This window comes from Scaptodrosophila lebanonensis, unplaced genomic scaffold, assembly GCF_003285725.1.
Source record: "Scaptodrosophila lebanonensis strain 11010-0011.00,11010-0021.00 unplaced genomic scaffold, SlebRS2 tig00001412-arrow-pilon, whole genome shotgun sequence".
In the NCBI taxonomy this organism is placed as follows: Eukaryota; Metazoa; Arthropoda; class Insecta; order Diptera; family Drosophilidae; genus Scaptodrosophila; species Scaptodrosophila lebanonensis.
This window is the reverse complement of record NW_022060739.1, coordinates 10,859,065-10,929,254: the sequence shown is the minus strand read 5'-3', so window position 1 is coordinate 10,929,254 and position 70,190 is coordinate 10,859,065. Positions and strand designations below refer to the sequence as shown.

General features: G+C 40.7%; 8 protein-coding genes across 8 annotated transcripts; 4 read left to right on the top strand and 4 right to left on the bottom strand.

The window, feature by feature from the left end:
• Window positions 1-13,520: 13,520 nt before the first annotated feature.
• LOC115631941 lies at window positions 13,521-14,138 on the top strand. Its single transcript, XM_030528793.1, has 2 exons — window positions 13,521-13,889; window positions 13,943-14,138. Exons 1-2 carry the CDS (start codon window positions 13,611-13,613, stop codon window positions 14,105-14,107), a joined length of 444 nt encoding a protein of 147 aa, XP_030384653.1. The 5' UTR covers window positions 13,521-13,610; the 3' UTR covers window positions 14,108-14,138.
• Window positions 14,139-30,388: 16,250 nt separating this feature from the next.
• Window positions 30,389-33,351, bottom strand: LOC115631365 (GATA zinc finger domain-containing protein 10-like). The gene is made up of 3 exons (XM_030528084.1): window positions 32,384-33,351; window positions 31,434-32,305; window positions 30,389-30,399 (listed from the first exon to the last, which is right to left on the bottom strand). Exons 1-3 carry the CDS (start codon window positions 33,349-33,351, stop codon window positions 30,389-30,391), a joined length of 1,851 nt encoding a protein of 616 aa, XP_030383944.1.
• Window positions 33,352-44,891: 11,540 nt separating this feature from the next.
• Window positions 44,892-45,708, top strand: LOC115631878. The gene is made up of 2 exons (XM_030528726.1): window positions 44,892-45,163; window positions 45,261-45,708. Exons 1-2 carry the CDS (start codon window positions 44,980-44,982, stop codon window positions 45,587-45,589), a joined length of 513 nt encoding a protein of 170 aa, XP_030384586.1. The 5' UTR covers window positions 44,892-44,979; the 3' UTR covers window positions 45,590-45,708.
• Window positions 45,709-53,305: 7,597 nt separating this feature from the next.
• Window positions 53,306-53,989, bottom strand: LOC115631592 (NPC intracellular cholesterol transporter 2 homolog a). The gene has a single exon (XM_030528393.1). It carries the CDS (start codon window positions 53,898-53,900, stop codon window positions 53,445-53,447), a length of 456 nt encoding a protein of 151 aa, XP_030384253.1. The 5' UTR covers window positions 53,901-53,989; the 3' UTR covers window positions 53,306-53,444.
• Window positions 53,990-54,485: 496 nt separating this feature from the next.
• Window positions 54,486-58,159, top strand: LOC115631083 (aspartate aminotransferase, mitochondrial). Its single transcript, XM_030527730.1, has 4 exons — window positions 54,486-54,674; window positions 56,486-56,645; window positions 56,708-57,058; window positions 57,120-58,159. Exons 1-4 carry the CDS (start codon window positions 54,595-54,597, stop codon window positions 57,813-57,815), a joined length of 1,287 nt encoding a protein of 428 aa, XP_030383590.1. The 5' UTR covers window positions 54,486-54,594; the 3' UTR covers window positions 57,816-58,159.
• A 58-nt stretch (window positions 58,160-58,217) lies between these two features.
• On the bottom strand, window positions 58,218-60,386 carry LOC115631082 (uncharacterized protein KIAA2013 homolog). Its single transcript, XM_030527729.1, has 3 exons — window positions 60,135-60,386; window positions 58,532-60,076; window positions 58,218-58,471 (listed from the first exon to the last, which is right to left on the bottom strand). Exons 1-3 carry the CDS (start codon window positions 60,319-60,321, stop codon window positions 58,284-58,286), a joined length of 1,920 nt encoding a protein of 639 aa, XP_030383589.1. The 5' UTR covers window positions 60,322-60,386; the 3' UTR covers window positions 58,218-58,283.
• Window positions 60,387-60,655: 269 nt separating this feature from the next.
• Window positions 60,656-66,716, top strand: LOC115631789 (putative mediator of RNA polymerase II transcription subunit 26). Its single transcript, XM_030528624.1, has 5 exons — window positions 60,656-60,786; window positions 60,926-61,100; window positions 61,189-61,456; window positions 62,408-64,898; window positions 65,008-66,716. Exons 1-5 carry the CDS (start codon window positions 60,726-60,728, stop codon window positions 65,319-65,321), a joined length of 3,309 nt encoding a protein of 1,102 aa, XP_030384484.1. The 5' UTR covers window positions 60,656-60,725; the 3' UTR covers window positions 65,322-66,716.
• A 1,418-nt stretch (window positions 66,717-68,134) lies between these two features.
• On the bottom strand, window positions 68,135-69,365 carry LOC115631567 (derlin-1). Its single transcript, XM_030528357.1, has 3 exons — window positions 68,748-69,365; window positions 68,581-68,691; window positions 68,135-68,522 (listed from the first exon to the last, which is right to left on the bottom strand). The coding sequence occupies exons 1-3, from the start codon at window positions 69,248-69,250 to the stop codon at window positions 68,393-68,395; spliced, it is 744 nt and encodes a 247-aa protein (XP_030384217.1). The 5' UTR covers window positions 69,251-69,365; the 3' UTR covers window positions 68,135-68,392.
• Between the last annotated feature and the right edge of the window lie 825 nt (window positions 69,366-70,190).

Genomic DNA, 70,190 nt, shown 5'->3' with positions numbered 1-70,190 from the left:
CAAATTAAATAAATTAAAAGCCGTGGACGTGCGCGTCACTCACAATGTTGCCCTTCAAATTAATGGTAAGAAAATATGCGCGCACACAAACATATTTACATACTTACCATATGTAAATGCATATTTTGCGCGCTTGTAATAAAAGCAAAATATTTGCAAACACACGCACACTCACACACACACACACACACTCACACACACAGCCACACACATATTCATATATGCAGACAAAACGGCAAGCCAGACTGACAGACACTTATTCAGTCACAGAGGGACATGCTAACGAGTGCCACTAATAGCAAGCAGCATAAAATGTTTGCTTAACAATGAAAATGCATTGGAAAAGCGGGTGGGTGTGCGGCACTGTGGCACAAAACTAAACAGAAATGGAACATTTTTACACTTTTTAAATAAAAAAGCTTATCAAGATAGTTCTGCATTTGCTCTCTCTATCTCTCTCTTAAGACTCTTTTAAACGTTGTACTTTTCCCCCCTCATTCCTTGCTTTTAACTTTTCGTTTAAGGCGCCTATCTTTGTCTTGGCTTTTTACTTTCTACTAGTTGTTTTATTATAGTTGTAAATTTTAGTCTGCTTTGTTCTCTTTAAGCTTGCTTTTGTTATTTCTTTGCTTTACTTTATACTTATTCACTATGGCAGTTGAGATAGTTTATGTTTAAAATTTTGAAAATTAAACTATTGAATTGCTTTCTTCCATTCCTAAGAAACACTAAATCGAGTAATCCATTTAACAATTTTTGTAATAAAACAAAAAAGGTCAACTTTTGGCTTTGGTTGATGCCAACCGATTCTGAACCACTGTGCACAGTCCATATTTTTGTTGTTGTTCCAAGTATAAGTAGTCGCTTCAATGTGTGCGCGTGTGTGTGTGTGGATTTGTGTGTGTGCTGCTGGCTTAAGCTGAAATGCATGTACAAAACGCATTTTGTAACAATTTTCAAATGTAATGGTGCGGGGGGTCAGCGAGCATAGGGATGAGGGTTTGGGGGAAGTTGGGGTGACACTTAGTTGGCAGCGAAAAGCAGCAACAGTAGCAATGGCAGCAACCATTTCCGGCACCAACTGAGGGTCTTAAACTCTAAGCGTGTTTAAATAGATACCATTTATGTGTGTGAGCGGAGAATGTATGTGATTTTAAATGAAAATTCCATTGGATTAAGTTTTTCGAGTATATTATTGAAAAACACGCACAGCACGGCATGGCACGGTACAGTGTCTAGGCAAAAAGTTTGTTTAGCTGTGGCGGCTTACAGGTGGCTTACTAATGCACTAATAGTATTATTTTGGGGGCATTCGGGCTCTAAGGTACCTCTCCGAAGATGATCAGCCAGCTGCGCAAAATAGTTTAATTAACTTTGCGGCAACTAAGTGACACTCTAACTTGAAGTTCTGCCACATTATGTAGCCATTAAATGCTACTCGCACGAAACTTCTGCCTTAAATTTTCTCAATACGTCACGCAGACGAGTCCAAGAAGTACGAGTGAAAAGTTTCGGCCACAACTTCTGGCACATTAAACAGGACACAAGTAAACCGAGGATTCTGACAGTAAGTGGGAATGCATTGATGCGCATTGGGGGGCGGTCGCTCGTGTGAAAAATTCTCCTTCGAACCGTGGCCAGGTACGCAGCAAAAAAAAAAAAACTTAAATACTATGTAGTTGCAGAGAATACAAATAAAACAAGTAGTGGCAAAGTGTAAAGCCGGAATGCCAAAAACGATGTCTTCGTGTTGTTTTTGTGTCTGATTGAAATGCTTATGGAGCATTTAAATGTAAAATTGATTTCGATTGACAAATCAGGACTCAACATGAATGTTAAGCTGTGAAGTGACTTATGCAAGGTCCTGCAGACTTTTTGATACTCCTAGATAAAGGAATTCATATTTCAGGTTATCTGGGAACGACAGTATTGAAAGAAAGAAACGCGTTTGTGTTTGAAAACTGTAAAGTGGATTTAAAAACGACTCAATCAAGATTTCTTCTAGCATGTATATCTAGAAAATATAATTGAGGATTTTTGGAAACGACTATAGATTAAGAAAGATATGCATTGATATTTGGTAGCAAATGAATCATTTTACTATAATCAAATATCACTGCTCTTACAAAATAATCAAAAATCATAAATAAATGAAGATAAGTAAAATTATTCGTTCATTTATTTTTGAAAACATTTTATAATAATAAAAATAATACATTTGATGAATAAAATGAATACCTAGAAATTAATCGGTATCTTCTGAGATAGCCATGCTCTTCAAATGTTATTATTGTTATTCTATTGAATAGTCAACAGTGTTATATTTTTTTAAAGCTACGCATTTTTAAAAATTTCTTTTAATACAAGCTTAATACATTATTTGTTTCTTAGAAATCACAAATCGTTTGCTACACTCTTCATTTCACAATAGTATTTATACTTGCAATTGGAAATGAAAAACATACAACTTGCTAAATCAATTTCTATTTCTGGTGTGTGCTTTGGACTTGCCTTTCGCACATTTGTGAACTTATGTTTTATTTGTCCTGAAAAAATAAACGCAAGAAAGGTTGCAATGGTCCGCAAACACGACTCTCCGATACGCTGTACGAAATGTGGAATGCTTACTTCATTTGTTTATTAGCGGAAATCATTTTAAAATACACAACTTTAAGGTCCTGCTATATTTTATAAATTTTATTACTCATCACAGATTTCAGAAGATTGTATGTATAGTGTATGAGAGCGATGCTTTCATTCAATTAGACGGTTTGACCTTCTAAATTGGTAAATAAAAGTAACTTCTTAACTATAATTGGCATTACCAATTCTTGCTTTACTGCGTTACAGAGATTGGCACTGAATTAGGATGCCAATTGTAGGGTACAAAAGCCTACCATAGGTCATTGGCTTGCGCCTTGCTCTTGTTTGAGCCAACAAGTCACAAAAGTTGTTAGCCTCGTGTAGGTAGCACAGTCACAAGTTTGTTTATTTTTAATTTATTAAATTGCAAGTATATCAGTGTGCTGCCTTTTCCAGAACATTTCAACGACATAAGAAGTTGAGTTTGCGGCAAAATGCCTCAAGAATACTCCTGTTTCACTTTGTTGCCTTTCGCCAAAGGGAAATTGTTGAACAAACACAAACATTTGCCGCACACAAATTGCACGTCGCTATTTTAAATTGCCGCATGGCATAAAACAAAACGTTGTGCCGCAAACTCCCTCCCTCCCACGACCCCCATCGCCAACAACTAACTTAATTAAGTCTTTATACTCCGATTGCCGACGACACACCGTCAATTTCTATCCGTGGTGCAAAGGTCAAGCATTTACCAGCACGCAAGCCCCCACAAATATGGAACGAAACGAAATGAAGGGGAAATCAACGGGAGAGCAGTCGAAACTCGAACCCCCTAACTCTAATGGGTAATGCATTTTCAATTAACAGCTGCTCCGAATAATGTAGCATACTTTCATGGGCGGCGTGGCACGTTCCCAGCCACCTTAGGCATTATCCAGATTAATAGTTATTAATAGTACACCCCGAGAGGCTGGCGCACCGCGGGACACGGAGTCGCAAGTTTAGCGGAAAGTTCAACAGATTTTGTTGAAAATAATATGCGCAGAGCGCGCGGAAAATATGGAAGTAACTGCTGCTCGCATAATGTGGCGTGCCTGAAAGGAGTTTCGTTTCGTTTCGAAATTGCCAAATTATGCGAAGGAGATTGAAATACTTTGTTTTAATAGACGGGTATATAAAGGAGAGTGGATTGCAGTAGCTATAAATAGTTTGCTAGGGCAGCTGTAAAAGAGGAAAAAGCGTATTAAATAGCAATTGTGCCAACACAAATTTCCTTTCAAATGTCAGCATAAAAAATGTAATAAAGCCGAGTTAATGAGTTATTATAAGCGAAGTTTGTTATTAGTTTAACAGTCCACAATAAGCAAATCAAATTTAAGAGAAATAAATATTCAAAGCTGTCACAAAAGTTAGACGAAAAGCACCTTAATTCAATGGAGTACACTTTGCAAATAAATCAGATATAAACAATTATGCTTTACTGAACAAAGAAACTAAAGTTCAATGCGGCTTTATTACGAGTTTATATATATTATTGCAAAACAGACAGATTTTAAAACTTTCTAATCTTTTCATATTTGAAATTAATTAAATTAATTCTAATGGCAAAAGCTTTCTTGTCTTTTAATTTAAAATTTAATTTATTGGACACTTCAGCATATTTATTTGTTGACGAAATAAATGAATCAGCTTTTACAACATAAGTCTATTCTCAAAGTAATATTTGGGTAAGCCAGCAGACATCGCCATTGGGAAAGCTATGAAATATAGCTGAGATTTAAACGAAATAATCAAACATTTTTAATGAAATAAATAGTCGTTTAATCTCCAATCTTTTTGCAGCACCTTTTCCAACTAATTGAAGAGTTCAACTTTAAATAACCTGATCTGCAATTATAATAAACACAATTTCAAATGCTTTAGATTAATCTTTAAATAGCCTGATTTGTGTTCAAAATAAAAACGAATTTAAGAAAATCTGCAATTATACAAAAGCAAAATTCGAAAAATGAATTTAAGTAATGAACTTAAGCTTTTAAGTAATCAATCAAATAAATCGACTATCAACAAAACTGCAGCTGGGTATTAGCGTCAATTTGATAAAAAAAAGCAATATAATTATTGAAAATGTTTAATCAAGTAGTTTAAATGTTAAATGTTAGTTGTTAAATAGAATTAATTGTTCACCTTTATCTACTTTTTGTATAGTTTTTTAGGTCTTTAATGTCTCTGACTACATATGGCTGTGAATCGGGGCATAGCTGGCCAATTGGCAAATAAAATTCCCCCAACGTGTCGGAGGCATTAATAGACGTCATTGTACAGCTTTGTGTTAGGCTTTCTTATCTTTTATTTTGTTTAGTTTAATTATGAATAATTATGAATAAAAATAAAATAAAAATAAAAATGTATGCCACATTTTTGTATGTTAAACTAGACTTAGGCTTTTGTTCAACAACAAATTAAACATGACAGTCCAACTGTCATTTTTATTAGAAATTTATTTAACTTTTAGGCGAGTCTTTCTGTCAAATTTGCAAAATGCAAATCGGCAAAGCCACAGCACTGCCATCATCGTCATCAGCATCGTCAAATTCGTGGCACACTCCGACTCCGGCACCTCTCACCACATATTTATGCTAATTTGTACAAATTTGGCAATTGCTAGGCAAATGCGATTCAAAATCTATTTACGGCGACAAACATACCGTAAGCAATGTTGTATAACAACAAAGACAAACAACAACTACAGAAAATAAAGAAAAATAACAGGAGAGAAGAGGAGAGGAGAGGAAAGTCAACTAAATTCGTACGAATTTCATTACAACATCTGCAGAGCTCGGGCAGACGCGTCTGCTTCCTGTTCCTGTTTCCCAGGCCAGCAACAACAAACAACAACAAATCAGAAGCCGACAACAAGCAGGACTTGCCGACTTGCCACTGCCGGTAGCACGTCACAAGGTGTTGAGTGTGAAAAATGTCGAGCGAGCTGAAAAGCAGTTTGCACAGAAAAATGGAGAAAAAAATGAAAATCGTTTGTCAAATTTGCATACAACAGCAAATTGAGGAGCACAAGGAGCGAGACAGGGATCAACAAGTCCAATTGTTGAGCTAATCAAATAGTTTAACAGATTGCGCTTTAACGCTTCATTAGTTGAGTTGACGCCCCCAATCCCTGCTCCCCCAATTCTCTATCGAATCATCTGCTGTCGGCTAGAGCTGTTGGAGCTGTTGTCGTCACACTTGCTACTTACGAAAATTGAAATGAATGCGCACTTTCAAAGTCATTTGCAGGCAAATAGTCGCAGAGGATTACTCCTTTCGCCCCATGCCCCCACCCCCCTCCCCCTCTCTCATCAGCTCTCTCCACCGCACAATCCAATCCCTTACAATCTGCAGCCGCTCCGCTCCGTTCAGGCCACTTCAGCAGAAGCTGCGCTTTAAGTAGCGCGTAAAAGCTTTGTATTTTTCTTAATTTTTTTCCTTTTATTTTCATTCTTCTTTTTTTTTTTGCTTGACTCTGGCACCGCTGAGCGGATTTTCCGCACTGTTATTTTGCCGTTGGCTTTTCCTACAGCAATTGTTGCTTCGTTCGTGACATTTATTTGCGGTTTCAAGTGAGTTTTTCCTTGCATTTCTACCGACAGACTTTTTCTTTCGTTCGCTGTTTTGCAGTTTTGCGACTCGACTCCCGTTCCCATTCCCATTCCCATTCCCACTCTCAATTCCATTCCCCCCTTACCTGTACCCTTACACTGGCGTTTCAAGTACGTGCAACTTGTTTGGTTGCAAACCGTGCCTTGCCTTGCTCCGCCCCGCCCCGCCCAGTCCCACAACATTGTCCGGGCCTCCTCGGGCCCTCTGCTATTATGAGCAGTTAGTTGTGCTTTTCGTTTAGCGAAGCAGCACCTTTCGCTTTTTACTGCCTTGCCTTCCATTGCCTGCCTTGGGCTGCATTTTCCATCGATGGGTCTCTGGGCGGTTCAATGCACGCTAAGCGCACCTCTCATCCCGCACCGCGTTTTATCGAAAGTTTTCGGATTTTCCTATTTTTTCCTATGCACGAGTATTTTTTGGCGCCGCGCTTTTGTGCAATTTCGAAAGTAAATTCATAACGAACGATGAATTGGCAAATTTTAATATGCACTGCCATGGCAGGCACATGATGATGAATGGTTGTTGCTGCCGCTGCTGCCGCTGCTGCTTTTTCGATTTTTGGGGCCTGAAGTCGCAGTCCAACTTACATAAGTAAGTGGCGCTTGCTTGGTTAGTTGTTGACGTTGTTGGCGTGGCACTGTGGGGCCCTTTGTCTGCCCAGCTCGGTCGACAGCTGAGGCTGTGCTGGAGACATTTCTAGTAATAGAAGCTTGACTTTATGATTGTTCCAGTTGATTGATAGGCTATCCATTACAGCTGGGATCAAGCCACTGCTTCAACTACACTTGTTGACTCGTTAGTCATGCCTATTATTATAGTATTGATGGACTTCAGCAATAACAATGCAGAGAATTGTATTACTGACTATAATCAGCTCATGCCTTCAAGTAAACTAAACATTTCTAAGGCAGCCATGGCAGATATAGTACCAATATCCGGGTAAAATTTAATTACGCACATTTGTAAAGTGATAGAAGATGGAAATGGAATGTGTTTTTTATTATAACTTGTGTATCGTTATTTAAGAACTAAAAGAGATATATATATTTCTTTTCCTCGATTTCAAAACGTTTGAAATGGTATTAAAGCTCAGTCGAATTGAAATGTTAATAGTTTTGCCGGAAACGTATTTAATTTAGAAGCCATAAACTGTAAGGTGATGTTATTACTAAATTGTTAGAATTATTAATTGTTCACAAATGTATGGCAATTTTATATTAACATTAACAACAATTCTTTTCATTAATTGACAATATTTGTATGAACTATTTAACATTTTTTAACAAATGGCAAAAGGCTTTTTATGTTTTCAATAAATTGTTGGCACTAATTTACTTAAAATTATATACTTTCTATATCATGTACCCAAAGGCTCTAGTTTAGGTTTTGCTGCCAACGCCAGCTTCAAAGAATTTTTATGTATAAATTTCGAGTTAAATTCAAGTGTCTTGCACCAATGAATTAAATATTTGACTGATAGATTTCTACATTGCTTTCGATTCCATTAGCTTATATAAACTTTTGAAAAGGAATTTGCATTTTAATTCGCCCAAAATGAAACCGGAATTGGAAAAGAGGCCACCACCTTCCTTTAAATTGGTTTAATTGTATAATTTTATGCAATAAATTTTCCAAGTTTGTTTCACTTTATATGTGTAATTTATTGAGAAGTCAATTAGAGTTTAATATGGCGCATATTAAGTTGCCTTACTGCTTTGATATTTGGTCGACAAAAAATGTAAGATAGAGAGGATTAATAATAATTTTATGAATTTGTTATTTGCAAAGACGTTAATTAAGACATTATATACGTTTTAAAGCTCTTCACTGTAGCACTATCTGGTCTCATATTTATACAAATCCTGCGAACTAAAGATAGCAAACATTTCTAAACCAATTACAACAAACTAAAATTGATTTTAACTGAAGTAAAGTTCTTGTAAAATCTGAACAATTGTTATGTAAACTGTTCTCAAATCCATTAAGCCCCATATTTCCTATTCAAACGAAGTCGCGCAATATCTCTGATTAAAATGACTTCATCTGCTTCATACAACAAATAATTTACTTTTCAAAGCCTCCAAGTATTCTATTTGGCCTTCGCATTTCCACTTCAATCTGCACTCCGGCCTTTGGGTTTATGCGACTGTCATTCGCCTTCTTTCCACAGTTCAAAGCACACCCAAGGTGGCAAGAAGTATCAATTTATGCGGAACCAAGTGGCACACTCACTTAACTTTTCGCTTTAAATTTTTCCTCCAGAGGGAATTGTTCGGAGGGGCTCTGTCAACCATAGATAGCTACATCTACACCTACTACATGAGGCGTTATATAACTTTGCGTTCTCGCTTATTTCTTTCAACAGGACCCCAACCATGCAAAATGCATGCAGCCCCTTGGCTTATCATCATGAAAAGTAACCACAGAATGAAATATCCACAACGCAGTAGGCCGGCGTGTCATCAGAATATACGCACACAGATTCACACACACACACACACACACTAACACTCAGAGACGGAAATCCCCAAAAGCATAAACACAGACAAAATGGCAAACAGCAGCAGCAGCAGAAGCAGACCCGGATCCGCAAAAATATACAAAAAAACCAACTCCGGTCCAAACCAAACCAAACTCAACTCAATTACAGTTTCAATTGCAATTTTAAACATTTTCCTATTCATTTGCATTCATGTTGCCGCTGCCGTTGCCGCTGCCGCTGCCGTTGCCGCTGCCGCTGCCGTTGCCGCAGCCGCTGCCACCAAAGCAGTCACCGTTGGCTGCCACCAAAAAGCCAACAACAAACAAAAGTCAAGAGCTCAGCACGATATGCATATTCGTACTGGCAAAGCCAACAGAGATACACACAAAGGCACATAAATGACGCGAAAAAGAGAAGAGCGAAATAAAAGAATGCTCCACTATATAGCACCATCTCGATTCCAAGCCCAGTCGCGTTCTCAGGCTCAGGCTCAACCGAAGCTGAAGCAAAGGCTGATAAAGCATTTGAATTTTTCACAGTTGATTTAACAAATGAAATGAAATTCCACCTGTTGGTCGGTCGCTTGGTTCGTGGTTGCAGGCTACTGCCATTTACTCTGAGCCTATGTAAGGGTATCATTAGCTAGGGATGGCAATATCACGTGAAAGCGGACAATGATCAAAAGAAACTCCCATAATTATGATACTAGACTGAACTTTTTCTCGTTCGCTAATGTCTCTTTTTTCTACAATCTTTCTACAAGAACTAAATTAAAAAGTTTCATTGATGTCTTATAATGAAATAAAAATCGTCTCTTTTTTCCCTATTTCTTTTTTTTTATAGTTACAATTTTTTCCAAGGCTTTTGATAACTAAATTACAATTTTCTGAACTGTTTTTTTCTGGATTTTAATTTTTTTTTGAATACCTTAATTCTTAACTTAAAAAACATTTCCATTTTTGTCCGGAAAAAAAGTATTTTCAGAACTTTACGATTAAGACAGAGTGTTGCTTTATGAAGCAGTCTTTACATGGAAATTATTGTTAGTCTGGCAAAAACGTTTCAAAACTAACTGAATAATGAAAAATACTGTCATATCCGGATGAACAATACTCTAACGATTATATATTGTTATATTTTTATGTATCAGATACAATTCATTTGGTCGCCACTTTGACTTACCAACTCCCAATCCATTCATGTATTGGCTTGAATTCAAGGCGAAATGGTAAATCAACAAACTTATAATAAAAGTCTGAGAAACGAACACTTAAGCGACATAATAATCCATAAAATATGTATAATAATAAGCAGTTATGTATCTTTAAAACAATATTCTAGTAAAATAATAAAACTTTCTAAGCAAATGTTCATAAATATCCTTTTAGCATTAACATTGCTCACTAAACACTTCATATTGTGGGGTAGTGGATTAACATAAACATGAGTGAGCTTTATATTGTTTTTCGTCACGCACCCACCCCTGACGCTGACAGGAACAACAGCAAAAAGAGCCAACCTGGCAAATATGTAACGATAAAGCCGCAAACTTTGCATACACCCTTCATGTCCCTCCTTCCGCCCGCTAACCAACATCCGCAGAAGGCGGCGCAGCGTGTGTTTGGATCAATGGCAGCTTGTTGGCTGCCATCGTCGTTTTATGGCATTTGAGCTTAAGCCAACAGTTAAACAGCACGCCGAGCGCGAGCGGCAGTCGGTAGAGCGTCGAGCAAATGAAGCATACGCCACGTGGGCCACGCCAAATCTTTGCTGGCTCTTTGTTAGACCCATTTGGCAGTGTGTGGGGCAGCGGTTGGGTGAACAACTTTTGCTGTGATAAGAGCGACATAGTCGCTCATTATGCAGCAGCAGCAGCTGGCTGGCTGGCTGGTTGGCTGGCTAGCTGGTTGGCCTAGTTGCCTGTTTGGCTTGAGAGGCGGTGCAGCGACTTTAATGCACAATGAAATTAGGCAATGTGCATAAAAGTTGGCAGTGACGTGGCCCCAACAATTAAAGTGCAACTGAAACAATGCACCACTGCCCCAGCCGCAGTCCCAGCCCCAGTCCGAGCAGCAGCCGCAGCTCAGCAAACGACTTTCATAATCAACTTTTGTATGCAAATATGTTGAGGGAGGGGCATAGTCGTCAGCGCCATGCTGTGACGGTCATGTCGCATCCAACTAGAGCAGCAGTTCGCGTTTGAAAAATTGATTGCATAATGCGACACAACAATATAACAACAACTGAAGTTGATGAGACGCGAGTGGAAGGCAAGCGAGGAGGGAACGTAAGCCGATAGATAGATAGACTGGCTGACATGACCAATACGATCGCAATTGCCTATAACCAACGCGGAGTAGTCGTTCTATTTTTAATTACATTTACATGATTTGTTTATCTTTAAGCAACTTTCAAGCGTAATGGGTCTAAGAGTTCCAACAAAGAAATTTGTTTGAATTAAATTTAATGAGAATTAGATGAGATGACTATTAATTGATTTGGCAGCTCATTAGATTCGAGTTCTAAAGTATTTATTTATTTATTATTAGCTATAATGTTATGTGGCATTAAAGATGACGTTAAGCTTGCTTTAAAATAAGTTAAAAACCTACAAGTACAGTCTTTGACAGTTTTTTTTAAGTATTTAACTAGCTAGCTGGAGGGCTCGGATTTTGGTAGAACAATGTAAAGCTTCTGACTGCCATTAACGTGGAAATGGCCAGAGTGATCTTTGTCTCTGCCATCATCAAGTTGACACACGACCTCCTCGCGGTGCTCTCTGGGTAGCTTTCCGGCTCCATCCGGAGTTGGTAAGTGAGCAAATGTGTGCAGCGCTTTTGTGCGTAGGGCTTGGGACCCACCACATGAAAATTTTTTACTCCCAGTGAAGGACATAACAACAGCCTCGGATAAGGAACACCCAAAAGTTGACGACCCTAGCAAACGTTTAAAGGACCACGATTTAAGGATATGCACCTGGAATGTCCGGACCCTTAACAGAGGAGGTGCTACTATTCAATTGGCGGATGCTCTCAATAAAGTAAGAGCTGACATCACCGCCATCCAGGAAATGCGATGGACAGGTCAGGGTTGCTCCCAAAGAGCAGCCTTTGACATCTACTACAGCTGCCATGCAGAAAGACGCGAATTTGGATGCGGTTTTGCGGTCAGCAAGAGATTGCGTAACTGTGTCTCTAGGTTCACACCTGTGAACGAACGGCTGGCAACCATCCGTGTCAAGGCGAGATTTTTCAACATAAGCCTGATTTGCGTCCACGCTCCGACGGAGGACAAAGACGAGATTACCAAGGACGAGTTCTATGCGAGACTGGAGACAGTCTATGACCGCTGCCCCTCTCATGACATTAAAATTGTTCTTGGCGATTTTAATGCCAAGGTTGGAAGAGAGCGCGTCTTTGCCCCGACAGTCGGACAATTCAGCCTCCACGAGACAACATCCAACAATGGACTGAGGCTAATTGACTTCGCCGCAGCACGAAACATGGTGGTGAGTAGCACCAGATTTGAACACCTTGATATCCACAAAGCTACCTGGCAGTCACCCGATCGAATGACAAAAAATCAAATAGACCATGTTGTGATAGATGGAAGGCATGCATCCAGTGTGCTGGACGTGCGTACGTTCCGTGGTGTGAATATTGATTCGGACCACCAACTTGTTGCAGCCAAGGTCCGCATGCGATTATGCATGGCGAAAAATGTACGCCCCAACACGCAGCGAAAACTAGACGTCGGAAAGCTGCTAACACAACAGATTGCCGAAGCTTACTCCGCTCAACTATCTGAGCTGCTTTCTCAACCGTTCTCGGAAACCGATACTGGTAGCGGACTTTGGGCACATATTTCCCGCTCACTGCACACAGCCGCAGAAGATGTCATTGGTTTCCAACAGCCGCTACCGAGAAACCAATGGTACGACGAGGAGTGCCGCGAAGCCACTGCAGCGAAGAATGCCGCGTACAAAAGAACCCTGCAGACGGCGACAACGCGCGCTGTGCATGATGTATATCGGGAGAAGAAGAGGGAGGAGAGGCGGCTTTTTAGACGCAAGAAGAGAGAGCAAGAAAAGCGAGAGCGAGAGGAGATGGAGCTTTGTAGAGACAGGAACGACGCTAGGAAATTTTTCCAGAAGGTGAAGCGTCTAACACAAGGTTTTAAGCCCGCAGCGTCAGCCTGTAAGAACTCGGAAGGAAATCTGGTGGTGGACGGGCAAGCGGCACTGAGACTGTGGAGGGAACATTTCTCCAATCTTCTATCAGGCGAAGATGTTAACAATTCCGCCAGCGGAGATGACCCCACAGAACCGATCGCCGACGATGGTATTGAAGTACCGTCACCTAGCCATGACGAAGTCGAAACAGCCATCCAGCGGCTCAAAAACAACAAATCTGCGGGAGCAGATGGGCTGCCTGCGGAGCTGTTTAAGGCAGGCGGCGATGAGTTGGTAGGGTGCATGCACCAGCTCATCTGCAAAATATGGCTAACTGAAAGCATGCCTGATGATTGGAATCTCGGTGTCCTATGTCCCGTCCTAAAAAAAGGTGATCCCACGGTCTGCACCAACTATCGTGGAATCAGCCTTCTTTCCGTCGCATATAAGGTCATATCAAGCGTAGTGTGTGATAAGCTAAAGCCATTTGCGATAGCACTGATTGGGCCTTATCAGTGCGGCTTTATGCCTGGTAAATCCACCACTGACCAGATATTCACGCTACGCCAAATCCTGGAGAAAACCCATGAGTTTCAAATCGATACCCACCATCTTTTCGTCGATTATAAAGCAGCATTCGATAGCCCGAGGAGGGAACGTGTATATGCCGCACTGTCTGAGTTCGGTATCCCTGCAAAGCTAGTGCGACTTTGCAGAATGACGTTGAGCAACACTCGTAGCTCCGTCAAGGTAGGAAAGGACCTCTCCGAACCCTTTGATACCGTTCGAGGTTTCAGGCAAGGCGATGCCCTCTCGTGCTATCTCTTCAACTTCCTGCTGGAGAGTGTGGTGCGCAAAGCTGGTGTACACCGAGGCGGAACGATCTTTTTTAAAAGCGTTCAGCTTCTTGCGTACGCTGATGATATAGACATTATCAGCCGTACCAGGAGAGGCGTCACCGGAGCATTTGCGGCTATTGAGAAGGAAGCTGCAAAAGTGGGTTTGGTGATAAATGAGAGCAAAACTAAGTATATGTTTTCCTCTAGCAGGGACACGCGGCAACCAGACTCCCAGATCGCGGTGGAAAACTATACTTTCGAAATGGTGAAAGATTTTATGTATCTTGGCACCACCGTCACAGCAACCAACGATGTCAGCCTAGAAATCAAATGGAGATTAACTCTAGCCAATCGATGCTACTTCAGCCTCAGTAGGCAATTGAGTAGCAGAGACCTTTCCCGAAAAACCAAGCTAACGCTCTACAAGACGCTCATCCTCCCCGTGCTGCTTTATGGTGCAGAAGCATGGGTGATATCGCAGACTGATGCAGCAGCTCTTGCAGTGTTTGAGAGAAAGATGCTTCGGAAGATCTTCGGTCCCATACGCGTTGGCGACGACTACCGCATACGATGGAACAGCGAACTGTACGAGCTCTACGCTGACATTGACATAGTCAAGCGAATAAACATCCAGCGGCTAAGCTGGCTAGGTCATGTCGTGCGTATGGAAGAAGACGCCCCAGCGAAAAAAGTTCTCGATGCGGATGTTGGGGGGAGACGACGACGGGGGAGGCCTTGCCTACGTTGGAAGGACCAGGTAGAGAACGCACTTACTACCTGCGGAGTGACCAACTGGAAGCGACGCGCGCGAAGCAGAGGCGCGTGGAGAGCTGTGTTACGTCAGGTCATAGCCCGATAACGGGTTTGAAGACCAGTCAAGAAGAAGAAGAACTAGCTAGCTAATAAATAATGACTAATTGGTAACAGTTTTATGAATACTTTGTGCCAATATTGCTGTTTTGCTATGGTTGGAACAAATCAGTCATAGAATTACTTCAATTCCTTCAATACTCAACAAATGCCTTTTTATTTCATAATAGATATAGAAATCGTCATCGAAATCGAAAGAGCAGCTTTCACTTTCAAAATGCGAAGTGAAGGAAGCTCCACGGTACTTGTATTTCAGACGCATCTGTATCTCTGTGCATGGCCAGAGCTAAGCCTTCAACGTCGCTGCCTCTTTGCGGTGTTGCGGGCAAAACATCAGTCAACAGACGGTGGCATCTTCGCATGTTCGCGCAGCCGTGGCCGCAGTGCCAGTAGCAGCAGTGGCTGTGGCAGCCACAGCAACAATGTGACAGCTGTTGTTGCTGCAACAACAACAACAACAACATCAGCAGCACCAACCAGCAATGAACAGCAGCCCCAGCAGCAGGAGCAGAAACGTGGCAAGTGCGAGTCATAATAACAGCGCCGTCAACTCTATGGGCCCCAAACGCACACTTCAAATGATGTAAGCTCGACGACAACGACTTGCAACAGTCAGTCGTTTCAAAATTATCTGCGGCTGCTGGCAGCGCGGCAGAAAGAGCGTTTGATATGGACGTAGGTACATATTGGAACACAATACAAATATAAATGTTGTTAATTAAAGATAATACATCTTTAAAAATGCAGGAAAATATGAAATAAATTTGAATTCTTCAGCAAGCTGTTTACCCGCTTGAATGGCCATAAAAATAAACATATGAGTAATTGGTTTTTAATAATAATAAAACTACATAGTTTCAAAACCTGGAATCAGTTTTGTAAAATATGAAATAAATATAAAATAAAATAAATAAAAACATACTTATTTGAAGGCAACTTAAAATGGTCTTTAAGCACTTCTGTAGAATACCCTCTGTCCGCTTTTTGTATACCATATACATATCTATCAATCTTACATAGATCTATAGTTTAATGAAACGTATGAATAAATTGAGATAACAAAATATTTACGAAAGTATTTTGTATACCATATACATTTCTATCAGTCTCCCATAGATCTATAATTTAATGAAATTGAGAATACAAAATATTTTCGAACATAGTGGGGTACTTTTTAAAACTCTTGAATACAAAATCTGGCTATAACATCCTGATTAGCATAAAAGGTTTTCACAAAGAGGGATTTATAATATAATGTGGCAATTTACTATTTATGATAAGATTAATCTTCTCATAAGGGAACCATATCTATATACTAGCTACTTTGATTTAAAAATAATAGATGTTCACACAGACAAGTTTGAATTAAAGCCTTTTAAACCACGATTATAAGATATACGCGTATAGGTATTACAAATCAACAACTGAAAATACTTGGCTTGAAACTCGTAAAATCAGTTCAAATTAAGCAGCTATTGTTAATCTTAAACGAAATCAAATACTACTTTAAAATTGATTTCAGATACATTCCAAGAACCCAATGGCTATAAATAGCAGCAGAGCACAGGTGGATTGAACCAACATTTAACAACGATTACAAGATTTTATCTTGTACCCTTTTGTTGGCCACTCAAATGGGTCCTTTACCCAATTGAAAACATTCTACAGTGGCAATGTTTCATCAGAAGTCACTTTAATGAAAGCTTTTTGAGAATTATCTGTGGGCGGTTGCCAGGTTCTAATTACACAATTTTAGTGAGCAGTTAACAAAAGGAGAAACCAAAATCAAATCCAAATACGAGTACAAATTCAAATCCAAGTCCAGAGAGCAAACATTAAATGAAACCTAAACGTACATATTTGCTGAAAGCAACGGCCAGCATACAAATTGAGTTAATGCTCGCATTAAAACCCCGTGGCCCTCAATCCTTGTGGTTAACTATGTACTATGTATGTGTGTGTGTGTGTGTGTGTGTGTGTGTATGTGTGGCCACTCACGTCTCGTTGATGCAATAGCTTAGCCATGGACCAATAACAATTGGATATCCGTAGCAATTACACACACCGGACTACAATCGACTGTCTAAATATCGCAGAATGCCACAACAACAACAGCAATCAGTATCAAATAATGATATTTCAATACTTTGATTGAAGCAGGGTCGGGTCGGGCCGGGCCAAGCCGGGCCTGGTCGGACCGGATCGGGCTGTGTTCGCAAGTGTTGCACTTGGCGACGACGCACGGACAAAGGCACAAAAATCGGCATGTAAACATGGCACAAAACATGACAAGGATAACAATGGCGATGACATAAACACTGACAAGCACAATAATGGCGTCTGGTGACGGCGGCATGGGTCCGGCCACTAGGATTTGCGTCGACCCGTTTTTGGGTGGGTCCTTCGGTACCTTTGAATGCGTATGTGGGATAAAACACTTTCCCATTTGAGGCTAATGAATGTCATGAGCAACATGGACCGATTGCTGCAGTAGGATTGAATAGATTTGAGTGCGAGCATGGGAGAGGCAGTTGTGCGAACGCCGTCTGCATACACTTTACAAAACGAAATCGGGACAGTAATTAATCTTAATAAAATAAATATTTAACTTGTGTTACTCTATAAATTATATAAGTTAGGGAGAAATCCTACACTAAGGCATTACTGTTATATAAAAACGATATCGTGGCAGGAGCAGCAAAGCAGTAAGCAAGCCAGAAACTGGCATTAAAACAAGACATTCTTTGTAGCAAAAGAAAGAAGAAATAATAATTAATATTGTGTAGTAGATTGAAAACTAACAAATTTTTCTATACTCATTCATTTATTGTAATAGCTTAAGATCCCGGTAGCCATAGCTATTCAAACCCTGTTAGCTGTAAGTTTTCAACTTTAAGCTAGCATTAAATAAATAAACTTTTTCTAAAATGAAAATAACATTTTTGAAATACTATATCATTGGCAAATATGTAATAAAATCACACGACTAAACAAATTGTAGATAAATTAAAGAAATAGCAACAAAAACTATAAAAAACCATTTACCCAGTATTTTAATTCCTTAAAATAAAGTTTCAAGAGTGTCAAAAAATGCCCGAGATAGGTTTGAAAATATTTGTAAAGTAACTTACAATTGTAATAAGTACTTAGCATCTTAAATATTTACAAATATTGACAAGAAAAAATAATAATGCTCATAGAAATAATATGAAATATCTATAGATTTATAATAATATATATAGATTTATTATATTACATATAGATTTATATGTAGATTTTTTCAGTTATATCCATATATATCTACTTCTGAGATGCACATTCTGTGCAGGGTATATTAATTTCGCTACAGCATTGTTTTTGGTTTAGCTGATGCTTATGATATGATAATCTTTTCGACCATGGCCGCATGCCACAGATGAAGTGTTGATGAGCATTTATTGGGTGTTGTAAGAAGATGGGCTAAGACCGTCTCGGGTTTATGTGTTTCTCAACGCTCAACGCTGGGTTTGCACAATGTGCATGCAGTCGAGCCGACTGACAATGTAAAGCTGTCGCATTACTCACAACAAACAAACACACACACACACACCAGCACAGAAATGCGTATATATATAGTATATAGCTATGCATGTATATATACTTGTATATATTAGAACGCAGTGGACAATGAGTGTAACAAATACCAAAATGTCACACAAACAGACAAGTGGGTAGAAAGGCAGTTAGACAGATAGACGTGTGGGCCCTGTCACACGCCTTGTCGCACTTTGTATTTTCATTAGTGAGCCTTAGGGGGGTGGAGTGGGGCGGATGAAAAGAGGCGTGGCAGCATTGGCATCGGCATCGGCATAGGCATAGGCACACGTCAGTGGCATAATTGAAAATTGACAGTTTATTGCCATAGAATCGAGTGAGCGGCAGGCGACTGTGTAGGCCGTTTGTGGTGTGCGGGGGGGTTACCGAGAAGTACAAACACACTTATTGGCCTGCCATTGTTGCCATGATTAAAATAACACTCTGACAGTGGCTGTGGGTGTCGATGTAGATACAAATATGTATGCATGTGGGTGTGCATGCGTTTGAGCTTTGGGTTGAACACAAATTTGCGTTCAATGGCTTCAATTTTGACATAATAGCTGCCAAATTTCAAGTTGTCAACTGAGCCGGGAGGGAGGTAGGGGGCACAGAGAGTACTGTTGCCGGACAATAAGGCCGACAACAAACCGCAGTATGTATTATTTTGCGGTAATTGGCTTTGTTTGCGCAATGCTGACGATTTGTTGTTGCTGTGGCAACAGCAACTGTTGCTTGTTCTTGTTGTTGTTTGTTGTCAAATTATAATGCTTTTACTGTTTAATATTTAATTTCATTTTGCCGAAATCAACGCTGAGCCGTTAAGACAGGTGTCGCGATGCGGTTTAGCAACAACGTGGGAATCCACGACGAAGCCACATTGCAGTGGAATTTAAGCCACTTACTGGGGACAAAACGGAATAACAAATGAATTCTTCATTCTTCCGACTTTAGTGTGTCTTTTTCATTTGAAGCATTCATTAAAGGGCTGTACTTTCTCGCGATTTTCTGCCTCGTCCCAAATCTTTTCGAAACCCTTAATTATCCCAAGTTAAGTTAAGAATTAAGTATTAAGTAAATATAAAAGAAACCTTATAGCATACAGGAATACACACTTCATAAGAGAAACTTTGTTGTTGGCTCTTAAGTTAATGCAGAAATTGTTGATAAGTCTCATAATTTACAAAATTAAGTAATACACTTGAAACATTGCACACATCTTTCTTTAATTTTATCCTCATAGTTCAAACCCAATTAAAGCTCCATCATATTATAGAGCAGTTTAGGCAATTTGCAACAAGAGAAGAAGAATTTGAAAATTGCCACAATTTATGCACAAATATCATTTGGAACAGAGCAAGTTAATAGTGACTTAAGAATACCACAAAAGCGACTATATTTGTATTTGTATTTGTAGTTCGTGGTTAGTAAACTAAATAAGCAAGGAAATAAGCAAGCGAGGAAGCAAGCAACTCTGAAAGGCGATCCAATTGCCTTTATACCACAAATACGAGAATGCCGGCGTACATTTGCCTTTAATTCGAAACTTTCAAGTTGCTTTGTAATCATTGCTTTCCATGCCCTGCTCTATCCCGACCAGGCCAGAACAGAACAGGCCAGGCCAGGCCTAGCAAGGCCACCCAGTCGACTACTTACGAGCATACTCGTACTCTTCACCCCCTTCCCGCGCTCAAAAAACTAACATCAGAAAAGTTTGGCGCCACGAAAGACATTTTAGCTGACAACAACGGGCGCTGTGAAAAAGTTTGCCTGCCTTTTCTGTTGCCGTAGATTGCCAGACTGTAGCATATTTGCATAAAATTTTGTCGTAGACAACTCGACGAATACAACTTTTCGTGGCCATCAAAATGGCAGACGAGCGTCAGTCCAAGAAAAATGAGCTAAAATATATAAAATATGTTCAAGTTGGGCTTGCGAAGGTGGCATAAAATTAGCCAAAACAACAACACACAACAACATTGACGGTGCGAGCGGCCGAAGAAGGGGTAGCGCGTGAGATGAAGCGCAGTTCAAAGTTGAAATCATGACAATTACTTTGAAAAAGTTTGTTTTTTGTGAAAGGTGCGCACAGTCTCTCTCTCTCTCCCTCTCCCCCTGCCCCCATCGCCTGACTTTGCATGCAAATTGGCGTTGTGGGTGGCCGTTGATGAGGTGGGAGCCTGGGGGAGGTGGGAGGCAGCTCAAATTATTTATTATTATTATTTGCAAAATGTTTCCATTTTTCTTGTTTGTACGTGCAAATTGTGTGCCTTTGCTTTTGGATTTATGCAAATGAAAATTTCTCACGCCGCTTGCTGTTGTTGTGCGCCTTTATTGTTGCATTAGTTGATATCATTTGTCAAACGACACACGGTTGCATTATGGTTGATGAATGAATGCCTGCCTGCCTGCCTGCCTGCCTGCCTGTGCCCCTGAGTTGAAGATGAGCCGTTGCAGCTGCTTACAGTTTCACAAGCACTGAGATCGTTAAGCCCCTGAACAGTCAAAGCATTGTTGAGCGCCTCAAATTGCAATTATATGGGTACACCAGCCATGCGCTCACATCAAATCTAGCATAGACTACTATTTAATTAGCCACAAAAAGCCGAAACGATTAACCAACACACACACACACAAAAGCGACTGAGACAATAAATGTGAGTAACCAACTATATAAAACCGTAGCCAGCCGACTGTCGTCGCAGTTTTGGGCAAAGAATTGCCACTTTGCTAACATCCAGAGAATACAGGATACGGAGTGCACAGCACACACACACACACATACAGGCACACAGGCACACATAAAGACAGTCACACAGTCGGCATTAAACAATTTGTTTCGCATTTATGCCCAAGCGCCAACTTTTTCCCCAACAGACAGTGGGTCGCATATTTTATATTCGTCGACAGCTCCTCGGCAGCAACCAAATAAAAACTTATTTTAAAAGTGTGTACGATGAGGAATTAAGTGTGTTATTTATTTACATTTCCAAAACTTGCAATGTGGGTAATTGGCTCAACAACAAATTGCAAGCATTCGACTCAGTCTAGCATATTAAATGATGTGCTGTGTAGTCTCTTTAAATAGACATATTTTAGATCGCATCTTAATGTTTGTCTCATGCGCACAAAGACTTAAATCTCCCATTATAAGCACAACTACATGAAAACTTCTCAAATACATTGCAAGAATTCAATGAAACTATAGTCTGTGCATTTTCTTTGCATTTAAAATCATTGATTATTGCACAAATTTTAATTCGAATTTTAAATTAAATTCATAATTGCAGTGCACATAGAAGAGTGAAAAGTTGTTGTGTAACAAAGCTGTAAACGATATTTATAATGAAACATTTTAACATTTCTAAAATTTGACTTAGATACGTGCATGACTGACTTAAATAGCTAGCTTTTTACATTTAACAACCTTGCAGTTAACGTTGCTTAAGAAATGTAATATATAAAACCATATAATCTTGTCTCCGTGTATTCAAAGATTTTATTTAAACAAAACAACGTAACGGATAAAAAACATAAAATTGTTCGTAAAAAAAAGTAATACAAAAATAATTAATCAATGAATCGTCATTATGAAAAGCTCTGAATAGGAGAAATAATCTATTAATCATTAATATGTGTATAAAGCTCCTGAATAGGACTTAAATATTTAACCAAAAATAATAATAATTTAAAGTTTTGTCAAGGGAATTTAATTTATCCGGCAACATAGCAAAATAAAAATAAAGTAGAGAAATCAAAAATGGAAAGCATTGCTCGCTTTTTGTCATAAAAAAAAATTTACCGAAAAGATGAATCAAAAATAAAATAAACGAAAAAAGGGACCCTCAATAATTCATAAAGACTTTCTTTTAAACAGTGATGGACCCATTCATCATCAGCTTCAGCTTTCAGTTGGCGCTTTCGCCACTAGCGTGGATCCGTCGTTCGCATTGCTAATTACTAATCGTTATAAACGAGGCAGTTTTTGTTTGTTTAAAACAGTTTTAAGCCACTGTACTGTATGGCTTCATCCAAACTTGGACTAGAGCAGAGCGCGTGTTCGTGTCCTCTTGGGCTTGGGTGTGTTTGTGTGTGTGTGTGTGTGTGTGTGTGTGTGTGTGTGTGTGTGTGTGTGTGTGTGTGTGTGTGTGTGTGTTTGTGTGCGGCTCATGTATAACATTACAAAGCGCTACACATGTGCAATCTGTCTGGTACAAATTTGTTGGGACACGATGAACATAAAAAGTGCATTTTCGACTTTGTGCACATATTTTGCGTGCAGTGTGCGCCCGCTTTGCAACACTGGTGGCGGCTGCTGCTGCTGCTGCTGCTGCTGCTGTCAGTGCTGAACACAATAAACCAAGGCAGCAGCACTTCCGTCGCGCACTTCTACGAGTATGTGTGTGTGTGTGCACAAATTGAATATAAAACGAAACATGCCGTTAAATTGCGCAACGGAAACGCGCGAAGTGCGCGCCAACGAGCAAACGAGTGAGTGAGTGAATAACTGAGTATGTGGAGCAGCAGAGTTGTTGGTGGGAGGGGGCTGATGCGCAGCCACACACTCACACACAGACACTGTAGGTGTATGCGCTAAAGTTACGTATGCACTTTTTTCTACTCCTGCGGCAAATGTTGTTGGTGTTGTCATCTAACCCGCTGGATAAAGCTCAGTGGCTTGGCCAGCGCATGCACAAAAAAAAACTGTTGAAAAACAACAAAAGGTTAGGGACTCGAAGCGTTTATACACTGGGAATTCCACCTGTCCCCTTTAAAGAAGCTTTATAGTTTTAAATACCAGAAAATATCAATTAAGTGTGGCTCCAATATTTGCAAAAACAGCAATATATTTTATACAAAGAGAGCAACATATAATAATATATATGATATAGTGATCGGATCCAACTCAAATTTTGTTATATAACTTCTTCTTAACTTTTCTGCTGAAAGGCTCTTTAGCAGCACTTCTATATGCCCTTATATACTCCATTATTTAATAGCTGACTTGTTGTGGAAAAGAGTGTTTTGAACCACTTCTTCCGCACATGAATACAATGTATTATTCTTTTTTCAATGTCTTTTGTCATTTTGATATCTTTATAAACAAACACCAGAGTATTTTGTACAAAAACTTTATTAAAAACCCTACCGTTACTACAAAAGCTAAGTGTTTTAAACCGAATCAAAGCTTACAACAATCATTTGCCACAAAACTGGCCAATTCAACTTCTTTAAAACCTGATTGTACCCATGAAAGTTAAGTGATATATTATATCGATTCAACTCATACTAAACATTAGTTATGATAACAAAAAACTGTCATATAAAACAAATGCATGGTATTAATTAATGGTAGCTTGTGAAACAAAGAAGTTCTTTTCAAATCGGCTAATGATTTTTAAGGAGCTGCCTTAAGATAAGATATACTGGTGTTTGAAACGGTTGGTTTTGATATGTTTGGAAGGATAAGTAGCTTGTCTACCAAATCAACCGCATTTGCCATAAAACCGATGGCAGGGTGTCCCAACTCTGCCACCTCTCCTTCTTGACGGTACAAACAACAGACCATATGCAGTAAGCCCTTTGCAAGGGTATTGTAAAAGCACAAATAAATGAAGATGTAAAAAAGTAATGCCTTTTAGTTCAGGCTGTTGGAGCGAAAACCCGACAAAAGCCACACAAAAGCTGATGCAACTGTCAAATGTCGATTATAATAGTAGATTTACCACAGAGCAGATCCACACACACACACACACAATAACACACACAACCACAACTATACACCTGCAGTAGGGTGGAGGGCACTGAAAAAGGGAAAGTCAGTGGAAATGAAGGACAGGTATTTGAAAAATTCAGCACGTGACTTTTGACCTAAGCTGTGGCTCTCAGCAGCGAAAGGTAGCCATTTGTATGAAAGTAAATATATAGTAATACGAGTGTATTATTTAATGTCGGCCAAACTAATACTCCGTTGTTGTAGATAATCGGCTTATTGCGAAAGAAATGTATTGCGTCTAAGTAAATATAATGTCGGTGCAATTTGAGCTGCAATTGAAAGGTTTATTTCATCGATAATGGGAAAATTGTTAAGGCAGCAACGCACGTGAGTTGATAAAATAAAGTTTGTTTAATACGTGTTATTATTTAGTCCCTTTTAGTGCACCAACTCCACTTTTCTTGAGACTTAGGGGATAGCACTAGATTGCTATCTGCTTAAGAGTCTGATAACAAATAAAGCTACACCAAAGTCTATTGCCACATAAATTTTAACTTTAGCCGTCGTCCTTCTTACACCTGCGATGCCTTTGAAAACACACAAAAAAATGTTTAAATAAGATGTGGAACAAGCTTGGATATTTTAAACAATGTAGGAAAGATAGCTTCGTTGTTAAAAACATGAAGACCATCACAATTAAATATCTGTTAAGGTTCTCTTTTTAAAGAATTTTTAAAGAAGTAATCTAAAGAATGAAGTAATAATGAGGCTTCTAGGCCTCATTTGTTTTGAATTTATTTCATCCACTTTGTGAATACATCTTCTCTCTGCTACATTACAAATTAAATAAGCAACAACTGAAGGCATAATACATATTACGCATACGCCGCGTATCACGTGAATTCCCAAATGCTGACAGTGACAGCTCAAAACTGCTTACAACACCCAGCAGACGAAAGCATAAGCGCAGAACAGCACATTTCGGGTGTTTTAGAGGGTTAAGTGCACAGCATGGTGTTTAACAAAGTTTAATGCGCAACACGCGACGCCTGCGAGATGCGAGACGCGCAACTTGTGGCAGAGAGCCTTAGCATCGGGGCACATGTAAGTAGAGCGGTAACTCTTAAGAGAACATCAGGACAAGTGCAGCACTTTTCTTCATCATCTTCGTCCCGTTCGCCGCATTCTTTGTCGACGTGAAAAGTTTGACTGGCAAAAAGTTTTGGCTCGGCAACATTTTCTGAACATTTCAATTGTTGCACCGCCTTGAAGATTTGACATCGTTGTGGGTGCGTTCTTCTTCTTCCACAGAGTTTCTAATTAGATTTGCAAAAATCTGCACTCCACGCTGCCAGAACTGTCTTAACTAGGCAGATATATGGTGAGTGGGAGGGCGGGTATGGGAGAGAGGGCGCGTGGTTGACGTTAAAAAAAATTCCCGGTGAAGGACTAACAATTATTGCAGCAGGGCCGCCACACGGACGCGCATAACTCGAGGCTCTTTGCATTTTAATGGCTTGAAACAATTCCAAGAAAGTGCGTTTTATACTTGTATACTTGTATTTTATTTTAAAGAAATGAACGCGAGCTACAAAAGGTTTATTGCCCAAAAAGCTTTTAAGCATGCCGTTAAACAGTCGTCAACCCATTTATATATTTCGTGCCGTCGTCACACAACACTGGCTGCTGGCGGAGATGCTGCTGCCCTAACCAACACTGCTGACCACTTGACGTCTGCTTGCCACTCGTAGTCTATCTCTGAGCCAAGTTTGTTGGCCCACTTGTTTGTCATGTTTGGTTTTTGGTTTACGGTCGACAATTCTCGACCACTACAAGTGTTGCATGCTTCTAACTTCTGCGTGTTTCTACACACACACATACACGGGTACACTGAGACAAAACAGCACTTTTTTTTAGTAATTTAAAATAATTGTTTGCTCATGAAAACTTTCTATACTGTCTGTATTGTCAGCCAACAATCGTACCTTTTATTATAATATTGTAGCACATATAAGTAAGTATGCTTTCTTTGTATATACTTGTATAGGGAATATCTATATTCCTTATGAGCTCATTGTTTATTCACACTCAACAGACCCTATTAGCTAATTTTGCATTCACAAAAGAACAAACGAATTGATAGATCTAGGGTTGCTTTGTTAGTCCTTAGTCTAACTAAATATGTGCAAATAGATTTCAATTGAAATGTTTGTAAAAATTCAAATGTTATCTCATAATATTAGGGACAATGTCGAAATTGAAATGAACACGGAAGGAAACCATTTTATTACAGTAATTCTGTGTTAAATTCCAATTCCATTTAGTTTTAACACTTTGTTTTCGTTCAGTGTATGTACGATTATGTGTGTTTATCTGTCTTGCCTTGTCCTTGTCGTTGTCGTTGTCGTTGTCTATAGCCGTCAAGTTGGGCCCATTGCTGTCTGGTGTCTGACAGAAGAAGTCACGGCGCTTTAAGCGCTCTAATTAAGTTCGACTCTGACTATTGTAACGCCAAGTTTCCCCTGATTGCCACAAGTATTGAAAGTTTGGCAAATGGCGTCAACATGTGTGTGCATGTGTGTGTATGTGTGTGTCGTCGCAGCACTGCTTCATTATTTATACTCTCTCTATAAATACATAGACGAGTGTGTGTGTATGTGTGCGAAGTTGTAGTATTTCATTAAAAAGTTTTTAGCTCTTGCCATTGCAGTTTGGTGCGCAATGTGTTGATTATCAAGAGCAGCTTATGCAAAACACACAGACACACACAGACACACATACTCGTACACACATAGACACTTATGCTGCAAGAAACTCGAGCCATAAAGGAAAAAGTGTGGGAAAGTGTACAGAAGTTGTCGTTGATGATAGATGGCGGCCTTGTAAAAACTTTAAGTCAATTGACGGCTTGCTAAGAATAAATTTGTCTTCGAAAGTATCTCATGTTTTGTTTAACAGAGCACTTCTATGTGAGGAAATTAAATGCAACAACTACGAAAGTTTCTTTCTGCCCCAACAGCAAGTAAACATTACTTTTTTTTGATAAAGCCAGCAAAGACAAGCCTTTACGACTTAAACCACTTAAACAATAATAAACAATTTTCAACCAAAACAATTGAATTATTGAAACCAAAAAGCTTACTTTATATATGGCTTCCAAGAGCCAAGCAGTGAAGAAACTTCAATAATATAACATTTTACATCGAACGGGACAGGTAGCGTTAATCAGACGTTGAGGACTTGCACTTATTGCTTTCACATTAATTGCTTATAATATTTAATTAAACGTTCCTTTTTAAAATAGTGCGAGAGGTGCAATTCAATTCCAATTAAAAACAGAATACTCTTTATTAGAATAGTGTTTGTTTAAAATAAGTCTGCTATGCATTAAGTAACTCAATTTTCATTTGATAACTAGTTACAAATAGTTTTGGAATGTTTCTGCAAATTGGAATAACATTTTCTGTAAATTACGTAAAACTATTTGACATATGTAAAGAAAGCAAATCATTTTGATATTGGAGGAAATAGTACTGGAAATCGCGCTTTAAAAAATAAATACATTTGAACACTATTTAACCAAATCATTTAAAAATGTATAGCTTAAAATAGGTCTACCGCTACAGCAGTAATAAATCATTTATCATTAATTTATAGTTTTACAAATAATTATGAATCATTGCTTATTCAGGATTGTGCAGCGTGCTTTCCTATAATGTTTGTTAAATTAAAACTATGATAAATGAATGAAATCGTAATTTATATTTAAAATGAAGAAGTTTTCATTTGAAGAAGCATATTCTTTACGGAAACAACCATAATTTTGAAAGCATAAATTTTTGTAAATCAATGGAATGGAGCTGCTTTGGAAACGATGTTTGAATGCGGCCCCAAATTCTTCGGTTGTAAAATAATTTTGCACTATTGGGGCAACTAAACTGCTTTCCCAATTCCACCAACCAGCAACGACAACCAGCATTGGCTAACCAAATTTTGCCACATTTTCCGAAGCCAACAAGCACTTGAACAATTGCCACTCCACGACCACAGCCACATCCACATTCACAGCCACATCCACAATGACTAATGCCACGCATTGCAATGCATAAATGCCGCTAATGCACTACACACATCTATCTATTTGGGCGTGTGTGTGTGTGTGCGGCGCAACAAAAAAAAAAACAGAACAAGAAACCGCTCAAGAACAACAGTGGAAACGATTGGCACTGGGATTGGGGAGCTGAGGACCGGCTTTATTGTCGCATTATGACGCATACGCGTAGTTTATGGCCAACAAATATGGTAAAAACAGCCAGCAGAGCAGGCTGGGCCGCCTATGGGCCGCTTCGAAGCAGATAACTATGACTTCATTATGAACTCATGCTGTAAAATGCAGTGGCTGCGACAATGGCGAGCCCCAATTCGGAGCCCAGCAAGCCAGCCAGCCAGCCAGCCAGCCAGCATAAGCCAAACATTAATAATAAACAACTTACAAGCCATAAACCAATGGGATGCCGAAAAAATGAATGCGAGCAAGCAAACTACACAATAAATTATAGCACGAAAAATAAACAAAAATGGCCAAGCGAGCACAAACGACATTAAAAAGTGCAACGAGCGAAAATACAAATCAAACAAAGGCAGGCAGCAAAAAAATGAACAAATAAGGACACCAAACCGAAAAACCGAACGAATTTTAGTCAAAAAGCAAAAGCACTGAAAATATGCGCGCATTCAACGCACAGTGAGTGTCAAAATTATGACAACAGGGTGGTGGGTCAGGGTCTGCATATCGAAGATGGGGGGATAACTGCCAAAATGGCAGAAAGGCAGAATGGCAGCCAAAAGCCAAGCGGTCGGGGAATGAGAAAATTAACAGTGGAGGCCATCAAGCGATGGCGATGGCAATGGCGATGGCGACGACAACTGACTGAACGGACCGATAGAAAGGCAGACGGTCGACGGTCAGACAAATGGACAGGCGGACGCATAGACGAATGGACGAATGCTGCATGCCACATGGAACGTACAACGCACTTTATACAAATACACTCACAACACACGCACACACACACACACACACACACACAGAGGCGTAAGCAAAAATTGAAAATGGCGACGCCAAACAGAGTGCCAGGCAATGCAACGAAGGCACAGAGTAAAAGCCAAATAAAAAATGTAGGAAAAAAATATAGATATAGCAAAGAGGCAAACAGAGATCAAAACCATTTTTTTTTTTTGGCAGTAAGCCCTGTTGCCAATGGCTGACAAAAAAGAAACAGCAAATTGACGCATTTTGGTGCACCAAAGCCCATATGCCCTTACAAATCTGCTTCTCTGTTTTTACATATATAGTATGATATGGAAGATGGATCCAGTTGGAAGCATTTGCCATTTGGTTGCCATAGTTTTATGAGCAACACAGTTCTACAGACGAAGAATTTTATTTAAAACCTAATCGTTCCTACTTCCAACTATATATTAATCCAATATAATTCAAACCCTGCAACTTTTTCGGGATGTCAACAGACGTTCCATCAACAAGTTTGTTTTCGATAACTTTGTAAGCGGAGAAGCTTTTCAGACAAAGGAGTTTCCTAAGCCTGATTGTTTTTATTATGGCAGCTATAAATTGAAATTCTAGAAAACTTCTGCAGTACGAAATTGGCGGCAATAGCTTTAACAACAAAGAGGTTATTCACAAATCTGGGCCGTTACAAAGCCGTTACACCCGTCTGGTCAAGAGTATACAAATTGGAAACTCGACTATATAAGTGAAAATGTGTGAAAAGCAGGCGCAACAAAAGGAAATGGACACCGTTGCTTATGGGTATGGATATGCGTGCACTCCCGACCGTACACATACAAGCATATCTATATGTTTGTGTGACAATCTGAATGACGGGCACTCCATAAGACCACAGCGTGTGGCTAGCTGAGAAAAAAAGACAGAAATTAGAAAACTGTGAAGCAATATACTAGAGCAGTGTGGAGAAGAACTGCTAGATTTGGATTTAAGTTCAGTTTTTAGACTGCCACAGTGTCCATCTACGTCATCTGCATGCGCACACAGCTGGATACGGTCCAGTTTGCGAATCAGAATATATAGATATGCAATGAGTAGAATAGTGTCCAGCACTAGATAGTTTTGTGTCGTTCATCTGCAGAAATTAGTGAAGATTGCTTTCTGACAGGAGATTTCTTTTATCAACTCTTGAAAAACTCAACGTCTATCGAAGAAAGTGAATGATAAATCTTTGTGGATATTTGGGAAAGCTATACGTGATATAATTTTACGGTCAATATAATCGACCTGAGCTGATGTGGCTATTTAAAAATAGCCTATTAAAGAAATGGCTACTGACTTTAAAAAAATATGGAAAAGTAAGTACGCAGCCAATGCCAATGCAGCTCCTCAGACGCTATTGTGGCACCAATTAGGATAACCAAATGAATCTGAATTATATAGAAATATTAAGTTATACTCCACCCTCACATTATGGTGGAACTGATATTAGAGACAATATATGAATAAAGCTTATACATTTTGATCTAAATGCTTTAAATCCAATCAAATCTTTTATACAATACATCAATTTCTTATTATTTTTTCTTATTTTTTTCTTTGTCTAGCATTTATTTTGGCATTATTTTTATTTAAAATGAATCAGATCAGTAATTTATTAAGTTATAGTTGTAAAAAATGTAAAATGTTCATAAGTATCTTTATATATCTAGATAAAAGTGCATGTAAATTTTTTCAAAGATAAAACGTCAACTAAATGGGAGCATTATGTTATTTTAAGTCCCAAAATTTTGTTATTTAAACTATTATATCAGCTACTACTTGTATATATCAGAAATATTGTTAATCAGCTATTGTTGCTTAAAGTGACTTCAATTAGTTACCTCGTAGAGAAGCACTTTGCAGGTTTCAGTAGCTGTTTTAAATTTCGTTTTAAGTGTTAATATTTAAGAGCTTCTGAAAGAGAATTCGTATTGAGTTTTATGTAAACGCGTCAAACATAATTCCCATTAATTCCCGTACAAACAGTACGTTTCTCCATGCTCGACAGCTACATTATTATGTTCTAACTAACAAGCGCAATGATTAATTTCGAGCTGTGTTTAACTTGGCTTGGCACCGTCTAATGCGCTCTTCACATTTGTGATCCTGCTAAGCCCATAGTCCAGCAGATCCACAGACACACTGGAGGGGCTACGTCGAGAGCGAGAGACTAGAAACTTAATTTTAGCAACGATGAGAGGCTTTAGTCAACTGATTAACCCCTGGCAGGCCAAGCTGGTGGTGTCTTAATGCGCCAAATGGACAGTGCCAGGACTTAACTTGTGTGGTCGAATATGCGAGTACACGAGTGCCCAACCGGCTAAGAGGGATGGCATTATAACAGGACTCGAATAGCCTTGGGTGACCGGACAACGGCCACACACTGGCGTATACATATGTATCTATATAGTGTGTGTGAGTGTGTGTGTGTGTGTGTGTGTGTTGGACAGCCACTATACGACGACTACAACTACAACAAATGTCATAAAACGGGCACTCACCTCGATAAACTTTGCTGCGCTTGCCAGCGGCGACAATTTGTTGTTGTTGCTGCTGCTGCTGCTGTGCCGGCGGCGGCGGCTGCTGATGCTGCTGTGGCTGCTGCTGCTGCTGCTGCTGATGGGCCACTGTAACACCAGTGTCCAGTTGCATAAGCAAGCGTGGCGGTGCGGTGGCATGGCCGATATTTCCATTAACATTACTCACAGGGACCGACGAAGTCGAGTTGCAGGCCGCGGCAGTTGGCAACTGATGTTGCAAATGCTGAAGATGTTGCTGTTGCTGTTGCTGCGCTTGCTGTGCTTGCTGTTGCTGCTGTTGGAGATGATGTTGGTGCTGATGCTGGTGCTGGTGGTGATGATGATGATGGTGGTGCGACAACAAGGACTGCTGTGGCTGCGCATTGGCGCCAACAGGGGCAGCCACGGCTGGTGGTCCATGTGCCGGACAAAAGCTCCGATATTCGCCATTGATGTCAATGTAAATTGGCGCCTCCACAAGTGGCCAGGCGCCAGCAGCAATCGATGTTGCAGCCGCTGCTGCCACTGCTGCTGCTTGAGGCGCACTTGCTGCCGCAGCTGCAGTTGCCGTGGATGGCGGCGTCAAGGTGATTAGTTGCACGGGCACCAATTGGGCGGCGCCAGCGCCTGCGGCTTGTAAGTGTATGTGTGGCATGCCGCCATGCTGCGCACAATGCTGCTTGTGCGGCGTGGGTGACAACTGTTGCTGCTGCTGCTGCTGTTGCTGTTGATGTTGATGTTGCTGGGCTGCTGTGGGTGGCTGCAACATTTGTTGATGATAGTAGACTGTGGTTTGCTCGTAGGTGGCATACATTGCGCCATGATTGCTGCTTGGGGCTGCTGTTGGCACGACGGCCATGTTGCTATTGTTGCTGCTGTTGGCCTGCTGGTTCTGCAGCAGCTGCTGCTGCTGTTGCTGCTGCTTGGCCTTCAGCGCTGCGGGCTGAAACGGTGGCGCCAATGGTGTCAGTTTCGATTTATAGGCTCTGATCAGTGCACTGGTTGTTGCTGCCGTTGCTGTCGTACTACTCGTTGCCCTTTGATTTAGTTGCTCGACTTTATTGATGGCAATTTGTACTTTCTTTGCTGGCTTGTTACGTGTGGCATACGAAACCGTTTCATTGCGTCCATTGTTACGATTGTTGTTGTTGTTGTCCACCGCCTGGCTAGCCGAGCTGTGTGCGGGCATATGAGCGCTGGCTGGCGATCTATCGATGAGCTGATAGCTTTCGCCAATAAACGCCACCAAGTCGTGACAGGCCTGCTGCAGTTCCTCCTCCTGTGTGGTGCCGCCACCTGTTGTGGCAGCAGAGGCAGCGGCATCGGCATCGGCATCGCCAGCTTCCTCGTCCTCATCGCTCTCGATAACATGCTCGATGATGCGCAAGTTATCGTAGTCGATAATTCGCGCATAGCCCATTTCGAGTGCCAGGCCAGTCAGTCTGGCCACATCGTCCAGACTATCGCTATCGCTGTCTTGGTCGGTTTGCTTCAGCTCCTGTACTTCCTCTTCCTGCTCTTCTGCATCTAGTTGTAAGTCTTGTTCTTGTTCAGCTGGATTATTGTTATCGTTATCGCTAGATTTATCGTTATCCTTATCGTTTCGTATACAATTCTCTGTGGCTTCTTCTGGCAGATCCTGCAACTCTGGGATTTGTGTAGTCTTTTGCTCATCCTGCTCCTGCTGCTGCTCCAGTTCCTGCTCCTTTACTTCCTTCTCATCACTCTCAGTTTGGGTGCTGTTATCGATCAAAATCGCTGCACTGCTACCATAATAATCACATTCATCGCACACCTCGGACGCCTCCTTGCCGGCCTTGGGCGTCGTGCCCGTGCCGGGCACCAAGTGTGTGGTTACAGTGGCTGCTGCCATTCTAATTATCGCAATCACCCCTTGTGTGGGCGACCCTAGCCCAGAACCGCCTGTCCGCGTCTATTCGCTTGACGCCAATTGCCAGCTGTTGCGTGGCAGTGAGTCACTCCTGCCCGTATATCTATACTATATACTAGTAGTTGTTGCTGAAATACGCAGCTCGTCGTTACTCGCCGCTGTCGTTTAAGTTAATTGTCAATTGAAAATTTATATACGAGTAGTTGTATTTATTTATATACGCGCAGAGCGACATCGGCGAGGATGCTGACAGAGTAGTGAGCAAGTTGTTGCCGCCAACAACAGTGGCATTGGCAGCGTTGGCGTTGGCGTTGCCGTTATCGACTTCGACTAACATGTTGGCCAACTCCGAGCTGGTTAAAATGCATATGTTGCCGTCTGTTTTGCTTGTTGCGCGTGGGCGACGCCTTTGACAGACGCCAGGCTGCCAGGCTGCCAGCCAGCCAGCCAGCCGTCCTGCCAATTTCCTATTTGCCTTGAAGTTGGTTCGGCCGTCTGCCTCCTCCTCAGCACTTAATTTAGAAATTATCTCATAAATAAATTAGTAAACACGCTGTGCACGCACTTCCGTTTTCCGCGCTCTTATCGATCCGATCCGACGGACCGACCGACCGACCGACAGCTTTCTCGCTTTTCTCGCTTTTCTTGCTTTTGGCTTACTTGCCAAGTTAATGGCTCTCCGCTGCCGGCTGTTGTTGCTCTTAATTTGCTGTATAAATCAGCGGCATTGAGGCAAACCTTTGCACAACTTATTTACACTTGTTTGATTTCGGCGCTGCAAGTAAAAGGAAAGAAAGCAAGAAAAACAGATGAGTACATTACTTGGGCAGAGCAGACGAAAAAGAGTTTTCGCAACTTTCTTGTGCGAGTATTTTCCTTTTCGTCTCTGTTTTTATTTGGTCTTGTGTGGGCAATTTCATTTTTAATTTCGCTGATGTTTTGCTTTTGCTTTTGGTTTGTTTTGATTTGATTCTGTTTCGTTTGCGCTTAGCAAGTTTGCCCGTGAAAGTCAAAACTTTGTAGTATTTGTCGAAAATTGTTTATTGAAAGCGATAAAATATTCATTTTAATTAAAAGCAAATCATAAATGCACGTCTGGACACACAGCCGTCACACACAAACAATTCGGCTTCCATAGAGATAGGGATCGGACAAGCGGAGAGAAGGGGAAGACGATGTCACAGACTATTGTGAGGAAACCCTCGATTTAAATGCAGCAGAAATTTGGCAAAATAAGTGACAAAGTGGTAAATATTTAATCAATCAATGAAAAGTCCCATAACCACCAGCATCAAAAGAAATGAAACCGCCTAGGGAGTATCTTTTTATCTGCTACTGAATATTACATCGATGTGTCGATGTTTATTTACGGCACTAATAAAGGACCTTTTAATGAAATTTAATACATGAATTGCATTTATTTGTCTACAAAGTGTGAATTTTCAAAGTAAATCAAAACCACAAAGCCATTCTCCAATAAAATTTAATCACTACGACAACATTTTATTTAAAAATAATTTCAATCATAAACGTAAATAAATTCTTGCCTTAAATTTGTCATTTATTAAAATTCATTGGCTTTAATTGAGTTAAATTAAAACAAAACACAATTTCTCAACAAATTTCAAATTTAAAACATCAGTTGCAGGTGTAACAAATAATCCAAACCCCAAATGTCAAATGCATAATATTGCTGTGGAAAAATTAAACACCTACACACACACAACAAGTGCAGTCAAGTCCATGTAATATGCATGCGTAAATTGTATTTCATAAATATTTTGAGTGTTTTTTATTTTATGTGCATGTGTAAGTCCGCCCAACAAACTGTCAATGCGGCGTATGCGTAACGTCCGTGCTGCTGCCCGCAAAATGTTAGATAACCAATAACAAATAACTATGCATATACACTGCTAGAAAAAAGAGACCACTATAAGATCGCTTTCTTTGCATCTCCTTATAATTGTATTCTAAACGCACACCTGAACCATTGGAATTTTAGAGTGAATTTTAAAATAAGTATGTCATTAAGCTTATTTCCCTAAACACAACTTCTAAATAGAAAACCTACCTCAGACGGTTTGAAAACAAATTGAAGCAAGTGAGAAAAATAAAAAAATGTTTAAGACACCTTGCAGCAATATAGCAATATAACTAACTAACTCTTTAACTAACTAACTCTTTAGCTAACTAACTCTTCCCGATAATCGAAAACGTACTTGAGTCCTTAAAAGGGAATAATAGCGATTGAAGATCATTTATTTTAAAACAAGTGCAAAATTGTGAATAAACAATCTTTAAATTAAAACATATGCTAAGGCATTTTATAACATGGAAACAAAGCATTGTTTATACTAATAGTCACCCATTAAAAAAAAATTAAGAAAATTGTAAAAAAGCTTATGAAAAGAAGCCTTTGAAAAATGCACAAGTTACGAGCATTTTGGAACGATTGGGAAATGCATTCATCTCATCATTGGGAAATCGTCAGCGCAATATATTTTGAAGCCAGCAAGCAAATTTGGAACACCATTTTAAAGCTGAATTCAAAGAACTTATATTCCATATTATGTAAACATCTTCATTTCAGTTCTAATTTAGTTTACAGTGTAAGTATTTGCATGCAGTTAAGCATTTAGTGGCATACATTATTGTTATTCTGAACTGTGACGACGAGCGAAATAAATTTGCATAAAATTAAATTCCAGCTACAAAAATAATAAATGAAAATTAAATGGCAGCAAAAAATAATAAAACTAAATCCGTAATAAAATAATGCGCATAATGTGAAGTTTTAAAATTTAAAGTATTTGCATGTTTTCACAATTATTTATCATAACTGAAGTGATTTGGAAAATTAAATATATAAGTATATGCGGTGGCTGTTAAATATTTGCACAATTATTAGGGTTTAATAAGCGGTGCTGATCTGAAAGCCATATATATATATATAGTTCTCTATAACTGCACATTTTTGTATATATATATATATGTGTGTGGATGTATCTGAGCGCGTGTCTTGCCTTCAAACGCGTTGGTGATTTCAATAAGCTGCGCTTCGCTTTATAGCGCGCTCTCCCATTTTTTATGCTCCCCAACTTGAAAAATGCAATTAAACGGCGGGCATAAAACTGAGCGCAGGACCCACACACCGCGGTAAACCTACAGCTCTACAACAACAACTCTGGCAACAGCAGTAGGCGAGTGGAAAGCAAATTTAATTAGCTCCACTAAAAAATGCAACCAACTTGACTGTCAACTAATTTAGTTACTTTGCTGGTGCCTCGAAAGCCACACTAAAGAATAAAAGTTAATTATTAAAAAAAAACACTAAACGCCTTACTGGGCTAACCGCTATGTAAAATTATGTATAACTTTTTTCTTTAAGTTACAGTTTTTATAAAATTACACGATGATGCAGAATGTAATAATAATTATATTTAAAATAAGTTGTTTGGCTGCTGAGCAGTATCTTTCAGGCAGAATTATCACCATATGGAAGGCAGCTGAAGATGCTGCTAACTTATAAGAGCGTATTCATATATATGGCGTTCGTGGGGATAAAATCTTGACAGCCTACCATTATCTGCCCAAAAAAATATGCTCACGAGCGGAGAAAAATCTAAACACCCAGAAAATGCGCATCAGCCGAGTTTCTTATGTCGGAAATATTGAGAGTAAGGGCATGGCAAATACGCTAGGAAAAGAACGAGCAGAGACTTACTTATTTCCCAAATCGTGGGCCAGGCTTCAGGCAAAAAACTCACCCAATTCATCCTAAAACTGCAAGGAAAGGATTGCAGTTTGATTCCAATCAGCTGCTTTAGTAATCTATAAAGGAATAACAGGCAGGCAGAATATGCATTCTTTCACAAGTATAATAATATTTATGCTCGCTTATATATTATAAGCATAAAAATGTCAATGGCGCGCATTAAGGCATTTCATCCGTTTACAAGCATTAATAAATGAAGTAATGCCCATTCTATCCGAACAAAACGTAATATTGGTTATATGCGCTACCAACTTAATGAACAAGTTAGTAAATCATCTGCAAGGACATGAAAGCATACGGACACGTTGAAAATTACGCACACAAAGCAGGAGGCTTGGTTTGGGCGCCACCGTGTCTCAGCGGCTCTCATCCTGGCCACCTGAGCAGCTAGCCGCCCACTCACTCAAAACTTACTTTCACTCAAAGGCCCCACAGCGGCTCTCTCACCCGCTCTCGCTCAGCAGAACGCCCACGCTCACGACGCATGAGTGGACATATGGCAGCCCGAACTGAAACCCCAACCCCATTCTCTCTCTCTCAGTAATTTTCTCCTTGTCGAGAACCCCAAAATATTCATGGCACGCGCGCAACAAGTTAGACTTGAATTTTTATGACCGCCGGCGGCAACAACAACAACAACTACTACTGTAAAAAGAAAAACTACTGTTATAACACAATTTTCCAGCACTTGGTACAATTTTTGCAACCATAAGCCGCATAGTTAGGCATTGCTTGTGCCTATCTGTCTGTCTTCCTTTGATGTGAACTCTGCAGCTTACGGGGCGCATGATTAATATTTGTATTAATTTGTTTTATTGCGCATACGCCGCGTCTAACCAGCCCAGCACAGCAGCTAACGCGTTATCTGTATGCCGTATGATAAATGCGAAGTACGTCACGCTTCCCATGCGCTTGAATAATGACGCATGTGTCAAGGCAGTCACAGTCGAACAGGAACGAGGCAAAAGGCGTGGGTGGGTGCAGAATTTGCCCCAATGTGCAGCTACAATTTAGCGTATGCTTGACTGTCTGCCTGCCTGCCAGCCAGCCTGTCTGCCTGCTTGTCTGCCTGCCTGGCTTACCTTTAACTTAAGCCCCATAAAAGCCGCTTTGAAACTAACTCGGATAGTATACGTATGTATATGTGTATGTAAAAGGAGCACAGTGATCTAAAATCAAGGCAGCATGTGAAATATTACTTCGCCAAAAACAAGCCTAAACCAAAATACTAGGCAAGTAAAACTGTATATACTCATAACAAGCTCTGAATTCTTATATCAAATATAAATATATTGTTATAGTGCCCTTCATTTCAAGTGCTAGGCTGTTGGTGATTTCTCCCGAGTCTTGAAAAAAAGCAAATCTTTTTCGCAATCAGGATTTCGATAAAAATCTATGATCATTAAATAACGTAATTTATTTGCCATTAATATATAAAAATCAGCAATTGTAAAACTAATTCACTTTTTTTTTTATTCCACACCACAGTGCCTTGACTGCGTTGTGGCGTTAGCGGTCGAAAAAGTGGCGTACAACAAAAACGCAAACAAAAAACAACACAAAAAAACATAATAACATAGATAAAATGTTGACAACTTGCTAACAAATGAAATGCAAACATGTGCAGGGAGCCTATCACAACGCCTGCGAGGACAACAACACCAAAAACAAGCAGCTTAGAGCAGCAGCAACAACAACATCGGGCAACTGATAGCAAAGACAGGACAAACTTTAGTAGCAGCAGGAAAAAAAGGGAGAAATAACTTGCAAAACGCTGCTTAGCCTATATTTGCAAGCCAGCAGGCAACTAACTGTATTCAATACACAGCGCTCCAGACAGACAGATAGACAGACAGACACTTAGACAGGCAGCAATGCACACCCACAGCTACACAAAGGGAGACGCTTAAGCCTCAAGGATTAAAGTCAAACCGAATGGAAACGCGCATATCGCGCAACTGGACGCAGTCCGCCGCAACTGCCACAAACGGCAGTGTGAGTAATTAAGACGCAAGTGCGTAAACGTTGGCGGGGCCCGTGGCAAGGGCAGTGGCAGTGCCTCCATTGCTGTTTGTGCTGCTATCGGTGTGCAAAATGTCTTCATGTTGCGCAGGCAGGACAGCCAGCCTGAGTATGACGCAAACTGATGCCAGCCAGGCAGCCAGCCAGCCATTGGACAGCTGGACCGACAGCTGGACACAGTCGAGTGGGTGGCTGGCTGGTCGCATGGAAGGGCAAAGTAAGCGCAAGAAATGGCTTCAATTAATTGACTTAAACGCAAAACGAAATTGGCAGGCAGGCATTCAGCCAACAAGGCTGTTGGCACACACACCCACCCACACACACACACACACACACACTGCACACACATAAATGCGCAGACAGAAGTTGTTTGGCCGACAGCTGCTTACATTTTTGTGTAGCATACTTTTAGGCAGCACAATGATTTTTCTGTTGCGCTTGCTTTTCAGCAAAGTGTGTTGTTGTTGTGAACTTTAAAGGCTTTTCCTTACAGAACCAACATATTGGTACGAAAAGGGAGAAGAGAGACGATCGCCGTTGTTTCAAAATTACATATTTGTAAACTTTGTTTTCTCAAAATTAAAAACACACGAACGAAACACTTAGCTTCAACAATTCGCATAATTTATTTCATAGTATGAAATAAAATGAAAATGTTTTTCAGTCTCAACATATAAGCAAGCAACTCGACTTGCAGCTTAAATTTAGAAATTTGTTCCAGATTCATTTACCATATAATTTCTTTTGTGAATAACATTTTGACCCAATCCTCCTATTTCAGTGTCACATCTCATCTGAGTTGTCTTTGGTTGACAATATCATAAAATAGTTTATGGTATCAAAGCAATAACAAATCGAGTCAATTAAAATGTTAAATTTATAGACAACATTGCGTATTAGTGCGTACAATTGGCATGCAACTAAATTTCAAACACGCACATTTTCACTCTAATAGCCATGTCTATTGCTCTGCTACAAAAGCAGAAATTAAATCTGCAGAACCCTGATATTTTTTAGAAGCAACAGACAAACAACAAGGACAGCAATGCACCATTGTTGTATGCCATTGGATTTTAAATAGTTCACAGACCTGCATTTCAATTTCAATGTACTGTGCAAACTAAAACTGGTCTTGGCTCGTTCAGTTGTGGTTCACAAACAATTCTGTTGGGAACACTTTAAACAAAGCCTTAATTCTTAAATTAAAGAACCTTCAACTAAGCTACATTGATTGATTTAAGTTGGAGTGGATTGGCTCACATATGCATACTATTTATACACATTGGAAAATTTGCATGTTGACCCTCGAAAAAGATCAGAACGAGATTGGTTCGAGAAGAAAAGGGATAAATGGGAAGTTATAGAGAATGGGGATGAGCTACAAGAGACTATACGATTGATTAGCGACTAGAGTGTCCGCCAAATTATTAAAAACTCACCGTTCCAAGCAATTACAGTATATTAGTTCTAAACAGTTAGACTACTATGGAAAACTGTGGGCATACAGATAACCACAACACTTCAAAAAGTGTAGAGGATTGACATAACCACATTACTGGTCCCTGTCACGCCGTTAAACTCAACATTTCGTTCAATGATCTCTGCAGAAATTGTAGAGAAGACGAGGAATTTCCTGAATTTAGTAGACAGTGCACATTTTTTTACTAACAAGTACCATCAGCTTTCGATTATTTTAGTTTTAAAATGCATTAAATTGTAACTCATTTCATTGGTATTTAAAAATGCGTGATAAATAGAAACTAGTTGTTGAACTCGATAAAACATTAGAGCTAGTTCATTAAAACTAAACAACGCTACGTTAATTCAAATGCATACACATGTATACATATATAGCGATATACATGAGTATGCATACACAAACAAAAGTGCACACAGCACGTTGCTATGTCTTGGAGCACATAAAACATTTTACGCAAACCGAATGATACTGATGCTGACACATGCACACAAGTCATGTCCAGTCAGATACTGTCCAACAGAAACAACAACTCAAGCAACAACGGCCGAGGCCAAAGGCAGCTACAAGTATGGAGGCTACGGAGGCAGGAACAAAAATGTGCTATTGTGCATATAATTTGTCACTCGCATGGTCTTAATGGTACGCACACACTCATGCACACACATACACACACTCGTTCACCGCATTCCCATTCAAGCAAAGCCGCACATAAAGACGGCGGAGCAGTTATGAATGTGTTGGGTCATCTGGCACAACAAGTATTACTGTCAGAATGTAAAAGTTGTCGTTTATCACACATACTGCGAGTATACAGACTATGCCTTCACACCTACTCACCAGACCAAAGGTACGATACGGTTATGGGAACCCCTTATTTACAAACTATCCCTTAAAAGGCCGTCCACCGTTTTATAACTCTATAATGCAATGCTCAGCCAAGCTCATAATTTACCCACAAATTGGTTTAAAGTTTCAGATAGGCCATTAAAAGTAATTTAAAATTACAAGTTTCCTGCAGTAGAAAACCTTTTTTTTTGCAAAAATATTGTTGTTTTTGGACGAGAATAAAATTTGTATACCTCTACTCTCTCTCAGTAATATTTAGCTACATAAATTTAATTTGAAGTGAATGTTCGAGTTGTTGTCGGCAGTTCTAAAATTCCAATTTGTGCTGTTTCTGTTTAAGTCATTTGCTTGGGCATTTCCGGTTTGCCAAATTGTTTATATAAACTCAAATGTTTTCTAATGTCTGTGTACTAAAAAAAATAATTGCTTGGCAGAGGCTGTCAGTTTCATAAAATAAAATTGAAAATGTTAGTTATCGAAGATTGGTTTTAGTTGGCACTTAAAACTAATATTTAAACTATAGAGAGTGTCGCAAATTTCTTTTTAGTCACACATGTACTTTCTGTTCCTCACATAAACAATATGATGCTAGTGACATACTCATATATATGCTTTGGTTTCTGACATTTGCATACAACACCCATTTATGTGCTGTGTTTCGCATTCCCTGTACTCCATATTCATTTTATTTGCCAGCTCTTTGTTTCTGCTGCTGCTGATGCTGCTGTCTCTGCCTCTGTCTCTGTCTGCCTTGGACTAAAACTTTGCTGTTGGGTTTCAACACGTTGACAAGTGTTAAAATAACATTTGCACTGAATTTTAAATGGAATTTTACTACAACTTTTTATATTACCTACGAAGCTGGACAGCGGCAGGCACTGACAGGGACTGTCGTTGCCAACGCTACTACCTTTACTATTATTGTAACTGTTGTTGTCGTTCTTGTTGGTGTTGAAACCTTAAAAACAACAAAAGAGTTTTCGTGCTGGCCTGTCAAATTGCCTGCTACATGCCATTTGTAAATACATCAAAAATGCTAAGAAAAAAAATATATATTCTACATATATTTATTCACCGCACGTTACGCTCAACCTAACCCCCCACACCATTATCTGTTCATCCACTTTAAAGCATGTGATTTTTGACACAACAACAAAGTTCATGTTGCGCAATGCATGGCACAAGCACTGCAGGCTGTTGTTGTTGTTATTATTATTATAGCTGTGGCTATTTTTAGTCCATATCTAAAACGGAAATGAAACGCAATCTGAACGCTACCCACAAGCTGACACAAACACACACACAAACATCTAAACAGCCATTGCAAGCAGATTTTGCCTTGGCAACGAAAAAAATCGTAGCATACTTTCATGAGCCCTTGCTGCCCACAGGAGATTCGCCCTTCGTAGCGTGATGTGCGCACGTACGTGAGCGTTAAATTCGTTAAATTCGTGCAAAAGTGTAAATAAAATAGCTGTACTTAACGCGAATTGGAATCTGCTTAAGGTCAGGTTGTTGGCGTGAGGTTTGGCGATGTAAATGGTCTACAAGTATACACTTTATTGAGTGTTTCGCATTGAATGCAAGAAACTTGAGCACAGACAGAACGAATAAGTCTGAAGAATTTGTTAAATGCTTAAACTACTCCATGAATATAATGTTATTTCTATCAAAATTAATAAAAATTAAAAAAAAGGAAGTAAAGTTTTTAGCACTGTGGGCTCAGCTGTCTTCGAAATCCAGGCATTCTTTCAGACAGACGGATACAGGACCATGGCTATAACAATTCGTCTTGTCATGCTGATTAAAAATATACTCGTTTATACTTTTTGGGGTTGCAGGTGCTTCTTCTTCCTGCTGCACAAACCTAATATAAACCTATTTTGTGAAGCTCGATGTTTTTCACAGCCATGAAAAATCACTTGGATAGGTTTCAAAAGAAAATTAAGGTAATTATTTTCCAAAACTACCTTAACAATCAAAAGTTATTTTTTAGATATTATCACCTTTTTTTGTCAGTTTTCTTTCTTCCCTATTGCGACACTGAGTAAAATGAAATATATATATAAAAACTAAACAGATTTACTCACGCGGCCATAACTAACACCCACGCAACTGGGCCGTGTCCAGAGCACGTTTGTAATTTTTGCATATTTTGCGGCGCACAAATGCCTTCAGTGACATTTTTTCACGATTATTTGCACCGTTGTGCTTCCGGTAGCTTTGTCCTCGGCGTGTCACGACAAAGTGAAAAGTGGCCACATGCCACGCTCCGATGGTTGCCATATGGACTGGTGCACAGCGTGTGCGCCTCTGCTGCGGCTTGTAGACACTTTTCGATTAAATTACCGTAGCTGTCAAGCACACACTCGTTTTATCCTGCAGCTGTCATCGCTTGGGAGCATGTGCGAGACTGTACTTTTTCATCTTGACTTGCTTTTGCAACTGTGCTGCACTTTGAAATTCGTTTAAAAAAATATATCATAGCTCAATTATGGCCTAGGACAAAGAGTTCACGGGGAAGAACAAACGCATGCTCGTTCTTGTGACAGTTCCAGCTGTTGAGCTTTAATTGCCACTAAAAATGATTGATGCCGTTCGGGACAAAAGTTTTTCGGGATAGCAACAGCGACGACGACTTCGACGACAACGACAACGACGACCACCGACTACGATGACGTTGTTGATAGTTTAATTAAATGGGCAGAACTACGTGCCATATGTTTCTATTATTAGCCCCTTTGACTAACCGCTGGCTGATTAGCGAACAACATGGGCGGAAACGCCAAGAGCACTGGCTCAGGATGTAAATGTCAAGCGACAATATTTTCTGTTCATCATGGATTATTGATAGATAGTAGGAACTGTTTGTTATAGCGCTATACATCATCAGGTTCCGCTTGTGTGCATTTTATAAGCGATAAGCGCTGACGTACTCGCAAAATTCGATCACACTAACGAATGGAGGAACTTCAAATAAACTAAACGAAATCTTTACACTCAGTTGTGGATTTGAAAGCAGTTCAGAGTTAAGGATTGTCAAAATGTTGCATTAATTGCTGGACCATCAACTTTATGAAAGTATAGCTTCAACTGTTCTAAAGAAAACACTTAAAGGACATTTGTTCGATCTTATCGATCTTATCGACTTCTAAATAGTATCATAAAATTTTTTTTGTTTATGTGTTATTTAAAACTTTAATAGTGAATGAAAAAAGCTCCTAATGTTCTAAATATTTTACTCTTGAAATATAACTTTTTTAAGTACTCATCGAATAAGGTCACTCGTGAAAATCATTTCGTCACTAGCGTTCACACTGCTTCTCCTTAATTATCAATCATTTGTGCTTTCTATTTGTTGCTAATCAGAATAAAACACACTTTGCTGTCACAAACAACCAAATCTTTTGCTCAACAATAATTACGTTTATATTTCTTCTTTCACATTTGTAGTCCAAGAGTTCGTAGCGCTAATCCTAAACAAAAAATGCCGAACTTTAACGGTGCCATTATAGTGCACACTCTGGAGTACCTCAAGTCGCCGGCAACACTGCAAGAAATTTTAATGACCATTGCAACCAAAACTGAAATGCAGGCAGAGGATTTGCATTTGCCGGTTAAGGAGACGCTCGAGATTGGCAGGCGTTCTGGTTTCTTACAAAAGTCTAATGGTAAGCGAATTTAGTTAAGTTGTTATCGATAATAAATAGAGTGGACGGACGTCTTTTATCAGTTTGGGGTCTTATTCTTCTAAATGATTATTTCCAGACAAATATTTCCTCATGCCTGTAACATTCGGCTCCCTGATGGAGCATGCACAGGCCGCTGATTTAGGGACCTTGGCCATGCCCGCTGCCTCGGGCAAGCAATCCAAGTCTAAGGATGACCCCAATTGGGTTAAGGAGACAAAACCCAAAGGCGAACGGAAGCACCGAAAAAAAACGCTGGAGCAGGCAATGGCCAGTGCCCAGAAGATGACCAAACAGATGATGCCACCAGCGATGGAACAGCAAGCCAGCTCACAATCGCCACCGCCTACTCATCTGCGCCTCGTGTGCCCCAAGCGCTCAAGGATCCTCCAAAGGAAACTCGAGTAGAGGTTGAATCGAAGTCGAAAAGAAAATTTTACGTTTATTTTCCGTTACTTTCTGTGTCTGTCTACTCGTATCCTGAAAATGAAATGTTGCCATATTGTGGCGAAATGCGTTTTGAAAAATGTTCATTCATTTGTGCGTTTGACAAATGACACAATTAGCGTGCCGACAACATGAACAACAACAACCACTACAGGATGACGAGGACAAGTTGCTGTGTCTTGTCCCGTCACATCCTTTTTAATTTGAAAGTCAAATGAAGCATAGCGCCAGCTCCCAATTGCCAATTTGTAGCGTGCATGCATTGCTCGGCCCATATGGTTGCCTCAATGCCCCACGCTCCCTCCATGGGCTCAGCCAGTATCTTAGTAGGGGGGGTTTAAGACTATATTTTCTACTATTAGATACATATGTTGGTCTGTTAATTTGACTTGAGGATGACATATTTATTTCTTTTTGAGTTAAAGAATTTCTTAAGAGACAATGATTCGGTAAGAAAAATCTTGCAAGAACATATGTCAAAAATATTGGATAATATATAATTTAGGACTCCAAACAAAAAATAAAACATTTTTAAAATGAAAAGGTTATAGTCCCGACTAGATAACTAAAGCTGTCATTTTGTAATCCAAATTATTATCTTTATTTAGTTTATTTACGGGGGAGGCTTCAGCTGCACGTCTTGACTCCCCTTCATTTAGAAGACGACCATGCCATGCTCTCGTGACAGGCTTTGGGAATTGAATCGTAGCCGCCATCGCCTTCTTTGGCTGACCTTTCGTGTCACCCAACGACGATGACGTAGTCAAAGAGCGTCGCACCAACCCGAAGGCATTGCCAATATGTAAACAGAGCCGCCAACACATCGCCCAGAGAGCGCAAAAAAGTCTGTCGCGTGGTGAAATCGAGCGAGTTGAGTTCGCTCGTGTTCGCTGCGGAGTGCAACAAATGTTTGAGTCGACAAGCCTGCCCGCCCAACAAGGTGATAGTTAAGGCAAGGCACCACTCTCAACGTGGGCGTCGGTAGATGGGTGATGGGTGATGGGAGAGAGGGAGAGGGGGAGGTTGTTGGCTACGACGCGTGGGCGCCCATTGAAGTTATTTCCTTGCCTTTTTTCGTGTTTTTTTTTTTTTTTTTGGCATACTGGCATACATATTTAGCAGTCGCGTGTGTGTCTGTGTCAATGTGTGTGTTCGTTTTTATATACCTTGTTGTACTGAGAGTCAGTTGGCGCTAAGAGTCAACGTTTTCATGGATCACTAGAGGTCAGCCTGGTTCGACGTAAAAGAACTTGCAGTCGGTTAAGAAAAGGACAGGTGAAACGAAGTTCGATTCGCTGGAATCGACTCAAAAGATACTACGTTTTTTTTTTTTGTGTTTATGGTGCGCTGTCGAAAAGAGGCGGACTAAGATGTCGATGAGGGTCTGATGTCCGTTGCTGCAGGGTAACTTTTTAAGGCATGCATGTGGCTGTGTGTTTGTGATTGCAAATGTGATTGCTGCTGCTGGTGCTGCTCTGGTGATGCGCGCATGGCCAGACAATGAAATGTCAAAGCAGCTTGCGGTTTTTTGCGGTATCTGAATACATATACATACATATGTACGAATTCCCGTTCGTTCGCGTATGTATGCGCATGTTTCATATTCAGCTACAATATAGGCATGACTGTAGCGAAGGGTGTCAAGATGGGGAATTGCCACCCAGAATATTAGGCGTCATAACATATAGGAAACAAAATATTTTGAAAACCTTCAGAACTTCCTAAAAACCTGGAAATGGAATACTATCAATCCGAACAAAATACAAATGAAATTTTTCCTGAAATTAGATCATTAATTGTGTTTTGGAAATACTCATAATCGAAATAAATTGGACTATGGACCGCCCTTATTAGGTTTAGAGCGGTAACTACAGTAAACCATCCCCTCCGGACATCCAACAATCAGACATCACGGAAGCGGGATTACATATTGTTCCTACTACGTATATAACTACATATAGTAACTGTGCGAACGATAGCAATTCAGTATGTATTTGCAACTTTCATTTTGTAGTTTTCCGCTTTAAAATGAAATTTGGGCATTTATTTAGTAACTCGGCAATAATTGTTTATTTGGTTTCCATTTTCCCATATTTAACTGCTTTTTTTTAGAAATATTAGTGAAAACATACTACACTGCCTCAAAACTCGAATTTGGAAATCAATAAAAACGGAGTAATAAAAAATAAAACCCTCCCAAATGAGATCCTGGCTACGCGCATGTATGTATGTATTTGGCATTTGGTCTAGCCCTTTGTAGCATATGGCCCATTCAGTTAGTCGCCTTTTGCTCTGCAACAAAAAAATATTTACTCGTCATATGGACTCCGATTACATTTCCCAACACAGCAACAACAGCAACAAAAAGGCAGATATATACATATGTATGCATGTATATTCACTTTGTATACATATGTATGTATGTGTGTTTATTCGCATTCGCAATTCAGTGATTAGCTGATAAACATATGTTGCCGCTTAATTTTTTGCAACCATTTTTTGCACAACAACGGCATGGATGGGTTAAGTGTGTGTATCTCTATGTATGATGGGATTATTTTAAGTGGCACTTAAAAGGGTTTGGGCGGCTTTTAAGGATGCGGTTTAAATTTGACCCAAAATCTCAACAGCGCATCAACAAGTTTATTTTTGAACTTGATTGAGCGACACTTGCGGCAATATTGCGTATACGCCCAGTTGGACAGCCAAAGATGGCCCGAGATTATTTGTTTTAATGCGCGCCATGCTTGCCATAAAATCAAAGCAGTGATTATTTCTTAATCCTTCGTTCTGTCTCGTCGGCCCTGTTGAACTAATGTGTAAACTTTGGCCATCTAAAAATAATTGCCCATAAACTCGTCGAGCACCCCTTAAGTTGAGTTCCTCTGGCAAAACTTTGCACCCACTCGCTCTCTCAAACAAAAGCGCCGTCCAAACTCGATTAAAAATGCATAAATGCAATTAAAACTAAATGAAATCGAACGGGATTCGCAAAGAAAAAACGACTCAAAAAGCACTGGCCGAGCCAACAACCAACGGTGAACAAACAGAGAAAAAAAAGCACACAAACAGTAACAAAAAACAAAGTTCAAGTCGCGCTAGCTCGACTTTCGAATACCCTGTTCCTAATATTTAACCTTTTGGCTAAAATAAACTTTGTCTTATCAATCATTCCTCAATTTTTATTTTATTTTAATAAAACATCAGATTATTGCACAACTTATAAATGTTGATTTCTGGACGAATCATTCCTATGCCAACTAAACGATATAATATACCGATTTAGATGAAACTTCACAACATGAGGCTCTATAAAAATACGTAAATCCCTGATTAGGATTGGTCTTTCTAGTTGTTATGAATAAAAAGTTATCGGTGTTCATACAGACGGTCAGGCGAACATGTCTACATCAATATGTCTCGTCATGGTCATCATATATGAACCTACAAGTTGGGGTCTGCCTTTCAACTGTTAAGTAAAATTTTTATTAAGGCTTTCTAGACTTGGACTTTCCCACAGGTACAACAGAGTATAGTCCTCTTTTGTATACTCTGTAACCGTTTACTAATTATTTAAAGTGAACATTTTAAATATTGTAAAATATACTTTAAATTAAATCTCTTATTATACTCTGTAACCGTTTACTAATTATTTAAAGTAAACATTTTAAATATTGTAAAATATACTTTAAATTAAATCTCTTATTATTAAACTTTTGGTATGAAGTTTAGAAATGAACTTGAAAAATTTTTTGTTTCTTAAACACATTTTAGCATTTAAACATTTATTAAAACAAATACTTTTGTTGATAAAGCAAGAGAATATTCCAAATTCGTTTTAATTTAGCCAGTTTTGTAAATGTTATACTTTGAGGGTCTGCCACGCCTCCTTTTTGTTGTTAAAACTATAAAGCTGACTATTTCGTAATGCCCTCTTAGCCTTCGTACAGGGTACAAAGTGTATCAAAAAACAAAGCGAAGGAAGAAGAAGAAGAAAAGAATGAACTATGTAATGTGTAAATGCCATAAGACTTGAAAACGCCAACGTGCAACAGCAGCGACAGCGGCACCGTTGGCGACTGCGACTGCGACTGCCACAGCACAGCAGTTGTGGCAGCAAACACACAGAGACGTCGACAAACCTGCTACATGAAGCACTCAAAAGGCGCGACAAGTGTCGGTCGGTCTTGTTGAGCGCCGACGTCGACGCCGCTGCTTCTACTGGCAACTTGAAGCTTACTGTGGTGAGTTCGCAACCAACTGCCTCGGCGTGTAAGAAGCTTCCAGTAGGTGGTGGGCCGGTTTGTGGGAAGCGTCGCCACAGCCACGACGGCGTCGCAGTAAGCGAAGCCCTGACCATACGGCAGCGACTGAGACGACACACAGTGGGTCAAAATCGGCCACTTAGTTGACTAGATATTTTTACGAGCACTACATACTTAAATAATCCTCAGATATTAGAGAGATTATCTTGCAATTTTCCATTCAACGTAAACTTTTGCTTAAATAAACATAATGTTCGCTTTGACATTACCCTTAAAGTTCTTTCCGAAAAATACAAATTATTGTCTAAAAAAGTAAAACTGTCCAAATTTCGATAAAAAATAAAAGTTTGTCAGCAAACGAAGGAATTACATAATACACGGTCGAAAAATGTATTCAGTAATTTTAAGCTGTTAAGCTGTTGTACTAAAAAAAAGCCTTTTCATTCAACTTTTAAACTTTGTCCCAAAATTGTAACAATATACTTTATATTTTAGCAAATTTTTAATTTAAACTTGGAAGAAAATGAAGCGTTTTTTACATCTTTCAAGATTAACTACTGAGCTTAACAATACCATTATTTTTATTCACCTGGATCACTTATTAGTACCTTTTTTTGACGTTCAGGAGACAAACAAATTTCAATTAGAAAGAAGAAAACCATTTAACACATTGGAGGACATTTTTATTGGCCAGCTTAATTATAAATGAGACCCACTGTGCGACGGCGGCAACAACGTTGCGTCAGTGAGCTGAGTAGCGCGACTGGTTGGCGAGTTGGTTTACTCGCTGGCTGGTTGCACTTGTTTGCTGCCTCTGTTGTTGCCATTATTGTTGTTGTAGCTGCCGCTGCTTTGTTTTGTGTGCCACAAACTATTGCCAATTCACAGACAAGCACACATACATACACACACACACACACACACATGAGCGCCGCCGCTGGGTTGCATGTTGGCATGCCTTTGTATAAGTACACATGTATGTTCGTGTATGTGTGTGTGTGTGTGTGTGAGTGTGAGTGGCTAACATATTGTTGGCAATTTTTGACATTTTCCATGCAAAAATGCGCACAAAATGCAACGCACAGCGCACAGCGACAATAACAAAGCATAAAAAGCATAAATATAAACAGAAAAAATATTGTAAAGTAACTGAAACAGCGAATAACATTTTGTTGTTGTTGATGTCCACGCTTTAATGAGCGCATATGTTGCGCATGTTGGATGGAACCCGAAAAAAGTGTTGGGCCTTCTCTGACTTACTTTGGACAGCTGCTGGCGGGCAGCGATGTTGGCGTTGACGTTGCCGCTGACGCCAACTACGGACTGCATTGGCGAGTGTGCAATGTGCAGTTTTGTTGTTGTTCCGCTTTGGTTTGCTTGAAAACGCACTAAAAAATATTGTTGTTGTTGTCGCTGCTGCTTTTACTTTTGCACACACGCCACACGGAAATCGTACACACAATCACAAACACACACACACGCACGAACTCACATATTCACACATACGCGAAACACGCACGACTACTACGATGATGACAGGCTGCAGAAAATGTAAACGACCAAATCAAATTGTTTTTGTTTTTTATTATATTTCTATTTTCTTGAAATCGATCAGCCACCGTTAGTTGTTAATTGGGGAAAAACCTTATAAAAATTTAACAAGTTTGCAATTTAGATTTCTTGTTGTTGCTGTTGTTGTTGGTAATTGCGCGACGACGACTACGACGGCAACGGCAACGGCGTTAGCGGTAATGACAAAGACGGCGACGACGACGACGCGCACGGTTCGAAAGTCACACTTGCGACTGCAAACGCGGCAAACGTTTGATTGACGCAGTGCCTCTATGGATAACTGAAAATGAGCCCAAAGCCGGGAGAGCGCACACCCGAAGCAGGGAGCACGAAGTCCAAACCAATAACACGAATCGAGCACCAACGCCGCCGACGCTAACGCTATCACACACACTTAGAAATAGCAAGAGAGAATTTGACAGCCGCTCAAGTTCGAAATAGAAATACCCTTTGCACCAACTAACTTTCGTTGTATTAATTATTTTATTGTTCATCAAATAAAAAAACAAAAAAAAAAACAACTAGACAATTTGCCTTCATACACATACTGCAATATCTTTAAATGCAAAACATCGTGCTGATGAAGAATATTTACACTCTATTGTGTAGGAGATCCTGCCTACGTCCTGCACAAAACTAATATACCCTTTGTATCATTTTTGGGTAAAGGGTACGATAATGAGCGGCATTCGGCGTTGGCGCGTGGGAGCACCATTTGGGAGAGTCGAGTTGCAAGCAAATTATTATTTGCTAGTGGGCCGCATTTGGGCTGCAAAGAGAGTGCGAGTGAGTGAGAGCATGCATGAGTGTTTGAGCTAACAATATTTGAGTGATTTTCACCAATGGGGGGCCACTTCTCTTGCCTCTCCTGCTGCTACACCTGTTTGACAAGAGTTGTGGTGACTGCAGCTGATTCTATGTACGTATGTATGTGTGAATGTATTGAACGGCATAAACTCAACAGCTGTTTGGCAAAAACAATATTAAAAGTACAAAAATAGTAGAAATTAACTGAACAAAATAAATTGATTTCAATCATTCAGAGCGCTCCATAAAACAACAAGCTAAAAGGTTTGATTAATAACAAATAATTATCAGCAACAGTTATTGCAATTTTGAAACAATATTGTGTGTTCATTGCAAAAAAAGCTTTATATTAAAGTATCTACAACAACTTTGGTTGGTGTCTTGACTAAGCGGTTTAAATGAAATCCAAAAGATTTGCGCCCAACATTGGATTCCCACAATGATAATTGAATTTTATTCAATTTTACGTACGCTTCCGACATCTATGTTAAATTCTCATAATGGCTTGTTTCTATTTCCCGTTGTCTAATTAATTTTTCTGCCATTGCATAAAATAATTTTTCTTAGCCCATACAAACTGCATTGGTGGGGTGGAATGCTGAGTTTTAGATTGATGCCAACAGTGTTCAATTTCTAAAACAGAACTAAAACCTGATTATTTGTAAAGCCTTTTCAACGTACATAGTATGCGCAGCATTTTAAAACGCTCGCGCCAATTATCAAGTTTTGCGCAGCAACCAGCTTTTGTTCGCGTGTGTGGCAATTGAAAACGCCTGCGTCGAAAGCTTAATAAATAGTTCAATCAGACGCCTGCTGGCTTTTCAATGAGCTAACAACAACAATGTGTGCAGATAGAGCTTTATGGATCACCGTTCTTATCACTTGTTTATGGGCTGACGCGATCTACAGTATGTATGTACATATGTAGAAAAAACCCATAAATAATAATGTACACATGTATGTGTAGGCGAAGCAAGGGGGAAAATGCAATACAGTTGAATGCAAACAAAAGAAATCGGAAGCTCAGAAGGAGTTTATGTATGTATGGGTGTATTTAATTTCACTTTTCTTTATTTATTATTAGATTACAATACGGAGAGAGCTTGCGCTTCTTACTTTTTGGCACTCAAGAACAGACTGAATCATAAAAAAAATGTTTATTAAACATACAATTATTGAATCTTAGCTGGAATCTCAACGCAGACGATATCCACATTATTCTGATCCTGCAGCTCCCATTTGACCAAAACCGAGACCCTTGGATAGCTTTGGAGCACTGGCAGCGTTGCCGTGTATCTGTACGTCTCATTCTTCTCCAGCGGACAATGGAGGCCGCTGTCCTTGCAGGCATCGGGATTGTGCAGTGGGAAAGGCATATCGATGCCCAACACCCGCCCATGCACAACCGTCTTCACCGCGGTGGCCTCCTCGGCCAATGAGAAATCAATTGAGAACGACACCGTCGTATTGCGCTTCAAAATGCATTCCGACTTCGTCGTGTCGCAGCCCTCGATGACGACACGCGTGAACTTGCCCGTCTTGGAGCCGCAGTCGGTGAATTCCAGAGCCTGCAGGGGGGCGGCGCACATCGCCAGCAGGAAGAGCGCCAAAGTGCCGAACTTGAACATATTCACAAACCCCACTAATTTCGTTTAATTAAATTACAAGCAGTCGTCGCTGATGTGAGCTTCCGCCGAGAATTGTGCAAGACGAGTTTACAGCAACGCAGCTAAGAAACTACTGAAAGCGCTGAGATAGCAATTCTTACAACAAAAAAGAGAAGAAAGAAAAGAAGCCGATGTGCAAATAAATAATCAAAGCAAAGCACAACAAGTAGAATGAAATGAACAAGCACAACTCTTGAATGCCCTACAACCGACGCGGAAAAGCTATCATAATTTATTTACATCTATTAAATGTTTTGATAAACAAATTTACTTTACTTTAATATTAGTAAATAGCAGACTAACTGGAATACATAAATACATGTATGTATATTAAATATTTTTGTGAGGACTCCCTTTGGATTTTACAAAAACTAAACAATGCCCCCTCAGGAAAAGGGTATAAGAACAGCTGCGAGCGCGCTTTAGTGCTATACAAACCAGCTGGTTGTCGTGTAGCCGGTAAAAGCTCAAATGTGCGGTAGCCATGACTGCCAATTGGAAAGAAAAGCTTGCCTCAGTATTCGGCAATCATCTGGACTGGCCGCTTTGCACGCATTTCTCGGCGGCATTTAATTAGTTTAAATTACATGCCAAATAAAAAATTCAAGTGTCTTAATTTTTGCTAAATACAATTTAAACAATTTTTGTTGAGATTATGTCGCAAATTTGTAAGCGCAGTTTGTTCAAAGCAAATCGCTTGGCACTTAATTCAGCGCCGGCTGTTCTACGTTTAAAGTAAGTTTGTTGTTGTTGTTGTTGCTGCTGCTGCTGTAAAACTAACACGTTGGCAGTGCGGTGGTGCAGTATTGCAGCCGACACTGCTCTACTATGTCATTTGTCAAGGTCATTGCATGTGGCCATGTGTATAAGAGTGTTGCTGTGCTTTTTGACGCCTGGATAATTCAGACATTGTTTTTTTTTTTTGTTTTGCGCCTGCTTTTTAATTATGTCAGAAGTACTGTCGCAGCTGTTGGTGTTCCCGCTTCACTCTCTCCCCCTCTATCGCTCTCTTTGGCTCAGTACTTGAGTTTTATTTAATGTATGCACTCAGCTGTTTTATCTTGTTTGTCAGTCTCTACTGATTTGCTTACAGTTATATTTGCATAGAGTGTAGCATGCATGTATATACATATGTATGTATGTGTGTGGCTTTGCATTATCTTTAAAGCTGCAAACACGGAACATCCGCCGGTTCATTGAGTTTGTTTCCATGATGGAAAAATAGACACACACACATGCATACATGCATGCACACATTCTTATTTATAATGTCAACTAAATTTAAATGCTGGCTTGGTTTTTTTTTCATACAGAGAGCACAATCAAGTGTGTTTCGAATTTTTGAATAGTCATAATGATTTAAGTTCTTTTGCAATCATTGCTTCTAATTAAATATACATATGTATGTATGTATGTATGCACATATGTTTGTTGAAATCATAGTTCAGAGCTATAAATACGTTTTGAAACACTAAGCTTCGAATACACAAAGCTTTATTTTGTTTCTTAGTTCGCATTCGTTTAACTTTTTCCATGTAATGTACAAACTCATAGACTTTTTAAATGTAACAACTACATACATATGTTTCTTTTTTTATTTATTTATTTTTATTTTCATTTAATTTCAAGTACATTTTATTAACGAATAAATTAGTAAACGTACGACCCGTCAGAGTCTTTAAACTGATTTAAATTTATCTCAAAATTGAAATCAAGAACTGAGGAGCTTTTTCTAGAGAATAAATAGAAACAATAGGACCAACCCTGAATCTTTGTGAACAATGCCTAAAAAAGTTGACTAAAAATAATTTTTAAAAAAAGTGGAAAATAACGTCAATATCTTTAATAATTTGTAAAAAAAATACTTCAAAATATTGAAATACTCCGTAAAAGTTATGCCCCAGAACACGGCAGAGCTGCTACACAAGTTTCTGTGGTATGCTTTAAAGCTTTGGAAACAACGTGCCCGAAAAACTTGGTGTAGCGCAACCCACTATCATGCTTTTATCGCGTGCTGTGATTTTTATAAAGTTTCTCACTGTATTTTTTCTTTGCGCCACCATTAAACATTCCCACATACTTAAACAAAAACTTTATCAATATTCTCTGGCCGGTGACGTGCCACCCCATAAAATAATGAATTCTGTTTACTTTGGAAGTTATTTTGCATGCAAAAATATTTCTGCCATTTAGATTTTTCTGATTGGCAACAGAATCGAAGGAAAAAAAAAAACGTCATCTTAGCAACAAATAAAAAATAATCACCACTGACGTCTGTTGAATGCAATTCCTAGGCTTGTGGCCGGCCTCGCTGAACTGAGAATTCTGGCAATTGTTTACAAAGTAAGGCGATAATGAGCTGATAATGAGGCTACACCACTATTGGGGTGTGCAGTGTTGTAGGATATGAAAACCTCCAAATGACTTTCAGACTTTGTTTTATGCTTGTTTGTTGGTCAGCACTGCAAAGGCCAACAATTCTAGATAATGGCTCAAGTGGCAATTCACAGTCCTACCCTAATGTTTGCTCTTCTATTCATTTACAGATCAACATGGTTTTCCGAAGTGCAAATGGGCCCGCCCGATGCCATTCTCGGCGTAACGGAGGCCTTCAAAAAGGACACTAATCCCAAGAAAATCAACTTGGGCGCTGGTGCCTATCGCGATGACAACACCAAGCCCTTCGTACTGCCCAGCGTGCGTGAGGTAAGTTCATAAAACAATATATAATAAGATTATCGCAACTAATTGGAGCTTTTATTTTGCAGGCGGAGAAACGCATTGTGGATCGCGCCATGGACAAGGAATATGCCACCATAATAGGCCTGCCCGAGTTCTATAACAAGGCCATCGAACTGGCTTTGGGTGAAAAGTCGCAGCGTTTGAAGGCCAAGCATAATGCCACGACTCAGGCGATTAGCGGCACGGGAGCGCTGCGTATTGGTGCCGCCTTTCTGAACAAGTTCTGGCAGGGAAATCGCGAGATCTATTTGCCCACACCATCCTGGGGCAATCATGTGCCCATCTTCGAGCACGCAGGATTGCCGGTAAAGCGCTATCGGTACTACAATCCAAAGCATTGTAACTTGGATTTCAATGCAATGGTTGAAGATCTGAAGGTAGGTCCTTCAAGCTCTGCCCCACATTGCAGGCACATTTATTTCAATCTCTCCTTTGCAGAAAATCCCGAAAACTTCCATTGTCCTGTTGCATGCGTGCGCGCACAATCCCACTGGCGTTGATCCCACAGTTGAGCAGTGGCGGGAGCTCTCCCGGGTGTTCAAGGAGCGCAATCTGTATCCATTCTTCGACATGGCCTATCAGGGCTTTGCCACCGGCAACGTGGATGGCGATGCCATGGCTGTCCGTATTTTTGAGGAGGACGGTCACGATTTCTGCTTGGCCCAGAGCTTTGCCAAGAACATGGGTCTCTATGGTGAACGCGCTGGCGCCTATACGGTTGTCTGTGCGGATGAGCAGGAGGCGGCCCGTTGTCTGTCCCAGATCAAGATTCTGATTCGCGCCCTCTACTCCAATCCGCCAGTGCATGGTGCCCGCATTGCGGCCGAGATTCTGAACACTGCCGATCTGCGTAGCCAATGGCTGAAGGATGTGAAAGGCATGGCGAACCGCATCATCGATGTGCGTGCCAATCTGAAGAGCAATCTCGAAAAGTTGGGCTCTTCACAGAATTGGGAGCATATCACCAATCAGATTGGCATGTTCTGCTTCACGGGCTTGTCCCCGGAGCAGGTGGACCGCCTGATGAAGGAGCACAGCGTTTATTTAACGAGGGATGGGCGCATCTCTATGGCCGGTGTGACCAGCAAGAATGTCCAATACCTGGCCGAGAGCATGCACGCAGTAACCAAGTAGAGTGAAACGGCAGAAACGTTTCTAACTTAGTGATTACCACAAATCGGCACCTGTACGAATTTTTCGCTAGCATTTTCACGCAACACTAAATTGCATGGTCAGACAGGCAAATTATTTGCACACAATCGAACTGATCGAAATTCCCTCTTTAAAGCATATTTGTAAAATGACAAAGATAGTAGCCCCATCAGAAAGTTGCTTAAATTGAAACCAATAGGAATTTTATACAACAGTTCTATTGAAATTTCGAAATATTTGAAATTTGCGTGCAAATTATTTGCTTGTCTGTCCACTCATTCGTTTTTGTAAATATGTGGCTATCAATCTGTCTTTGAAAAAGCAAAATAAAGCATTTTTTTGTAATGTAAGCGAATTATTTTAACCAGCACTCTGTGGACACTATTTTAGGGTTTTCAATTTGACTTTTCTTTCTTTTGTTTCGATATTTGGATATATGTACAACTAGCATCACGGTTTGTTATAACGATATCTTAGCTTATCGCTGGGCTCGCAGTACTCCTTGATAATGAGCTTGCATAGGAATATATGGAATACTATGATTATTGCACAGACCGAGACCCAGAAGAGCGTCGGCAGACCCCCCAACTGATGGCCGTGCTTGTGAAGCGCAATTACGTGCTGTTCGTGCGCCGGCGCTGCAAAGTTTTTAACAATTTAAATGCAATTTGCATGCGACGAAAAGGGCTACCTCTTACCTTCGACCACCTCTTTGACGTGGATCGCATGATGGAGCTCCTCCATGTGCTGCTTATCCTCCGTAATATATAATATTGCAGTCAACGGTTCAGTTAATTTCACTGGAAATTGTCGTCGATTTTGGGTGAGCAGCACAGGATCGTCCAGACAGCCGCCATCGCAGGCATAGTAGCTGCGATCGGAGCGATCCAACGCCACATTAATGACTGCCTTATTATCCTCCTTGACAATAATTGTCACATTTACGTGTGTCTTGTTGCCGTAGTTGAGGCGACGGAAGTGGAAGTCGCGATGCAAGAACTTCGGATGCATATTGCACTCGAGATGCTGATTGCTAAAGCGGAAGCTGCCGAAGCTAAGCACCATGGCCTGTATAACGCCGGAGGCGCCGGCTCTGATGAGATTGTGGCAGCCCTGCTTCTCCAGCGTTACCATCCACGACGAGACCAGCCCGTTGAGGTTCTCCAGCGTGCTCATATCCCGCCACAGATTCTCCGCTTGCAGCGTATGGTAGGAGTCGTAACAGCCCTCGGCATAGGTCAGAGCCTTGGCAATGTCGTCGCGTATCGCCGGCGAATTGGCGGCCATCTCCTCAAACTCAAAGCTGCGCACCTGCGATAGCACCGCATACATCGTAGCATTAATGCGATCGCCGTTCAGGCTCTGTTCTGCCTTGGATGTGGAAATAGAGAAGCCCGTGGCCCAGAGATCTGTCCATACGTTAATGTGCTCCTGCCTAAAAGAGTTGATGCTGTACAGAGAGCCGGCCGTCTTGGCGCTCAGCTTTTGCAGCACCTTTGTCATGGCTTGGGTCGCCTGTTGCTCGGTAGACTCCATAGTCGCCTTCAGCTGCGCCTCCACCACCGGCTTCGAGTAGTGTATGGCTAAGGGATAAATGATGCGCACTGTGCCGCGTTTTCGCAGCTGCAGCTTCGGCTCCAGCTGCGGCTTAACTATGCTAATCACAATAAACTTGCTCGGATCATCCGCAGAGGGCTGCACAGTCCCCGTAACGACTTCCAGCTCTGTGTAGCTTAGCATGCCGGCCGGCACAGGCTCGCTGAGCGGAATGGTGCGTGTCGCTGCCTGCGGCAAACGGACGCGCGGCATTATCAGCTCTATGTCCTCTAACAGATTTCGTGTATTGGTTATCTGCAGCTCCTGCATCAGCACATTGCGATACGTGCGATGGGCGTAGTAAGTGTATGAAACAAAGTAGCCAGAGAAGCACTGAAAGCGATGCACCATGCCCGTCAGATACTCCACCACTGTGGACTCCTTCTGTCCACCATTTCCGGGTCCGCCGTTGTTTTGCGACACCGAAATAACCGGATGGAAACGTATGGGCAGCTGCATTGCACGTCCATGTTTGATATTCAATGCAGCGTCGTGGGCCACTTCCAAACCAATATAACCATTCCCCACGTAGGGTGTAAAGTCCCGCTCACCGGGCAACGGGGACACGTGACGTATGTTCGCGTCATACTCGTAGTTCTGTAGTATGTAGGGCGTTAGCCGGTCGTCCATGCACTGCATCAACGGATCTACAAGCGTTAGGTTTATAATTAAATATATTCTAAAGACCAGCTAATTTGTGCTTGCCTTTCTGTTGTGGCGCATTGAGGAATAGGTAACGAAAGATGGGCGGCAGCATGTAGAACACAATGCAAACGGAAATTAAAGCCAAAAACAGGCGCCGATATGAGCTGAGGGTGCCTTCGGCTAAGCGTTTCAGCCTGCGCACCACCTCTGCGGCATCGAATTTGTTTTTGGCCGAGCGGAACATCATGACTGCGTGCTTTGCGAGCGTTGTTCTTGCTTGCGGAGCACTTATTCATTTGTAAAACGAATACAATTTCAAAGAAACTTGTCCATGTCCAACTCACCCATAACTAGAACAAACACAACATAGTGGCAACGCTGTAGTGCTAGCTCAGCGGCAGTGAACAGTGCAGCCCTAGTCCATGTTCAACTCACACATGACTGGAACAACAGGCAACTGAGTGGCAACGCTGTGAATTGTGCAACCCTAACAGCCATCGCTCAACGCACGGTTGCTGGCACTGTCGTTATCGTCCATGTTCAATCGCTATAATAGAAACGCTCGAAAAGGAAAATGTTAAAGTTGTTTTAGAATTGCAACCGAAATTCGCGAACAAAACATTTGAGAAAACCAAGAGAACGACGTGCAGCATGTGGCCGCAAACGTTGCAGATGTCACGGGACGAGTGCAGAGGCATGCTGCGTCGCCTAGGTGTGTGAAACAAAAACACAAACGCGAGCCCAAGCCGTGTTGCCAATGCAGGAGGGCGCCCAAGCAAAAATTTTGGCCGACGGCGCCGCTGCTGCTACCAATTTGCCAATAGCTAGCCAATATTTCTTTCTCTTCTCAGAGCTGGAATCATATTCGCACATCATCAGTGTTTTCCGCGCTCAGGGCTGTCTCAGCGAACCGAAAGCGAAGCTGCTGGAGGAACTGCGCCAATACTTTCATATCACGATGGAACGCCATCGCGCAGAGGTGCGGCGTGCGGTCAACGACGAGCAGTTGTGTACCATTGCGGAGAAGTAAGTGTTGGCATTATTTTAGCTTTTCGCAGCTTCACTGATTTGGGCGCGCACATTATTTTCTTGATTTGTTTGATTGCTTTTGCAGTGTTTGCGGTCCGAACACATGGCAGGAATGGTCACGTGAAGGTCGTCGTCCGTATCCGCTGCTTCCACGCATAGATCCACAGACCGCTCTCACAATTGTGGCCAATGATTTGGCGGCCAAAGCGTTTGCGGAAAACGCCAAATTAGCCGCGCCGGCTGAAACGGGTGCCAATCTAAAGGAGGCCATGCTGGATCAGGCCACCTATGTGGCGCTAAAGCATGGCAAGGCCAAGAAGCAGGATCCACCACATGTGGTTATGGAAGAGCCGGTAAGTTGTGACCCCCTGTCCTGCCCCTGACATTATATAATCTTGGCTCCCACACGCATGTGTGTTTGTGTGTGCGGACCTGCGTGGGTAGCGGCTGCTGCCGCTGCAGTGAAAGTACAGTCTGCGTTGGGGGGTTCGCCTGGGAGAGGCCGGCCCACTTATGCTATTGCTTTGGGCGTTTTATTTCGAAGCATTGGCGCCAAAACGCTTGACAGACATCGTGTGCATCGTACATATGTATCTCTATTTGTGTGTGTATGTATGTACGTACATATATTTGTATATGATGTGTTTTTGCATTTGCTGCGAGCGTTCACATTGTGTGTTGAATTACTCCAATTGGGCGTCACAACTGGAGTACTGTTGATGGTCTTAACTCCAAACAAGTTAATTGACGTCATAATCCCAATACATAGTGCTACGACCTGATTAATTACAGAGCAATGTTGATGTGTTTATCTTGTTGTCGTCGTTTAAGGTAGCGCTCGCGCGTTTTATTAATTGTTTAACAGCAGCGCGCACGCTGTTAAATGTGCTGCGCTGTTAACCTGCCATGTTAGCTTAACATTTTCCGCTGGCCTTGCGAGCGCGGCAAAGGATCTCAATGAAATCGTAATGGGCAGGATAGTGTAGGACGAATTTTTGTTCTTTACTTTTCCGTTTTTTCTCTGGTCTTAGCTGTTCTATAACAATATAAATATAGGCTAGTTTTGAAGATGCTACAAATGATAATAATAATCGGGCGTACGAACATTTTAAAATTTTATTTTTGGTTTTGAAAAAATAAAAAAAAAATGCAAAACATCAAATTCATGGAGAGCCTGATTTTTCGATTTAATTAAATATTTTTCAAAAACGAGTGCCTTTTATTTAGCGGACCTTAATATTTTGAAGTCCATCGGGAGTAAATAAATTTACACAATAAATTAAATTGCTATTTTTTCGCTGCAGTTCAAGGTACCCGATGTGCCGAATGAGGTGAAGAAGGCGACGCTTAAACGCAAAGAGATCGAGGGGGAATCGAAGCCCAACAAGAAGCGCAGCACACAACATGAGAAGCAACAACTGTTGCAGCAATCGTTGGCCAACATCGAGGATGGACATGCCCAGGAGCCGGAGGAGGGTCGCAAACTAAGCGCGCGCACCCTGCAGAATCGCTTCTTCTACCAGCAGCAGCAGAAGCACAAACAGCGCATGTCCAGCAAGAAAGCAACGGCCGCAGGTGCTCTTACCAATCACAGTGGAGGCCTCGCCACAAACAAGCGAACGGCAGCGCCGGCTAAGAGCGGCCGAAGAAGGGCACAAAAGCAATTGCAGCAACAGAAGCAGCAGCAACAGCTGCAACAACAACAACAGCACCAGCATCAGCCACAACTACAGCTTCAGCAACAGGCACAACCTAAAGTATTATTAGGGGCGGAAAATGCGCCAACAGCTTTGGCCAATCACGTGGCGAATTACCACGAGGTGCAACCGCATGTGGAATATATACTGGATGAGGCGCTCAAATCTGTCTCAGCGGTGCCGACACCCACATCCCCAGTAACTCCCAACTTTGCCAAAGGCAAACATATCGGCGTAGCTGGCACGCGTCTCTATACGCCTTCGTCCGCCACTGAGCGTGTGGAAATCGGCTCGCCTACACAGCGCACGGTGTTTGCCAACTCACCGATTGTATTCAAAGAGAAGTTGCCGCCGCAGCAGCAGCAACAGCAGCTCATAACTCCCGTTAAAAAGTACATTGTAGAGGAGCGTCCAACACAGCCCGCAGCAGCGACACCGCCAGCCACGTCCATAGCCGTGCCCAGTAGTAGCAACAGCGGCAACAGCAATAATAATATCTCGACAGCCAATCTGCCGCTGGCACCACAAATCATCAGCGTACAGCAAATACCCGCACCATCGCTTGGCTCCAAGCTGCGCGCCACAACAGCAGCAACCACAACAACCATATTGCCCGCAGGCACCAAGCTAACGCCCAAAAAAGTGCAGCTGCTTGAATTGGAGGGCAAGCCAAAGGCCACGCCGTCAACAGCAGTACGATTGCTGCCGTACGATCAGCAGCAGCAACTGCATCCGCCATCTCTCGGCAATCTCAGCAAAGTGGATAAGCAAACCGCAGTTCAAAAGTACATTGTGGAGGAGCGACCGCCAAATCAAACCATTGCCACCCTATCGCCCACAAGCCTAACAGCATTGGGTCCTGTCAATGCCTCGACAGTGAATATAATTAAGAATATACCGGCCGCTAGTTTAAACAATACGTTAATAACGCCACTTGCAGCGCCCAATCCCACAAACCCCAACAATCCCAACGTTCCGAATGTCTTCCGCAAAGCAGCAACGAATATCAATATTAAGGCAATCAATGCCACAGGCGCTAGCAGTGGCACAAACAGCGTCAATGCGACCCAATTGCTGGGCAACATTAAGCTAAATGCGGGCCCCACGTCGGGCGCCCAAACGTTTAATATCAAACAGGTGCCCAGCAGTGCTCTACGAAACATTAAATTCTGCTCATCCAATGGCAAAGTTTTTCTGCAACAGGCCAAGATACCAGCAGGCAGCATTATACATAAATTGAATAATGCCAGCAGTGGTGTGGCAACAAATAGCAGCGCCCTCTCACCCACTGGAGCGCCTACATCCACGCAGCCGGCTCAGCGCATTACGATACAGAAAATGCAGATATTGACGCCCTCGCAAGTGATCTCAAGTGCCGCAGGCGGCACCAGCAGCGGCACGGGGGTAACCACAACCATTGTGACGAGCAGCGCCGGCGCCGGCGCCAAAGTCAAGCCCACCACACTGACCTTTGCCACAGCCACGGGCAGCAAAAATAATCTCGTCATTCTGCCCGTCAGCGCGTCCAGCAACATGCGAACGGTTACTTTGGCCGCCAAGCCTGTCACCAAAATAGCCGGAGAGGTGCTAGCAACACCGAAGCCGAATGTCTTGGTCATTGGCTCAGCCAACGCCACTGCTGCAGTGGCAACAACAACAACCACAGTGGCAGCAACGCCACCACAGCAGCAACAACAATTGGTGGTCAGCAGTAGCAACAAACCGAAGGCCCATCAGCTAATAACCGAGGACACTCCCATCGATATTATTAATATGCCCATCATAGTGGCCGACAACAATGGATCTGTCAGCAGTTCGACAGATGCGAAAGCAAGAACTACCCTCAAAGCAACCACAACAGGGCCACAGCCACTGGTGGTGTTGAATACCACCGACTGGGAGGTGGAATTGGATCAGGCCTCGAAAGCAACGACTGTTAAGGGCGCAACCTCAACAACAAATTCTTCTGCCCCCAAGGGCAACAGCAATCCGACGCTGGAGGAGGTGATCGTCGAGTGTTCCAATGAAAATAATGCTATCGAAGAACAGGAGCAGCAGCAGCAGGACCAGCAGCAACAGGAGCAGGTTAACAATCGCAGTGAGTATAACTAATTTTCGTAACTCGTTAGCGAACTCTGTGAGTTCTTCTGTCTTTCGAAAAGCCTTTAATGACCGCCTCTTTTAAATTCATTTGTGTGTTTCTTTAGTAATCGAACTGGACGATGAGAGCGTTGAGTATGTGGACATGGATCTGGATCAGCCCATTGAGATTCAGAGCACCAGCAATCTGGAGTCGTTGGAGGAGCTGGGCGTGGCAACAACAATGGTGACAACAACGACCACTTCGCTCAAAACTGCAATAATGTCGACACAATTGTACGATGGAAATGACAGCCAAATGCCACAGAAACTGCAAGCAGCGCAGGATAATGCGACAGCGGGAACAACAACAATAGCCACAGCAGCAGCAGTAGCAGCAACAACAATACCAGCTGCAACAACAATGACGACGCAGCCATAGGCAGCGCTGCCTACGTGTTAGGAATTTGTTATTAGCCGGAGAAAGTTAATTTGATATTTAATTAAGCGAAATGGGTCGAGTAGAGGAGGAGAGGAGAGGAGTAGAGGCAAGGAGTGAGAGCGCACAACAGATTTATATCTTTTAGACTTAGCACCAACTCACCCCCCCACACACACACACACACACACACACACACACATACACCCACACACCAATATATACCTTGACACACACAAATGCATACCTATAACCAGGCTTATTAGCATTAGTTTTTTAAATAGCATCAGTTTATTTCTTGGAGCGAAGTGCAACATTACTTTATAACGCTTGTGTATAAATATTAATAATAATATAAATAATCGCATAGTTTCTAATTTGCAATGAGTTTTGAGCTTATAGAGCAAGTACCTAGTAGCAGATCCTCAAGAATTTTGCAGAAGAACCGAAATTTTTGAACAATAGCTTAATGATATCTCCTCCAGGTTAGTTAATTAAAGGCGCCCCCTCCTAGTTAGTCATTCGACAGTGGTTTATGAAAGTAAAGTTAATTTTGTCTCTTTCGAATTCTCAATTAGGTTGCCTGCCATAACATTTTGGCTTTCGTTGACAATTCGTATACACAGTTTTCAAAATGAAACTCTAATTCTGTATAGTTTGTAAATATATATAAAAAAAATATTTAAAAAAAAAAACAAAAAGAAAGAAGGAACCCCAAAACCAACAGCTACATCCGAACACTAGTTGCTTAGCATAATTTAAATCATTAAAACACTGTACACGGAATTGTTTTACGTTCTTTAAACCTATTCCTATTTAATTGCATTACTATTACAACTACTTATTACTTATTTAATGAGATTATAGTTCTTAGTTCGCAAGGCCGCTAACTGAAAACGAAAACGAAATTTGTAGCTTGTAAGCGAAACGATTTTAAAACTTTTCACATTGTATGTAAATAATTCAGCGATAGTGTTGAACATCCAATCCAACATCGTCTAGAGATTTAGTAAAGTAGTTCAAAATAAGTTGCCACATCAGAAGTTAAAATGTTTTGCGCACTTTGTTAAATGCAAGAAATAAGCGCAGAGGAAAAAAAGGAGGACTAAGATGAAGAAACGAGATGAAGGTCGAGGAACAGGAACAGACAAACATGATTAGCCCTATAATTATAGTTAGTCGTTAAGCATTTTATGCGCATATTGTGTAACGTTAAAATCATATGTAAAATATATATAAAATAATTTTTAATGAGAACCACACACTCGGGAAAAAGAAAAGCAAGAGAGAAAAGGGGAAACAATTATCGAAGCCACACGAAAGTTTTTCAAAATATTTACAAAACACTTTAAGAGTAATTCAAATTAAGTATATTGTTGAACAATGCGTGTCGCTGTAAAATTTTTAGCTCATAGATATTTTAAATGAAATAAATTTAAATGTGAAAGTAACAACAATCTCGTCCCTTTACTGTCTCTTACCATCTATAGATCTGCTATATAGAATGAACCAATTGAAAGGTAAGGTATTATTGAAGAAAAAGGTCGTACCAGCTACGGAAATATAAATGTGAATATTCACATAAAATAAATAGCAATTGTTCAGAACAATACTCCCTGACCATTAGCTGTTAAATCTGAGTTCAACAGCTTTCTAAAATCGCCAATTATTCTATACGCGTGTTTACCAGTTCTTTATTCCAAAAAATTTTTGAGAAGCTTGCCTCAACCCTCTGAGACCTATTTATCCAGCTTCAAAATATTCAATATTTAATTTTATATTTTTGACAATACGACATTAAAAAATAACTAAAATATGTTTTAGAATATTCGTTTGAAATCATTTTAATCTCTTCATTTCATTCAAAACCGTTGCAATAGTTATACAGTTCGTAATTTTTTTCGAAAGCAAATTCACTTCGAAAGGGAAAAAGATGTCTATTTCATTCGTTTCGAAAAGAAGGAGTAAGTCACATTGTTGAGCACAACAATGCGCTGTAAACAACAATGTAAAATTGATAGATGTTTCAAATGGAATAAATTTAAATGTGAAAGTAAGCTGTTAAATCGGTTTTTCAAAGTTTTCTTAAATCGCCAATTATTCTAAATACTTGTTTAACAGTTCGTTATTCCACATTAATTTAAAAGCCAACCTGCTAAGACCTTTAAAATATTCAATATTTAATTTCATTTATTTTACAAACACTAGTCATTGGTGTTTAGGAAGTTTGCTGAAACCAATAAAAAATGATTTGAAATCGATATTTATATCCTGTTTTTTAAATTCGTTCAAAATAATTTTATTCGTTTCTTTCGATTCGAAACGATTGCAATAGCCATTCAATTCGTAACCTTTTTCGAAAGAAAACAAATTTCCATTGCAACGGATTCGAATTTCACTTCGAAAGCGAAAAAGATTTCAATTTCATTCAATTCGAAACGAGTGCGGTTTCATTTGAAAACAGAAACACGACAAATTAAAAACAATCTTTTTACTTTTGAAAAGAGGCTTCATTATAAAAACCTATTGTTTTATTTGATATGCTCGAAATAGCAATAATATTACCATCAGACAGGTTTTATGAAACAAAGTAGTTTGTTGTTGAGGTTAAAAGTAATCCTGCCAGTCGATAAATGCCGCCCTAGTTCTAAACCCGTTATCTATTCTATCAAGAGGTTTTATACAAAATTTTAAAAATATCCAACCTTTTTTAAAAAGTAAATTAGATTACCCCTATGAAGGACTTGGGTAAAACTAATCCTTCCAGTCAATAAATGCCACTGAAGTTTCTCATTACAACCAATTAGCATTTCAAATTAGTTTTCACATTTTGTTGTTTTAATGAATACAATAAGATAATTTCCATCGTTTTACATAATCTTTCATTGCTTTAATATACCCCGACTTAACATTGTTAACTAAATGGTCAACTAACATAAGGATTTAGAGTAGGAAATCGTGTATAAACGAGAGCGTGTTCAAAGTTACAAATGCAGCACAGTTGTTGGAGGGTAACCAATAGAAAACAGAATTGTAGAAACTATATGAGAACATCTAACTAAGTTTTGTGCGCTTCAGTTGCGTCCCAGTGCCATGCCACGGCCCCAAGTATTGGCCTGCGTTTGACGTGGTGGCGGCGCTCTGCTCTCTGGTGGCACGCCGAAGCCGCTGATGCCGCCGGAAATGTCGGGAACCAAGCGTTTGCTAGACACACCCACAAGTTAGTCAATCAATCATTACTACAACAAATTTTGTAACTTACAGAAACTGCGGCGTTTCCAGCAGCGCATTGCCGCCGAGCTCTTGTGGGTATTGGAATTTCAAGAAGTAGTAGACATGGCCATTGAAAATGCCCACCAGCGAGGCCAGGGAGCTGTAAACAGCACGAATTAGCATCAAAGTTGTCCCACCATTTCTAATTTGACTCACCCATGGAATATTAGCTCGATGCCCGCCAGCACCCAAGGTAGATACATGGCCTTGAAGCGACTGCCAAACCAGAAGGTGACAATCACCTCTTTGTTCAACTGGCACCAGATGTAGGTAATGGCAACGACCAGCATGTCCATTAGAAAGTAAACGTTAAACAGCATGCCGCCCAGATTGGCCAGCACAGCAATGATCATCAGTAAATACATATAATCCGCTGGACTGCGTGCATACTGATCCTTCTCCAGCCGCTGGCTGTACTGTGTGATGAAGTAGCAGTTAATGAGGAAATGGAAGCCGGTGGCCCCACTGAGTGGAAACACAAACAGCGAAGTCACGCAGCGCCACAGTTGGAGGCGGGTGAAGACAAGCTCTCGCGACAGGTACATGTACTCCATGGGCAATAAGCCGAAGCGACAGAGCAGGCTGAGGCCGACTGTGGCCGTCAGCCAGTAGCGGGTGAAGCGCGGCAGCGAGTTATACCATTGGCCTGCGTCTGCCATGCTGAAGCGTCGCTGTGTGGTCTTTTCGATTGGAAATTCCTTTTACGTGATTGTGATTTCTTAACAATATTGAATGATTTGCACCAATCAGTTGTTGATTTACGTGTCTTTCCCTTAAGTTGCCATCTGGTTGCAGTGCGTGCTGCCAACTCGATGCTAGCAAGTAGGTCATAAATGGCTCTACTAAATGCAGCCATCTGGCAGCACCAACAAGGCCGGTTGCTCGTTTTGTTCAGAACAGCTGTTAGCCGTTACCAACAAGTTGAGAATAGAGTGGCTTGGCGCGAGTTTTAAAATGTGAGCTAAAGCACGAAAACTTTAAGTTTAAATCAAATGAAAGTTTTGTTGGAACTTAAGTTAATTATAGTATATTTTTTATTTAATTCCTATTTGAAATTCCTCCTGAGTGCCCAACAGAAAGCCGGAGTCTAAATTATGCATGATTTGTTTCAAACTACCCTGAGATAAATAAAAAGTGAAACTATAATTAATTAAATTTGTTTTGAAATCCTACTATTACTGCAAATCTTTGTAGGCATGATTGTATCTAAAAATTCAATTCAAAGCCAACAATAAAGCGTTACAATTGTGCCCCGCACTCGACAGAAACTACTGACAATTTCCAACAGCCAGCACATGTATGTACACTTAATTGTTCACGGGCGAAAAGGCACAAATAAATACCCGAAATTCGTTTCAATTTTTTGTCAGACTAAAAAACTGTGCTGTAGTATTTCCTTTATTTATCTTTTACGTTCATTTGTGTTTTTTTTTTTTTTGCAGCGCTCGTTGCCTTTTGTTCACAAATTTGACAGCAGACAGGTAAGCAGCAACGTGTGCCAAAGAAAAATTCCACATGCCATTGTGGTTGGCCGGGACGCAGTGGTGCGAAATTAATGAACATACGTACACATGAGCCACTTGAATTGTGCGCTTTTCC

What these genes read in the sequence shown, in the direction of transcription:
- LOC115631592 (XM_030528393.1), bottom strand. Translation starts at nt 53,900, where the DNA reads ATGTTCAAGTTCGGCACTTTGGCGCTCTTCCTGCTGGCGATGTGCGCC.
- LOC115631941 (XM_030528793.1), top strand. Translation starts at nt 13,611, where the DNA reads ATGACGTTGAGCAACACTCGTAGCTCCGTCAAGGTAGGAAAGGACCTC. An exon ending in TTGAGAAGGAAGCTGCAAAA is followed by an intron (nt 13,890 to 13,942) that starts GTGGGTTTGGTG and finishes TTCCTCTAGCAG; the next exon opens with GGACACGCGGCAACCAGACT.
- LOC115631082 (XM_030527729.1), bottom strand. Translation starts at nt 60,321, where the DNA reads ATGATGTTCCGCTCGGCCAAAAACAAATTCGATGCCGCAGAGGTGGTG. An exon ending in CAATGCGCCACAACAGAAAG is followed by an intron (nt 60,077 to 60,134) that starts GCAAGCACAAAT and finishes TAACGCTTGTAG; the next exon opens with ATCCGTTGATGCAGTGCATG. An exon ending in CGTCAAAGAGGTGGTCGAAG is followed by an intron (nt 58,472 to 58,531) that starts GTAAGAGGTAGC and finishes AAAACTTTGCAG; the next exon opens with CGCCGGCGCACGAACAGCAC.
- LOC115631083 (XM_030527730.1), top strand. Translation starts at nt 54,595, where the DNA reads ATGTCGCAAATTTGTAAGCGCAGTTTGTTCAAAGCAAATCGCTTGGCA. An exon ending in TACTGCCCAGCGTGCGTGAG is followed by an intron (nt 56,646 to 56,707) that starts GTAAGTTCATAA and finishes TTTATTTTGCAG; the next exon opens with GCGGAGAAACGCATTGTGGA. An exon ending in CAATGGTTGAAGATCTGAAG is followed by an intron (nt 57,059 to 57,119) that starts GTAGGTCCTTCA and finishes TCTCCTTTGCAG; the next exon opens with AAAATCCCGAAAACTTCCAT.
- LOC115631789 (XM_030528624.1), top strand. Translation starts at nt 60,726, where the DNA reads ATGTGGCCGCAAACGTTGCAGATGTCACGGGACGAGTGCAGAGGCATG. An exon ending in TTGTGTACCATTGCGGAGAA is followed by an intron (nt 61,101 to 61,188) that starts GTAAGTGTTGGC and finishes TTGCTTTTGCAG; the next exon opens with TGTTTGCGGTCCGAACACAT. An exon ending in ATGTGGTTATGGAAGAGCCG is followed by an intron (nt 61,457 to 62,407) that starts GTAAGTTGTGAC and finishes TTTTCGCTGCAG; the next exon opens with TTCAAGGTACCCGATGTGCC.
- LOC115631365 (XM_030528084.1), bottom strand. Translation starts at nt 33,351, where the DNA reads ATGGCAGCAGCCACTGTAACCACACACTTGGTGCCCGGCACGGGCACG. An exon ending in AAGCAGCAGCAACAGCAGCA is followed by an intron (nt 32,306 to 32,383) that starts GCAGCTGCTGCA and finishes AGCCCCAAGCAG; the next exon opens with CAATCATGGCGCAATGTATG.
- LOC115631878 (XM_030528726.1), top strand. Translation starts at nt 44,980, where the DNA reads ATGCCGAACTTTAACGGTGCCATTATAGTGCACACTCTGGAGTACCTC. An exon ending in TTTCTTACAAAAGTCTAATG is followed by an intron (nt 45,164 to 45,260) that starts GTAAGCGAATTT and finishes GATTATTTCCAG; the next exon opens with ACAAATATTTCCTCATGCCT.
- LOC115631567 (XM_030528357.1), bottom strand. Translation starts at nt 69,250, where the DNA reads ATGGCAGACGCAGGCCAATGGTATAACTCGCTGCCGCGCTTCACCCGC. An exon ending in ATCGAGCTAATATTCCATGG is followed by an intron (nt 68,692 to 68,747) that starts GTGAGTCAAATT and finishes TGCTGTTTACAG; the next exon opens with CTCCCTGGCCTCGCTGGTGG. An exon ending in CTGGAAACGCCGCAGTTTCT is followed by an intron (nt 68,523 to 68,580) that starts GTAAGTTACAAA and finishes GGGTGTGTCTAG; the next exon opens with CAAACGCTTGGTTCCCGACA.